The 71247-nt window shown below is 45.9% G+C and overlaps 2 protein-coding genes and 1 pseudogene across 3 annotated transcripts; 1 reads left to right on the forward strand and 2 right to left on the reverse strand.

The window, feature by feature from the left end:
* The first annotated feature begins 5120 nt into the window (after positions 1-5120).
* LOC141510158 (uncharacterized) lies at positions 5121-27849 on the forward strand. The gene is given in 6 exon segments (XM_074220179.1): positions 5121-5169; positions 6403-6478; positions 7010-7136; positions 8166-8264; positions 23520-25069; positions 25071-27849. Coding segments are annotated over 5 exon segments (1959 nt in total). The 5' UTR covers positions 5121-5169; positions 6403-6427; the 3' UTR covers positions 25203-27849.
* On the reverse strand, positions 13212-33132 carry LOC141510187 (dCTP pyrophosphatase 1 pseudogene; annotated as a pseudogene).
* Positions 33133-45499: 12367 nt separating this feature from the next.
* On the reverse strand, positions 45500-60782 carry LOC141510153 (uncharacterized). 2 transcript variants are annotated; one of them, XM_074220167.1, is made up of 4 exons: positions 59114-60782; positions 56004-56136; positions 52348-52443; positions 45500-51893 (listed from the first exon to the last, which is right to left on the reverse strand). In XM_074220167.1, exons 1-4 carry the CDS (start codon positions 59258-59260, stop codon positions 50083-50085), a joined length of 2187 nt encoding a protein of 728 aa, XP_074076268.1. In that variant the 5' UTR covers positions 59261-60782; the 3' UTR covers positions 45500-50082. The 2 variants fall into 2 exon arrangements, with proteins under 2 accessions (XP_074076268.1, XP_074076267.1); XM_074220166.1 differs by having other exon boundaries at positions 52348-52446.
* Between the last annotated feature and the right edge of the window lie 10465 nt (positions 60783-71247).

Consider the following 71247-nt stretch of genomic DNA (forward strand, 5'->3'; position numbering starts at 1 on the left):
AGAATCTGAATTCATTAAAATTTTTCCAAATCAACTTGACTTTTTAACATATACATGTGATAATCATTTTAGAACAGTATGTATCTAATAGGTGATTTATAAATCATCAGTTTTAACCTTTTCCCAAATGTTTAAAAAGGATCAAAAGCTTTTAGTTGAAAATTAATTTCTCCAAACAAAAATTTTAAGGTAGACACAGGTCATCCTTCTTCTGATATACTAAGTTGACTAACACACCTCCCCTTAAAACCCTGTGTCCAAGGGTGACCTGGTATCAGTCTCAGTCCCTCAGATTAATATAGATCACTTCCTATTGTGTTAAGCAGAGTTAATTCTTCTACCTCCCCCTCCAAAAAAATCCAAAGCATATATATTCTGAACCCACCACCATGTCTGTCTTTGGTCTAAGAGATAGCCAAATGAGCCTCCTTTTATTAATAACATGCTGATCTTATCACAAAAAGATGAAATTATTCAGAAACTATGTCTCTCAAACCTTTTTAATGATCACACAATGTAGCCTACAAGTTTGCTGAATCTAATTGTCTTAATTACTATTCTTTGGCAAATTCCCTAGCATTTTCTAAATAAATCATCATTTCATTAACAAAGTGATATTTATATCTCCCCTTTGCAAATCTGTATAACTTTGATTTTCCTCTTGTCTTAACATTTCTAGAAAAAGTATGCAATGATAGAATGGAACACTACCTTCCTTGATTTTCTTCTGTATATTTTGGGAAAATTTTAGGTATATCCCAATTACAAAAAACTTTTTTTTTTTCGGTTTTAGACAGAAACTTTTCCTGATAGTAAAAAGATCCTTCTTTGCCAGTGCTTTAATGAGTATTGAATTTTTTTCAGGGCATTTTCTGCATCTATTGAGATAATTAGTTTGACGTACTTTTAAACTGTCTAGACATTGAGTCAATTCAAACTGGTTCCCTCAAATTCCAGACTTTAAAGACTCTGAACATCCTCCAATCTCCACCCAGGTGACAAACCCATCTTAAAGATCTGGAAATTTCACCTTCAAAGGGGGACAGCAAGAGATTTCCAGCTCATCAAGAAGCTTCACCAAAGGAGGATCAAAGTCCTCAGAAGAGAAGACATCTAGAGCTTTGTTTTGGAGTTACCTTGTCAGTGGTCAGTCATCTCTCTTAAAGAGACAACAGAGAAATACGAGATTAATCCAGAGCCTACTTGAGTCCTCCAAGGCACAGTAGGTAGACCAAGGTCATCCTCTAGCCCCTAGTCTTCTACAGAAGGAAAGGTGGAGAACCCTTCTTTGGCCCTGGGAATCATGGGGATCATGCCTTTAGGAGGACTCTGGGGATGTGATAAGGACATAAAACATCTCCCTCACTCCCACCTCCATGAAAGGAAGAGCTTGGTTTTCTCCCCAGTCCAATCATAATTAGCAAAAGCTTTCAGCTTCTAAGAAGTGGTCTGATTTTCTAGGCTGTCCTCAGAGAAAGGGCAGGCTAAATTTCAATTTAACACATTCACTCTCTTAGATGTCACATCCCAGGACTACCTCACTGAGGTCAGAGGGAAAAATCTGCCCCTAATCCCTTTATTTAACTAGGGCTCTTAGGGGAAAAAAAAAACAAAAACCTTCCCTTGGCTGTTGTGGCCCAGGTGGGAGGGAGCCTCCCTGGAGGAGGGGTCCAACTTCAGTCCCACCCTCACCCCACCCTTGAATTAAAAGAAACAGAAAACTCCCAAGAGAATTTCTCCTTTTTCACCTTGCTTTTTCCCAAAGCTCCTGAGAATCAGAGCAGAGACTGGGAATTCCAAACTCCTGCCTGCCTAGGAAAGGGTCGCGGGTTAGGAACAGCAGAGGCATAAATTCAGAAATTGGAAGATAGTGGTGGTCCAGTGGAGGAGTCATCCAGTGGAAGGCATTTTTTAGGTGTTGGCTAGGCGATGGGATTAAGTGGCTTGCCCAAAGCCACATAACTAGGTAATTATTAAGTGTCTGAGACCAGATTTGAACCCAGGTACTCCTGACTCCAGGGCTGGTACTTTATCCACTGCACCACCTAGTCACCCCCCCCCCCCATAGAATTATTTCAGCAGCAATTGCCTACCATACAAATTTTAAAAAGAGAAAATTTTGCCATACTAATTTCTCAGCCTAGTGCAGACTGACTGGTGCCTATCTTGACTCCCAAGGACACAAAGGGAGTCCAGCTTGGGATGCCAATAACATATTATGTCAGCTCAGGGGAAGGCTTTGTCCTTAACATACAGGGCCTTCTTCCTGAATGCTCTGGATTCAGTGTTTCTGGAAAATATTACACTCAAAAAAGCAAGATCAAGAGACAATGGAGGAAAAACAAGTATAAGGGGGATATAGGATGGAGGGATATAGAATTAGATACAGACACAAATACAGAAAGATCCTAAATTTGAATATGAATGGAATTAACTCATGTATAAAATGGAAGAACGTAGCAAAGAAGAATCCAATTATACATTGTTTACCAGAAACACAAGGAAAATAAAGGTTTGGAGCAAAATCTGTTATATTTCACCTGAACTTAAAAAAAGGAGTATTAATCATGATTTCAGACATGGTAAAAAACTACTTCATTAAAAGGAATTATTGGGAGTAGCTAGGTGGCGCAGTGGATAGAGCAGTGGCCCGTAGTCAGGAGTACCTGAGTTCAAATTCTGCCTCAGACACTTAATAATTCCCTAGCTGTGTGGCCTTGGGCAAGCCACTTAACCCCATTACCTTGCAAAAAAAACCAAAGGAACTTAAAAAAAGACATTATTAGGGAAACTAGAAAGAATTTCCATATTTAACATTGTTGTTATTCTTCCTTTTCAAAGATGACTATGTAATCAAAGAATTGAAGTGAGACAGTGGCACAAAGTCACCAACCTCACTCTCTTCCAGGCCTCACAGGCCAGCGGGAGGACAGAATCAAGATGCCCATGGATGGCTCAGGAGGCAGTGGATGACCTTGGTATTGGTCTCTTCCACGTCTAACCTAGCTTCGGCTGACTTTATGACCATGCCCTATGCTGTGTCTGCTGTATATGCTACAATGGACTTCTAGGTTAGAGCTGAGGGCTGGGTGGACACCAAAGGCGCTAGTCCTCCTTGAACATATAAAATAGATAGGTGGCATAGGTCTGGACTGTGGGACCTGAAGTCAGGGAGACTCACTGTGCTGCTACCCCTAGTGGTCAGGGATTTGATCACACCAAAGCAGGTCTCTTTAGAGGAAGAAAGTTTTTGCTTGTGGTTTCTTGGGTTTTTTCCAGTTAACTATATTTATGATAAACCTAGATTTTTAGAGTTATTAGGGTTTGCAAAACCTCTATGATTCTTTTGTTTTCAGGGTTGATGATAATAAATCTATAATAATGAATGTATTCTTTTCAAAGCTAGATAAATCTTATTAAAAAAAAGATGTTAAAGACGAGAATATGATTGATGTGTTGTCTTTGGTGATTAGTGAAAAGAAAAAAATATGTGTGTGTGTATATATATGTATGTATGTATGTATGTATATATATTGAGCTTTTTATGGCATCATTATACATCTTGACCATCTATTAGGGCATTAAAATCTCATGAACAAATGCAGAAAAGCAGTTTACATTAAACATATCCTTTACTTGACTGAAACACAATAAAAAATTATTCTCAATAAATGACCACGTAAGAATTCAAAATTAAGTGAGGACTAAATAAAAATTTCAAAGAACAAAGGAGTAATAAAACAGATCATAGAAGTGACTTTCCTTAAGGATTGATTGGTCCCTATCATTCCTTATCGAAGACGACCAAAGTGACACCGCCACGTAGGGACAAATGACCAGCATGCTCTATGGCAGGTCAGGCCCAAGGGTCCCCGTGACCCCCGGGGCAGGCATTCTCCACTTGGGCATCTTGGGTTTGCTTTGAGCTGTTTCAATTCTGTCCTGGGGAAATGTCTCTCTAAAGACTTTCATAAAGAACAAATCAGTGAAATGGGCACGCAACTGAAAAACCAAACAGAAAACTAACGACATACACCAAAACCCACGCCAACACCAAAACAGCCGTCCAAAAACCAAAGAAAGGTGAAAGCAGAAACAAAACAGACAAAACATTGAATAAAGCAAGATTGCTTAAAAAACCATTAGCTTGTGTTGTTTGGGCGAGGGTAGGTGACCTGCCCAAGGCCACACGGCTAGGCCACTATGAAGTCCGCATTTGAACTCCGGGCCCTCGCTAACGCGCCTGGTCCCACCAAGAAACACGGGGGGCTGGCCAGAAAACCGAGGTGCCCGGGCCGCCCGAGTGGGGCAACAACGGGGCCAGTGGGCGTGCCTGCCCGCCCCCGGGCCCCCTGTCGGGGCGCAGCGCCGGAATGCGGGGGGCCGCAGCAGCCCCCGGGCCTGGGGGGACTCGGGGGGCAGGGGCGAGGCCCGGGGCTCCTGGCCCCAAAGGTTGTCGGTGTGTCCGGCGGCCCCTCCCCGCCGCATGGGCCCCGGCCCCCACGACCCCCGACCCCCGGGCCCCACGACCCCCGTCCCGCACATCCCCCGGCCCCCACGACCCCCGGCCCGCACATCCCCCGGCCCCCACGACCCCCGGCCCGCACGACCCCCGACCCCCACGACCCCCGGCCCCCACTAGCCCCAGCTCCTTCCACCAACACAAGCAGGAACGGGCCCCAGGAGGCCGCGGAGCTTTCTGGGAAATGGAGTTCGCCGGCGACGGGGCTCCGTTGTGACGCGAGCCTTGACACGTGCTCCTGCGCGTGCGCAACGCCCTCTTCAGCCTCCCCTTCTCCAAAGGTCTCCGGCTTCGGGCTCCCGCCCCCTTCCCCTGGCCCCGCCCCGCGTCGTCGCCAAGCACTCTGGGAACTGTAGTTCGCGGCTGCTCTCGCGGCCGGGCCCCTTTGTCTCCGGCGCTGGGCCTCGGCCCGGTGAGTGAGGGCGGTGCGGGCGGGGCGGGGGGCGCGGCGGGGGCGGGCGGGAAGGTGGGGCGAGACCTCGTCCGGGCGGGGCTGCGCGGCCTGGGGGGCGGTCCCCGGAGGAGGGGTTCGGGGGCGGGGTGGGGCGGGGCCGGGGGGCCGTCTCTGGGGGCGAGGGGGGCGGGGGGGGGGGTCAGGCTCCGGGCCCCGGAGGCGGAAGCGGCCGGAGCTGCTCTGGTCTTCCCAGGTGAGGACACCGAGGCTCCGAGAGGGACGGGTGCCCGGCCCTGGGGGCAGGAGGGGAGGCCCCGGGCCCGCTCCCGCGGGGATGGGGGCACCCCGAGCCGGGGCGCAGGCTCCCTCCTTGCCCCGCCTCCTCCTCCGGGGGTCCCCGAGGCCCCCCAGTGCCCGGGGGAGGGGGGGCCCGGGGCCGCCCCAGCTCCTGGGCCTGAAGCTGGGCTGGGGCGCCGAGGTGGCAACAATGTAGCTGTCAGTGTGGCCCAGGTGGCAACAATGTATCTGCCGGGGGCGCCTGCTGCCTGCCAAGGGCAGCCGGAGCCTGTGCTCACAACCCCGGGGCCCCCGAGCCTCCTAAACTGAGCCTCGACGGGGCGACTCCCACCCCTGCGCCCGGCCCGCCGGGGAGGTTGAGGCTAGCCGAGGGTGCCAGGGAGCCCTCTGCCACACATGGGGAGGCCAAGGTTAGAACTGCTGCTTCCCGTGCCCATTCCCTCGGGCATAGAGGGGCTGGGAGAGGTAGAATGCCAGAAACGGGAAAGAAGGCCCCCTGCCAGGAGAAAGGAGAGCTCGGGGGTATGGCAGGAACAGGCCACCCCCCGCGCCAGCATGTGCCAGGCACCAGCTGCCCCCTGCTTTGGGGGCTTTAAGTTGGGTTACCCTCCCCTCCCCCTTCTGCCACTTAAACCAAAAGGCTCAGGAGGAAAAAATCAAAAGCCAGCTCGACTTGATCCAGACCCTGGGTTCCTGTCCCACTTCCGAATCCACCTTAGTGCCCTGGTATAAGTCCCGGGAGCTTCCCTGGATCCTTGTCTGTCACAGGAGGAGGACTCCAAGGCCTCTCAGGCTCCTTCTAGGCTTAGACTTGGGCTCCCTTGATCCCACTATCAACTCCCTCCCTCCTCCTCCTCCCTTCCTTTCTCCCTCCCTTCTGTCGCCAGGTCCTTTAGCCATGGCTGCTCTTCTCAATTGGTGCTCCCAATCCTTGGGTTCCCTATCTCTCCCACTGGAACTTTGTCCCTGGGTGGGTGTTCCATGACCCTTGGTGCTGTTCGTTGACCTTGAGTGGGCAGGGCCAGATTCAGTCATTCTGTGTGTGTATGTGTGAATTTCTGTGTGGTGATCTGCAGGGGAGCCTCAGCTACAAGCCTGACTTGGAGGAGGCCTAGGGAGAGCCCCAGCCAGATTAGGGGAGCCCCTGCTTTGCTCCTGGGCCCTTCTCCCACAGCCATTTGTCCTCCAGGCTGCCCCTCGCCCAAGAGTTGATCATGGAGGAAGAGCAGAGAAGACCTTCTGGGCGCCAGCTGCCCAGGCGCCAGGTGAGTGGACCAAGCCTCCCTTGGGGTTTTGTGTGAAGTTTTATCCATTGCTATGTCAGTGTGCCCTGGACCCCTGGAAAGTGTCTAGTCCTTAAGGGCTGAGATAGTTTAATTTTTGGCTAAAAACTCTCTTTGATAGTTGCTTGTAGGTAGTTGTTGTGGTTTAGTTGTGTCTGACTCTTTATGAGCCCATTTGTGGTTTTCTTGGCATTGTTGCCCGTTTCCTTCTCAAGCTTAGTTTACAGAGGAAGAAACTGAGGAAAACCAGGTGAAGTGACTTGCTCAGGGTCACTCAGCAAGGAAATGCCTGAGACCAGACATGAATTCAGGTCCTCTTGCCTCCAGGGTCTCTGCTCCATCCACTGCAGCTCCACCTTGCTGCCCACTACTACCGCACTTGTATGACTTATGTGCTTCCTATGAATTACATGTGAAATTAGGAGGTTTTCTTTGGTGACTCAACTGGATTTGGAGGCAGGTGGCTGCCAGTCTGTCCCCAAGAGGCCCGTCCCTCTCTTTCCCTCACTGCAGGAATCAGTGACCTTCAAAGATGTGGCGGTGAACTTTACCCAGGAGGAGTGGCAGGAGCTGGATGCTTCCCAGAGGGATCTCTACTGGGATGTGATGCTAGAGAACTATGAGAACCTCGTCTTCGTGGGTAAGGCTGGCCTGGGTGTTACTCAAGGTCCCTGGCCATGGCTCCCTGAGGGTGTTGTCCTCATAGCTTCACCCACACTCTTTAGGTCCAAGAATCAATATTTCTGATTTCTGAGGGTCTCAATTCTGTCCAATGAAACATGGCTTCCTTGTTCTGCCTCCAAGCTGCTTCCCCTTTTCCTTCCTCACATTGGAGAGGAGGTTCTTGATTTTTTCCCCCCACATTACATCTTCCTTTTTAAGGTAATGGGGTTAAATGACTTGCCCAGGGTCACACAGCTAGGTAATTATTAAGTGTCTGAGGTCAAATTTGAACTCAGGTCTTCCTGACTCCAGGGCCAGTGCTCTATTCACCGTGCCACCTAGCTGCCCCCCACATTACATCTTCCTTGGAGTCCAAACTCACTCTGTGCTTGTCCCTTGGATCCACTTCCTGAGACCTAGAGAACGCCCTTGTACAGGTTCGGGGTCTTTCCTCCTCAGTGTATGGCAGTGCAATCCGGGGTGGACTAGTATCTGATTGATTTTCCTATCTTCCCTCCCTTGGAGCACTATTTTGGGGTGAGGTTTGGGCAAAATATTGGGAAATGACTGAAATGGAACAAAATCAACCAAACAAAGAAAACTCCAAGAACTGAGGCTGTGGGCTTCGACCAGGTCCTGCTCTGACCCTTGCAACCCAGATTTGCTGACTGTATTAAAATGAGGAGGCCCCAGGAATTGGGGGAGGGACATGGGGGTGTTGTTAGAACTAGAGAAGAGAGGATCCAAAAGTGCAGAGATATTAGGAAGTGACCACAGTCCTAGAGAAGGCAGTCATTGCTCCTGGGGTCCTGAGATCAATCTGGGGACCAAGGAGTTTTCATCTTCTGCTGTGCCTGCTCTCAGAGGGGGTCTGTTTCCTATCTCCCCTGATCTTATCTTCAGTGATTCACGAGAGAGGTTGCTATTAGCCTAGGAAAAGACCCCCTGGGATCCAGGGCAGTGAGTCTGGAAGGGTACCAACACTGTCCCATTTCTCTCCTTTCAGCAGGGCTTCCAGTTCCTAAACCAGATGTACTCTCTCATTTGGAAAGGGGAGGGGCACCATGGATGCTCAAAGGAGAATTCCCAGGAGACCTTTTCCCAGGTGAGTGAGGAGTGGGACCCCAGGACCTTTAGGAATGCGCAGCAGGCAGATGGCAAGTATCATAGGGCTGAAGGTCTACAGGGAAAGTTTGGAGCTTCCTAATCAAATTCAATTCATTAGGCATTTTTTTAAATTTAGAATTTTAAAAACTTATTAGTAAGATTATTAAACATAATAGTTATAGTCATAGAATAACATTAATAATATACACATTGGAATAATATAATCATTTTATAAAAAATAAAAGTCTTTGTTTTAACATCACAATCATTTGTCGTTATACTCAGCTCACAATGAGCCTTCCTTTGTAACATAGAAAGGGGAAACTAAGTCTAGTAAAAGCCAGCCTCTTCTGAAAGGGAATGTCTGTTTTCCCCTCCCCTTCCCCATGCTGACGCCAGGGCCAGGCTAAGTCACAATGACATCCATGTCTTTGCTTCATCTTATAGCAGATCACCCATGGCTTCCCACGGGTGCCTTCTATTCATCCACTCATATTCCATTTATTTCATGTCCCACCATTCCTTGGGCCATTCTGTAATTGATGGGCACCCACTTTGCTGCCACCAAAAAAGTGTTGCTATGAAAAATTTGGTCTTGATGGAACTCGTTGTTTCATCCTTGTATCCTTGTGTCCTTGACCTTTTGGGGAGGATGGGGGAGGGGAGTGCCTTAACAGGATCCTCAGGGCTAGCAGGTGAACTGCTTATACTGATGCTTCTTCAGCCAGTCATAGAGTATTTATGAGGGGTGTCCTGTAGCAAGGCAGTCTTAAGGGGCCCCTATCCTGATAGGGGAGATGATACCTAAAGTACCAAGTCCATTCCAGATATATGTTGACAAAAGAGAAAGACCGGCAACTCAGAGGGATGGAAAGGAAGCCAGGATTACCAGAGGCAGAGATGAAGAGGGAGAGCATTCCAGGTAAGAGAGAGAGCCAGGGCAAAAGCCTGGAGGTGGGAGATGGAGGGAGCTGGATCTTCAAGAACATGGAGGGGGAGTCAAGTGTAAGAAGACTGAAAAGGTAGAAGGAGGGATCCTAGAGGAGAGAGTGATGAGGGTAGAAATGTCAACCAAGGTGGGGGAAGGAAGGTGAGGAGAGGGGGTGCCACCCTGGTAGGAGGCCTCCATGCCTGGGATTAGTGGTGCCTTGGACAAGTACCTGGACTGTATTGAGGAGGGGAGGGCTTTGTAGGGAAGATGGTGAGTTTAGCTTTGGACAGCTAGGTTCTGAGATGCTTGTAATAACCAGGAGACAAGTTGATAAGCTAACTAAGGCCAGGCACCTAGATCTGGGAGAATTCATTCAGAGACTGAAGCCATGGGAGCCAGAAGAGAACAGGGCCCTGATGAAATTCCAAATGGTTGAACCAAGGAGTGACTCCATGCAGAAATGGGACAGTGTTGGTACCCTTCCAGACTCACTGCCCTGTGTCAAAGGGTATGAACAGTTTGGTTGCCCTTTGGGCATAGTTCCATATTGCTCTCCAGAAAGCTGGATTCGTTCACAATTCCACCAGCTAATGTCCCAATCTTCCCATAACCTCTCCAACACTGATTATTTTCCTTTTTTTCTCATCTTAATCTGATAGGTGTGAGATGATACTTCATGGTTGTTGTATTTTGCCTTTTTCTAATCAATAATGATTTGGAGCATTTTTTCATATGATTATATATATAGCTTTAATTTCATTTGAAAACTGTTTATTCATATCCTTTGATCATTTATTAATTGGAGAATGACTTGCAACCTTATAAATTTGATGCAATTCTCTATATATTTTAGAAATGAAACCTTTATCAGAACCCCTGGTTGTGAAGATTGTTTCCCAGCTTTCTGCTTTTCTTCTGATTTTGGCAGTGTTGATTTTATTAGTGCAAACCCTTTTTAATTTAATATAATCAAAATCATTCATTTTGCAGTTTATAATGTGCTTTAATTCTTGTTTGGTCATAAATTTTTATGCTTTCCAAAGATCTGATAAGAGTATTTCTTGGTCTATTAATTTATCTTTGGTGTCACTCTTTATGTCTAAATTCTGTACCCATTTGGACCTTATTTTGGTATAAGGTGTGAGATGTGAGTTTATGCCTAGATTCTGCCACACTATTTTCCAGTTTACCCAACAGTTTTTATCAGTGAATTCTTATCCCAGAAGCTAATGTCTTTGGGTTTGTCAAAGAGTAGATTACTGTTGTCCTTTACTGTTGTTTCTTTTGAACCTATCCACTGATCTATGACTCTGTTTCTTAACCAGTACCAGCCAGTTTTGATGACTGTCGCTTTATAGTATAATTTTAGATCTGGTAGATCTAGGCCACTTTCCTTTACATTTTTCCCCCTTCAATTCCCTTGCTATTCTTGACCTTTTGTTACTCCAGATCAATTTTATTACTATTTTTTTTTAGTTCAGTAAAACAGTAATTTGTTAATTTAATTGTATGGCACTGAATAAGTAATTTAATTTGGGTAGAATTATAATTTTTATTATATTTGTTCTACCTAACCATTAGCAATTGACATTTTTCCATTTATTTAGATCTGACTTTATTTGGGTGAGATGTGCTTTATAATTGTGTTCATATAGTTTCTGGATTTGTCTTGGGAGGTAGATTTCCCAGTCTTTAAATGTTGTCTACAGTTACTTTAAATGGAATTTCTCTTTCTATCTCTTGCTCTTGGGCATTGTTGTTCATATATAGAAATGATGATTTATGTGAGTTTATTTTATATCCTGTTACTTTGCTGAATTTGTTAATTATTTCAAGGAGTTTTTAAGATGATTTACTCAGGTTCTCTAGGTATATCATCATATCATCTGCAAAGAGTGAAAACTTTGGCTTCCTCATTGCCAATTCTGATTTCTTCAATTTTTGTTTTAATCTCTTATTGCTAGAGCTAACATTTCTAAAACTATATTGAATAGTAATTATGAAAATGGGCATCCTTTTTTCATCCTTGATCTTATTGGAAATGCTCTGAGTTTATCACCATTACATAGAATATTGATGGTTTTAGTTTGTTTTTTTTTTACTATTTTAAGGAAAACCCCATTTATTCCTAAACTTTCTAGTATTTTTAATAGGAATGGATGTTGAATTTTTTCAATGACTTTTTCAGCATCTATTGAGATAATCATGTTTTCTGTTGGTTTTGCTATATAACTTGCTATAATCTCATTGCTAAAATTTTATTTAGCATTTTTGCATCAATATTCATTAGGGAGATTGGTGTTCTTCATTGGTTTTGGTTCTTCCTGGTTTAGGTATCAGTACCATGTTTGTTGTGTCATAAAAGGAATTTAGTAGAACTCCTTTTTTTTTTCCTTAGGTTTTTGCAAGGCAACCTGGGTTAAGTGCCTTGCCCAAGGCCGCACAGTTAGGTAATTATTAAGTGTCCGAGACCGGACACCTGACTCCAGAGCCGGTGCTTTATCCACTAATGCCACCTAGCCGCCTCAGTAGAACTCTTTCTTCTCTTATTTTTTAAATAGTTTATGTAGGATAGGAATTAATTATTCCTTAAATATTTGATAAAATTCACTTGTAAATCCATTTGGACCTGGAGATTTTTTTCTTAGGGAGTTTTATTGATGGTTTCTTCAATTTCTTTTTCTGGAATGGGGTTAAGTATGTTATTTTCTCTTCTGTTAATCTGGACAGTTTATATTTTTGTAAATATTCATCCATTTCATTCAGGTTATCAGATTTACTGGCATACAGTTGGGCAAAGTAGCTCTGAATTATCTCTTGAATTTCCTCCTCATTGTTGGTTAGTTTACCCTTTTCATTTTTGATATGGTAATTTGGTTGTTTTGTCTTTTTTTTTTAATCAGATTAACCAAAGGTTTATCCATTTTTTTGGCTTTTTCGTAAAACCAACTCTTAGTTTTATTTATTAGATCAATGGTTTTCTTGCTTTTAATTTTATTAATCTCTCCCTTGATTTCTAGAATTTTGAATTTGGTATTTAATTGGGAATCTTTATTCTTTTTCTAGTTTTTTAATTGCATAACCAATTCATTGATCTCTTTTTTCTATTTTATTCATATAATAAGCATTTAGAGATATAAAGTTTCCCCTCATAACTGCCTTGGCTGCATCCCATAAATTTTGGTATAATGTCTCATCTTTATCATTTTCTTGGGTATAATTATTATTTCTATGATATGTTGTTTGACCCATTCATTATTTAAAATTAAGTTATTTAGTTTCTAATTAGTTTTTTAATTTCTCTTTCTGGGACCCTTTATTACATATAATTTTTATTGCATCATGGTCTGAGATGTATATAATTTATTATTTCTGCCTTTCTGTATTTGATTATGAGGTTTTTATGCTCTAGTACATGGTCAATTTTGTATAGGTGAGAAAAAGGTATATTCTTTTCTATCCCCATTAAATTTTCTCCAGAGGTCTATCATATCTAAGTTTTCTAAGATTTTATTCACCTTCTTAATTTCCTTCTTATTTTGTGGTTAGATTTATCTGGTTCTGAGAGAGGGAGGTTGAGGTCCCCCATTAAGTTTTACTGTCTATGTCTCCTTGTAATTCAGTCAATTTTTCCTCTAGGAATTTGGATGCTGTGCCACTAGTTGCATACATGTTTAATAATGATATAGCTTCATTACCTATGGTGCCTTTTAAGATGAGGTAGTTTCCTTCCTTATCCATTTTAATGAGATCTATTTTTGTTTTTGTTTTATCTGAGATCAGGATGACCAACCCTGAATTTTTACTTCTATTGTGCCATGCTTTCTACCTTTATCTTGTGTGTATCTCTCTACTTCAAATGTGTTTCTTATAAGCAGCATATTGTAGGATTCTGGTTTTTAATCCCTTCTACTATCTGCTTCCTTTTTATAGTTAAGATTACTAATTCTGTATTTCTCTCTATGCTATCTTTCCCCCTTAAAATTTTTCCTTTTCCTTACCTCTTATTCCTTCTCACCCCTTCCCTTTTAACTTTTCTTTTAAAATTTAATTTTCATTTTAATTTCACTTATACCTTCACAATCCCTTTTATCAGATCCTTCTTCCTTCATCTTTCTCTTCCCCTGCCCCCCCTTCTCTGTAGAGTGGGATAGATTTTTAAACCCAAGTGGGAATATATCTTATTCCCTCTGGGCCAAATCTAGTGAATAGAATTTTTTTCTTTTTATCACAAGCCATTTTATTGAAGGAAAAAATGACAACCTGAGAAGACATCCTCCATTCATATGGCCTACTCAGGACCCTCTTCTAGTAGGATTTAGGAGGGTGTAGAATTTACATTTCTAGGATCTAGTAACACAACTAAAGGAGGATTTGAGAAGGCTTTTGTGTCCCTGTTTTGCCCAGTGGGTTCCCATTCCAGGTTGTCCCTCAACAGCGTTGCTAGAGTTAGTCCCATGAACTCCAGTTGCAGTTCCAGTCCAGGAACTACAGTCCAGCCCATACTCCTGTCCTTGTCCAAAGGTCCTGTTCTTTAATTGGTCCCTTCCCCTCCCTTGTTGACAGGTGCACATTCTGAGATTCCTGAGGTTAGGGTCAAGGCTTTCAGTCTTTGGTATGTCTTCATGGGGCAACTCTATGTACTTGCAGGAAGAACCATGGGTAGTGGTGCTGGTTGGTCTCCATCTTGGCCAGCACAGCCTGTGGCAAGTCAATATGGCATGATGATGCCAAGGCTACCAGGTAGATAAGGACATCACTAAACTCCTCTCCTAATGCCCCTCGTTCTGCTTCAGACCAGGACAGAGGTCCAGGTCCACCATCAGACTTCCACTGAAAGAGTTCCACCAACTCTCCCACTTCCCCAACGAGAGCCAGGAGGAGATTCCTTGGTTTATGGAACTGGTCCCAGTCTTGTTCTGGAGATGTCAGATGTACTCCAGCATGGTCTCTGGGTTGAAGCTAACCCGCCCCCCACCCCCAACACAGCTGCTCCTGCTGCTGCTGCACCTTTGGGGTTGCTGCCCCCTGGCATGGCCCTGCAGAGTTAGTGAATAGAATTTATTCAGTGTTCACACCCTCCCTTCTTTCCCTCTAAAATTATAAATCTTTGTGCCTCTTCACCTGGTGTTATTTATAATTCAGGTACTATTAATCAGGTATCAGCAATCATGACTTGATTAACTGCTCAATAAGCTCAAATTGTTATCAAAGTACCATCACAGATTGATTGATTTCTTGATTGTTTAATAAGCAGCATTGCCTCAAAGTCCCTAAGTAGCCTCCCCTCATCTGTCTCATTAGAATTATACTTTTCAAGAGTCTTGAATAACATCAAATTATATTACCCCCTTTTCAAGTACCCTCCAAAGACACGCAATTCTCATGAGCCAAAGTATCATCCAAAGCCATATCATTTCATTAACTTATTTGTAACTCTCCCCCCAAGCCCATTTTCTCCAACACTTGACCCTCTCCCCATGCAGGGTTTAACCCCTTGTTAAGTGAAGTAAGGATTAAGTCAAATGCTGATTTAATTAAAAGTACTCTTAAACACTGGGAGGTTCTGAAGGTCTCACTTGAGAACTTTACAAATGATTGTTAGTTATGGGAGACATTGACTCAGGACTGCCCAGTTTATGATGCCATCTTCAGAAAAAGTGCCAAGCTTTATCAGCACAGCAGAATTGAAGTGGGTCAAAGGATACCAAGACACTTAAGTTTAGAATTAACACTCCTGCTTTTCATCTGGGCTTTTTGTCTCATAAGTGATGTCAGTTTGGACCTCTTCCAAGACCCAACTATATCCATACATATCCTCTCAGTCCAATCTCTTCAATTATATTCAATCCTTTAATTATCCTAAGAGAAGTAAAATTCTCAAGAGTTTTTCTTCCCTCTTAGGATTGTATACAATTTGATGGTTTTGACTAACATTTGTTTGGTTTGGTTTTTTTCCTTCCTCTTTTCATTTACCTTTTTATGCATCTCTTGAGTTGTGTATTTGGTGGTTGAATTCTCTGGTCAGTTCTGGTCCTTGTGTCAGGAATTTCTGAAAGTCCTCTATTTCACTGAACTCCTGACAGTATATGCTGTATTTTGCAGGGTAGTAAATTCTTGGTTGTAATTCCTTTACCTTATGATATATGATATTCCAGGTCCACTGGTCCTTCAGTGTTGAGGCTAATAGGTCCTTTATGTCTGATTTTGTTTCCTTTGTATTCAAATTGTTTCCTTTTTTACTGGTTGCAATATTTTCTCCTATATTTGAGAGCTCTGGAATTTGGCTATAAGAGCCCTTGGAGTTTTTAATCTTGGGGTATGTATTTTTACAATGGTTATTTTGTCTTCTTGTTCTAGCAGATTTGGGCAGTTTTCCCTTATAATTTCCTGCATGATGTTTTCTAGGATCTTTTTGATCTAGGCTTTCCTGGTAGGCCTATGATTTGTAGATTATCTCTCCAGGCTCCATTTTCCAGGTTTGTTTTTGTTTGTTTTTCTTACTTGTTTGCTTGTTTTTCCTAAAAGGTACTTTTAGGAAACCTTGTTTTCTTTAATTTTTTCAATCTTTTTATTTTGTTTGTTGGAATCTTGTAGTCTCATTGAGTCATTGGTTTCTAGTTGTTCAATTCTAATTTTTAGGCTTTTATTTTCTTCAGTTACCTTTTGTGTTTCCTTTTGAAAGATGTTGAATTCTCTGGCCAATTTTTCATAATTTTCCTGAATGATGCTCATTTCTTTTTTCCATTTTTCTTTCCTCTCTTTGGTTTTTAAACTCTTTTTTAAGCTCTTCCATGAACTTTTGAATTTGAAGCCAATTCACAGACTATTTTGAGATTTCCCCTGTGAGTGATTTTTCACTATTTCTTCTGACATGGCATTATTATCATAATCTCTATCTGCAAAGTAGTTTTCTATTGTGAACACTCTTTTAGCTTTTCTGCTCATCTTTGTTGTTTCAGCTCGGTTCCTGGGGTATAGGTAGTATATATCCAAGCTTTTTTTTTTTTTTTTTTGGCTGGGGCTGGGGTCTGATCCCTGGCTTGTCACTGGCCAAGATGTTGCATATGCAGTCCAGGCCTTGCTTTTGCAGAGGTTTACTTCCAGGTTCTAGGCTTAGCAGTGGTTTGTTTCCAACCTGGTCCTGACTTTTGCCCAGTGTTCCCAGGTTCAGACTTTGTTTAGGGTTGAGATCCTCCGTGCTGGCTTACTTTCTAGGTGCCGGGACCTCTGCTGTTGTCAAGCTGTTGGGATCTAAACTATATTGTGGCTAAAAACCTTCCATTACTCTTCTACCTCCTGGGCTTTACTTCTCCTTTCCTCCAGAGATAGACCTTCACTGGAGATCCTCCACGATATCTACCATTGAAAACTTCTTGGGATCTTCTCTTATTCTTAGTGGGATTTGAATGTCAATTCAGAGACTTCATTTATCTTTGGAAAGGAAAATCTCCGAGAGCATGTTAGCTTCACGCCACCATCCAGGCTCTGTCCCAGAAGTCTCCCCATGTGGTTATTTGAGAACCATCTATTCATGTCTTTTTTTGGTCTCTTTCTTATCCATTGAGGACAACTCTTGGTCTTACGTGTTTGTGGTACTTCCTTATCTATAATAACAATAATAATAATAACTAATTAATTAATTAATAATAATGGTAACTAATGTTTATATAAAACTTATTAGGATAAGCTAGAAGGCCCTAATCAGAGGAATTTCATGCAGCAATTTTCCCCCCAAATGTTTGCTCTTCTTTTTTGAGAGGCCCTAGTTTACTTTTTACAAACACTTTTCAGTGTCATGTGATGAAATTATCTATGTATATTGTCACAGACATTCTTTTGCAAACTTCATCTAATTTTAAAAGAGACAAAACCTTTCAAATGGACTGTGGGCAAAGAAACTCTCCCCTTGTTTGGTTAAGAATTCACTGCCTTGGGGTGGTTAGGTGGCAAGTGTATAGAGCCCAGGCCCTGGAGTCTGGCCTCAGACACTTAATAATTATGTAGCTGTGTGGCCTTGGGCAAGCCACTTAACCCCATTGCCTTGCAAAATCCTAAAAACAAACAAACAAACCAAAAAAAAAATAAAGAATCCACTGCCTCACTCTAAGTATGAAAAGTACCTCCCAACCTTCCTTTGTTATGTCTTTTTTTTTTGTTTTTTGCAAGGCAAACAGGGTTAAGTGGCTTACCCAAGGCCACACAGCTAGGTAATTATTAAGTGTCTGAGGCCAGATTTGAACCCAGGTACTCCTGACTCCAAGGGCCCGTGCTTTATCCAATGTGCCACCTAGTCGCCCCTTGTTATGTCTTTTAAAGAATCTTAGGAAACTTTGACATCTCACACACAGGCTATAAAAAGGAGCATTTTATTCTTCCTCACTTACTTCATGTCACACAGATATCCTCTGCCATTATCCAGACCTTCATCCTTCTCACATGACAAGGTGGCCCCATTCCATCTCATTCTTTTCTATTTTTCCCAACACTGTCACTTCTCTTCAATCTCTGTCTTCCTGATTCCTTCCCTACTTCCTATAAACATGTCCATGGCTCTCCCATCCTCAAAACTCTCTCCCCAATCTGTTCATCTCCAATAGTTATTATTCTATATCTCTCTTGTCCTATGCCTCTCTTTCTCTTTGTGGCATTATTTCTGATTATTTAATTCTTCATTTTATTCTGCCAAAATTATAGATCAGAGTTTAGGAATCAAAGGAATCCCAGTAAAGATTAGTAAAGATTAGTAAATTGATTAGTAAAGACTAATCAAATCTTTGGGACTTGATTAGTATGAGATATAGAAACATTGGTTTTTTTCATCTCTCTCACACCCTCCTGTTATCAAAGCTACTTCTGGTTCCTCAGATGGATGATTTCCTTAATGGAGGATATTCCTAGTGAAGATAGCAGCTCTCTCAATTATGCTCTACTAGTCAGCTCTAGAGCTTTTTTTTTCCCACAGTGAATTGTTTGTTGTTGTGTCTCCCAAGTTTTTATAAATCCATCATAGATACAAGTAGAGTGATTAGAGCACCATCTTGACTGCTTATTTTCTCTATTTCTTCCTTGCCCTTTTCTGTTCTGATTTGTGTTTCTAAAAGTTCCGTTCTTGTAACAGTGGAAGTGGACCAAAAAGCGGTCCCAGAATTGTGCCCATTTGGGCCACCCCATGCCCAAATAGGAGCTGAAGCACTATACTATCTGAGGATAAATGGTCAGGGGGCCTCTGCATATTTCAACGGCTTTCTACATCCTGGCAAATGGCTTAAAGACAAACATGAGGCAGCCCCTAGCGTCCAGCCTCTTCTATTTTCTTGGAGACATATAGACATGTGTACACAATAAATTCAAAGTGGTTTGGAGCTAAAGCATTCATTATTATCATCTCTATAGTAGTAGTGGGGAATATTTCTAGAGTGCTTTAGGGTTTGCAGAGTCAGATTGCTTATGATCCCTGTTTTTATAGTTGGGGAGACTGAAGGAGACAGAGAGGAAGTGACCAGTCCAGAGTCGCCAAGCTAGGAAGTGGCTAAGGCTGGTTTGGAACTCAGGGTCTTCCTGATGCCTGCCCACTTTGGGCTTGTGGCACTATTTGCACTGGCCTTGAGCATTGGTGGCTGAGGGAATCAGCAAAGGGCTAGGGCTCCTCAGAGATAGGAGCACAGGCCAGGTCATAGATATCCATGCTGTAATGTCATGTGTGAGGAATAGTAAGAAAGCATATGTGATGGGAAGACTGGCATGGAGGCACCAGGGAGCCCCCAGGGTTCTTGAACAGGGACATGATGTGATCCTAGTAGTGCTTCAGGAAAAGCTCTTCACCTGATGTGTAGAGGATTGTTGGGAAGGGAAGAGGCCGTTATTGAGACCAGAGGACATTAGGTCCTGATCGAGAGGATGACTCATGTCTTTTGAGAAGGGGGCTGGATTCAGGAGATGTGGAAAGGAAGGGAGAGGGGAGGGTGGACATCCAAGTCAGCATGTCCACAGGAGAGCTGGTTCTCAGGACTAAGCTGAGGTCCACAGCTCGGAGTCAACTGCTTAGGATGACTATCCTATCCCAACAGAAACTGAGAAAGTGAACCAATGAGAGTGTGTAGAAAGAGGAGAGGACTCAGGTCTGGGCAGATGAAGCAGGTTGGGCAGGCAGAAGGAGAAGCAAGACAGGGTGGGTTTTAGGCTTTTAAGGCTGTGGCTTTCCAGGCCTCATTGTCCTCCAGCAACATGGGCAGAATATTTTTCCTGAAGAACTGGCCCTCTGCTGTTGGTGGGAAGCTTGGTATTTTCCTGCTCTCCTCTCTTTGTCAGCTCAGTCCATCAGTTTGGACGATCAGGCTAAACTCAAGGGCATGGTCCCAGATCTCCAGGAGCTTGGTCATTTGGGAGCTAGACAGACCTCACATCCCCAGGGGATCTCCCCTCTCACAGGGGCAGATTCTTTTGATGAGTGTGCTAGGTTTTACCTCCAATAGGACCATTCTTCCTCCAAGGGATCTGGGATGACCTTTACATAGGGATGGAAAATAACTTGATGGGAAAACTCATAAGGCAGCACCTTGTAATCCCAAGGCCACTGTTTTTGGATCAATAACCAGGAAAAGTGAGGGTCAATCAAAGCTACAGTTCATTGTATCTCTTCATTGTGAGTATGTATGATTCTGTGTATGCACATACATAAATCCAGGGTGTCTCCATTTATTTTCTACTGGACTGGATTGGATCCAGTCTGGCTTTTTTTTTCCTCTTGAAAAGGCTTTTTTCTCTTTGGTACAATTTATTTTTTTCCCTGTGATTACGTCTGAAATCTGATATTCGGGCCCCTGAGTGGTGGTCCCTCGATTCTTGATGCTGTAATAATTCTTGGGAAATTTTTCTTCTATTTGTTAGAAGTCTTTGTTCTCGGGGCGGCTAGGTGGCAGTAGTGGATAAAACACCAGACTTGGATTCAGGAGTACCTGGGTTCAAATCCGGGCTCAGACACTTATTAATTACCTAGCTGTGTGGCCTTGGACAAGCCACTTAACCCTGTTTGCCTTGCAAAAAAAAAAAAAACCTAAAAATAAAAGAAGTCTTTGTTCTCATCTTTGATTATATTGCTTACCTGGATCTAGGAACAAGATTTCTTTAGGCTAGTTCAAACTCCATTACTTCTCATTGTTTTATTAGTATATCATTATCAATACAGCTAATAATCCATCATCATCCTTGGTAAGATTTTAGAGTCTACTCTGTTGCTTCCTTTTGTAGCCAACTCTTGTTTAGCACGGAAGCCAGATACTTGCTGTCTAGGATGTATTCTGAGCTCTTTTGGACTCCTTGTAAAACAATTGATTTTAACTTCTAGATAAAATTCTTCTATTGTAGTTAGTGTTGGTGTCATTTCTGTTAACATTCTGATTTTGTGTGATCAGAATATCTCCTTTGTCTTTTCTGTTTACCTCTATCCCTTGTTTGGTCAAGAATTTTTACTCAAATATTAGGAAAGAGATTTCTTTCCATTGTTGTGTACTTTTTTTTATCTTTTTTTTTTTTTTTTTGGTTTTTGCCTTGGTAGTGGGGTTAAATGACTTAAGTGTGTGAGGTGGATTATTTGACCTCAAGTCTTCCTGACTTCAGGGCCAGTATTCTATCAACTGCCCACTTAGCTGCCCCCTTGTGACTTTTTATATGAATTAATGAATGAAAAAGAGCAGATGTTCAAGATGGTCTGAGTAGATAGTGGGATGGGATAGGAAGCTGAAACAGTGGTGTCCAGGATCAGACAGTAGCTAGAGAAGTTGAAGTTGGCTAATTTATTTATATACAATATACAGTCAACTGGGTTAGGCCCCAATTTGAGAGTTCCAAAGGTGGGTGGATTCATAGATTGTCAGAGGACCCAGCCGGGGAGGTCCAGGCCTCAGATCCATTGTGGAGGTACTAGTTGATGTAGGATGGCCATGAGATCAGTAGGGGATGGAATGGGTGATTAACTAAGGCAAGAATTTATTCCCCAACTCCATTTTCATCTTTTTTGGGGGGAATTTAGTATAAGATGGTACTTCCTTCAGATACTTTCTTCCTAGACTTATACATCAGGCAACTATTTCTGGTTCATTCTGGCTCTGCTTTTCTGGGTTTTTTATTTTATACTTTGAATGACACCTACTTTGCAGTACAGTTTGAAACTTAGGAGGAAGTTTGTGGTTCATTTCATCTGAACTTTTTTCATTCTTTCTCATAAGATTTTAGACCTTTGTTTTGCCAAGTGAATTTTGTTATTCTTTTTTTCAATTCCATAAAATATTCCCATGGTTATTTGTAGAGAGCATTTAAGTAATATTTCACTATAATTGAATTTATAGCAAAGATGACAGGATAGTCCAATGTTAAGAAAGTCCTTGAAATAATTAAGCATTTACACAGAAAGCCACCAGTAGATGCAGAAAGAAGGCTTTCCTAAAATGTAACACTATTTATCTAAAATATTCTAAATAGCAAGACCTCAAGGTCTCCTTTGTTGCTGTTGTTCATTTGTTTTAGATATGTCCAACTCATTTGGGGTTTTCTTGACAGAGATGCTGGAGTGGTTTGCTATTTCCTTCTCCAGCTCATTTTTCAGATGAGGAAACTGGGGCAACCAGTGTTAAATGCTCAGAGTCACATAGCTAATAAGTGAGGCTAGATTTGAACTGTGCAACTCTGCGAATCATTTAACCCTATCTACCTCGGTTCCTCATCTGTAAAGATACCCTTAGCTATTGAGAAGACAAGAAAAATAAAATGTTTTAGTCATGCAAATATATATTCTTTTTTATTTCATTACTTTTGCAAGGCAGTGGGGTTAAGTGATTTGCCCAAGGTTACACAGGTAGGTAATTATTAAGAGTCTGAGGCCAGATTTGAAATCAGGTCTTCCTGACTCTAGGGCCAGCGCTCTATCTACTGTACCACTTAGCTGCCCCTATATACTCTTTTTTTTTTTAAGATTTTGCAAGGCAATGGGGTTAAGTAGCTTGTGCAAGGCCACACAGCTAAGGTAATTATTAAGTGTCTGAGGCCGAAATTGAACTCAGGTCCTCCTGACTCCAAAGCCAGTGCTCTGTCCACTACACCACCTAGCCACCCCACCCTATATACTCTTAAAAATCATGTTTTAGCATCCTCCATTTTATTCTTTTGAATTACCTTGCCATACTCCATGATGAAGCCAGCACTTAACACTCTTAGTCATGATTATTAAATTTTCTTGAACATTTATAGGTCAGAAATTAGCAAATGCTACAGATCAGGGCTTGATGGTCTTGTTAATTGTCTTGACTTGAGAAAAGTAATGGGAAAAATTTTAATAATGTATATTAGGCTTAGAATCATGCTCTGCATATATTTTTTTCTTCCCCAGAGAACCGGTTGTTAAACATTTACCAGCATAGTACTGATGGTAGTTTTCCAGTCCAATTCATCATAATCATCCTGAACTTAGTGGACACCTTATGTGTCTTGGCTCTACTACACCTCCGAACTCCCAAACTTAAGTGATCCACCATCATCAGAGACTACACTTGGCAAAGAACTAGATTAAAATGAAAAGTTGGATCTAAAATATATCAATATATTCCTAAAGGAGAAATTTAGTATTAAAATATATTCATATTAGTAAGAGCCACCTTTCTAAGATGATAAGGTACAGAACAGCCTATCTACATGGACAGAGGAAGCTTCTTGCGAAGAGGTTCTCTTTTCCAGAAAAGTTATGGGTTCAGACCTTGAAATACCTCAAACACCATAGGAAAATTTTTTTTAAAAAGAACAGCAGAAAATATTTAGTAATCCTGAAGGACAAACTCCTATTTCTTTTTTCTTTTTTTTTAGATTTTTCAAGGTTAAGTGGCTTGCCCAAGGCCACACGGCTTTATTAAGTGTCTGAGGCCAGATTTGAACCCAGGTACTCCTGACTCCAAGGCTGGTGCTCTATTCACTGTGCCACCTAGCCACCCCACAAACTCCTATTTCTCTGCTTAATAAAGGAACTGTATTTTTATTTATGATTCATCCTTGGGCTATTCACTAGTATTTCTTGTGTATTTTGAGTGGTGTAGCTCAGCCTTAATGAATGTTAAACACTTTTCCCAAGTGCTCTGGCAATAACTGGTCTGTCTTCTATTAGTCAACCTCCCTTTTCCTAAGTAGGTGAAGTAAGCTTGCCCAAGTCATTTTCTAGGTTGCTCATCATCCTCCTTGATGGAGGAAACAAAAATCTACAGCATATTTTGAAACAGCCTCCTTTTTCCCAGTTCCGAGGGCCATGAGTATCGATCGATGCTTTTTTGTTTCTTTCAGATTCACTTAGTTTGGAGATTAGGTGTGAAACCAAGGACTCGGCAGCACCTCTGGGTGATTGCACAGGGCTCTCTTCTAAGAAGGAATTCATCAAGGATGGTCCCTGGGATTTCAAGCTAGAAGAAGCTTGGGAATTTGATGTCAGGTTAGAGAAACCAAAGGACCTGGGGGAGAAACAGTCCAGACAAGTAACAGTTTCTGACAGAGAATCTTCTAAGGGGAACAGCCATGACTGTAAAATATTTGGGGAAAGTTTCAGTCTGGGCCCGTTCTTTGTCCCACAAGAAGCCCTGCCTACAGCAGTTGACCAAGGTAAGCTCTTCACCCAGTTTTCAGACCTAAGGAATCATAATGCAACATCCTTAGGGAAGAACTTTTCTAAGCACAATAAATGCAGGAAGCCCTTAAGTTACCATTCAAATCTTATTGAATTCTATACGGTACACCCTGGTGACCAATCATATGTATGTAAAGAATGTGGGAAAACCTTCAGCCACAGGGGAAACCTTAACAAACATCTGAGAGTTCATACTGGAGAGAAACCTTTTGAGTGTATTGAATGTGGGGATACCTTTAGCCAGAGGAGAAACCTGAATGCGCATCAGAGAATTCATACTGGAGAGAAACCACATGAATGTAATGAATGTGGGAAAGCCTTCACCCAAAGATCACATCTTACGCAGCATCAGAGAAAGCATAATGGAAAGAAACCCTATAAATGCAATGAATGTGGGAAAGCCTTCAATCACAAGGGAAACCTTAACCGACATCAGAGCATTCATACTGGAGAGAAACCCTTTGAATGTAATGACTGTGGGAAAGCCTTCACCCAGAGAAGAGACCTGAATGCCCATCAAAGAATCCATACTGGAGAGAAACCCTTTGAATGCACTGAATGTGGGAAAGCCTTCAATCTCCGGGGGAGCCTTAATCAGCACCAGAGAATTCACACAGGAGAGAAGCCCTTTGAATGTGGTGAATGTGGGAAAGCCTTCAGGCAGAGGGGATATCTTATATATCATAAGAGAATCCATACTGGAGAGAAACCATTTAAATGCACTGAATGTGGGAAAGCCTTCAGACAGAGGGGGAACCTTAGTGAACACAAAAGAATCCATACAGGAGAGAAGCCCTTTGAATGTAATCTCTGTGGGAAGGCCTTCCGAAATGCCTTATGCCTTACTCAGCATCACAGAAGTCACACTGGAGAAAAACCCTTTGCATGCACTGAATGTGGGAAAGCCTTCAACCACAGAAGAAACCTTAATCGACATCAGAGCATTCATACTGGAGAAAAAACTTTTGAATGCAATGAATGTGGGAAAGCTTTCAGCCAGAGAGGAGACCTCAATGCACATCAAAGAATCCATACTGGAGTAAAACCCTTTGCATGTAATGAATGTGGAAAAACCTTCAACCACAGGGGAAACCTTAATGTACACCAGAGAATTCATACGGGAGAAAAACCCTTTGAATGTAACGAATGTGGAAAAGCTTTCAGCCAAAGGGGAAGCCGGAACCAGCACCAGATAATTCACACCAGAGAGAAACTCTTTTGAGTGCAATGAATGTAGGAAAGCTTTCATTTGGATAAAACCCCTTAATGAACATCAGAGAATTCATCATGGAGAAAACATCAAAGTAATGAATTTGGGAAAGCATCAAATAATTCATCTGAATTAGAAGCTTTCTGAATGTCATGATCTTGGGAAGAACTTTTAAATACTCTATCCCTCATCAAACATCAGGGATTCCATGATGTGAACCATCAGTGGGGATGAAATAACATGGCTTCTGTTTCATACAGAGCTGTTGTTTTCTCTGCCTTGTCTCTCTTGATTTGGGTCTCAGGACCATTTTTATCTCAGCAGGTTTTTGGTAAGATGCCTCTATTTTCATTTTTGTAAATAATTTATGTAATATAAATTTTAATTGTTCTTTAAATATATGATAGAATTCACTTATATGTGTACCTATCCACCCTCCTCACCTCCCCTCAATGACCCACCTTAGGAGTTTTTGATTTATTCAGTTTTTGCTTTTGAGATCAAATTTGCAGCCTCAGACACTTAATAATTCCCTAGCTGTGTGACCTTGGGCAAGCCACTTAACCCCATTTGCCTTGCAAAAAAAATGTATTATTTATTATCTCAATCATTATTTTTATTTCCAGTTTTGTTTATTCTGTTTTCAACCTTTTTTATTTCATGTAGAGATTTTTACTTTGTGATTTTTCCCAAGTCTGAGTCACTTCCCTTATCAATGATCCCCACTGGCTTTCTGTTGCCCCTAGGTTCCACTGTTAAGCTTCTCTGGCTTGTCTTCTCAATCATCTGGCCCTCTGCCCATTGCCCACAACTCGTCTCTCTCCTTTCTTTGTGCCTTTCTCCTCCTCCCAGAAGGCGCTTCTCCTTGCCCTGGTCTCTGCCTTGTAGGAGACTTGACTTCCTTCAGAAATGCCTTTCCTGATACCCTTATTTACAGATGCGCGCTCACTTTCCCATGGACCTTCTCTATTTTGTATATACTCGTTTATATAAATGGTATCTCCCTAATAGAATGGAAGCTCTTTGAAAACAGGATGGTTTTGTTCTTGATTTTGTGCCCCTAGTGCCTAGCATAGTGCCTGGCAATTGGTAGGCGATCACTAAAGATGGATGAATGTTGTTCTAGTTTAGTTGCATGCGCAATTCATTTAATAATCTCATTTTCTCTCTTTCTGATGTAGACATATCTTTATCTATACATATATTTAATTGCTGTTCCCTCTAAGGACCATCTTGGCATCATCCCATCAGTTTTAAAGTATATTGTGTCTTTTCACCGTTTTCTTCGGTATAATGTCTGTTTCTATCAGTCGTCTTTGATCCACTCATTCATTTGTTTTAGATTATTGAAGTCAGAATACTTTATTTAGAATTCCCTTATTAATTATATAATGGATCTTTAAAAATTTGCCGTTCAGATTTTGAGTTCTTTTTGTCACTGTGTATGTGTAATGAATTTTTGTAAGACTGAGAAAAAGTACTCTTTTTGATCCTACTCAATAATCAACAATGCTTTCATGCCTAATTTTTAAATATTCTCTTTAGATCCTAACTTTGTTTTTTTTTTAAGCTTTTCTTCTAATCCTAACCTGACCCCTAACCCTCAATGCCTCCCAACTCCCAAGTCTAACTTGGTCTTCAATGATTATTGTTTTTCTGCCTCTTTCTTAAATGCTATGCTATTAAGTAATATATAATTAATATTGACATTGTTTCATGCTCTGTGGTATTACTGTGCATATTTCTGCAGTTATTTCTTAACCATATCTGTTTTAATTGCTGCTTTAACTTTGTTCATGATCACTACTTCTGTATTTTTTAATCTGCTGAGACACTGAACATACCTACTCATTTTAACTCCATTTGAATCTTTATATTTTAGGTGTTTCTTATAAATAACAAATTGTAGGACTCTTTTCTTGTTCAATTTGCTACCCTCATGAGTTTTATGAGTGACCTGTTTGAGTCATGAATATTGATACAGAAATGTTAAATAAAATATGACCAAAGAGGCTACTGTAATATATTCATTAATGCCAAAAACAATAAAAAGCAAATAACAAGGTCTATAGTATTAAAGCCTTTGACAGGAAAATCTGCCCTTATTTCTATTTTAAACTAAGAAACGCAGTAATAAATAGACCTTTGTTTTTGCTTAGATGGATTTTACAACAGCTGGTTCTTTGGGTGGGAGGGATGGACCATTAGGAAAGGACAGTGAGAAATAAAAGCAATTGATAAAAACATTAAAAAATTTTAAAGTTACAAAACCTTGTTGAATACTAGGAAGTTGGGAAAGTGGAATTGGCACCAGCAGCTGCCTTATTGTAGAAATTAAGGACTGTATCTTGTTCTTTACATATATAATAGATGGTGTCAGTAGAGTTGTCTAAGAGGGCTGGTCTCATCTAGGCTGCTGTGGGGTACAGTATTTAGAGCACTGGATCTGAAGTCAGGAAAGCTGGGGTTCAAATCCAGCCTCAGACACCTTCTAGTGGTGTGACCTTGGGCAAGTCACTTCCTCTCTGTTTCAGTCTCAACTGTATTACCACCAACCTTCATGCCTGTGGTGAAGATCATGAGATAAGATTTGTAAAGTACACAGAACAGTGCCTGCTTACAAGTAGATTCTTCTCTTCTTCTCAAGACAGCGCCTGAACGACAAGCTTTTAAAAATGTTTACTTGGGGGAATTTTAGTTGGTTCATTTCCTTTTTTAAATTCTACATTTAGTTAAAAAATATCACCAAAACAGAAATTCAGTTGCACAGACAAAAATTTTAAGTACTTAAATGCAACTTAAATATTTACATTTTGTTCAATAATGTATACATTTACTTTAACTAGAGTATTTTTAAAAAGTATGTTTGCTTTTGTTTACTATGGTGACATTTTTTCTCCAGGTATTTTTCTGAATCTTATTTTTGCTGAATATCATGTTTTGGAAAAACACTCTCTCCTTCTCTATAGATATTAGGTTGGTTTTTGTCCTTTGTTGCCAAAGAAGACCAAAAATGGCATCACTGTGATTGAGACAAATGACGTGTGTCCAACTATGACTGATCAGACCAATATGTTCTTGGAATGCTCTACCACAGGTTGGGCTTACCTGGGGTGGGGACTCTAAACTTAGATATGTCACATTTCCTCTGAGCTGCTTCCATTCTGCTTCCTCATAGAGCGCAGCCCCCTCATTGATGAGGGTACGCCATGCGGGGCAGTCCTGTGCCAAGGTCCCATGCTGCTGTATGTCTGTGTGTGTGTGTGTGTGTGTGTGTGTGTGTGTGTGTGTGTGTGTATAACTATATAAATATTTCCACAGGGATTGATACCTATTTAGAAAAGTTAACATGTGATTGATAGTTTAGGAGAAGGAGGTTTGGGAAAAGTTTTTCAGATGTTCACGTAAGCCGAAACTTGAAGGAAACTCAAGGCATTCCAGACGGGTGGCAGCCTGGGCAGCAGCCAATACAGGCAATGGAACAAATCTCCTAACTAGCAGGAGGAATTTTATCTGCCTATTAACGTAATATTAAGACTAGAGGTGGAGGTTGGGGCAGATTGGAAAGCTTTAAATTTCAGATGGCACTTTATTCTTTCCTGCATCTAGGCTAAAGATGCTCAAGCCTGGTGATGAGTCCTTTGATTTAGTCACATTTGCCAAGTATTGGGACATTGGATTGGGAAGGATGAAAGGGAGGACAGTGGAGGTAGGGGCAACAGTTATGTGATGTGCAGCAATCCAAGTTAGGGGACAGGAGGGCATGACCTAGGGTTGTCCTCGTGAGTGTAGAGAGAAAGGGATAGATGTAAGAGACTTGGGAGATGGAGTCCAGATGGATGTGGAGATAAAAGGAAGAGATATCAAAATGCCTTCAAGTGGAGAAGGGGGATGGGTGAGAGGGATACTGATCTCATTGAAGTCGGAGGGAAGTGTTGAGAACTGAGTTTAGAGAGAAAATTAGTTCTTTGAACATGTTGAGTTTGATATTCTGATGGGATATCTTGCTTCTACCCAGCAGACTAGTGGGGATAGGGAACTAGTCAGAATAAGCTAACAGGGAATTGATCCCAAAGATAAGGAGACATACTATCTTGCCCAATATAGGGAATTCAAGTCTCTTGACCCATATGAAGTATGCAGTCACTACCACTGCCGCCACCACTTCCCCTCACAATCTCAATGGACAAAAGTCAGGATTCTGAACCCAGGACCCTTGAGAACAGAAGTGATGCCCAGACCATCACCCTAGTCACTGCAGCCAGCATCCAGAGGAGCAGTCCTTGTGAAGAATGGGCCCACTTATTCCCACCAACCCCCTACCTGACTGGTAGCCAAGCCAGCCAAACCACAGCAAAGGGGCCTCAAGACAGGTCAAATCCCACCCTTGACATCAGGCCTTTCCCAGTCCTATCTTCTCCTCCATGCCTTTTCTCTCAGAATACTTTGCATCATTTAGAAGGATAGATAGATGGTAGATTGATTTTGGTATGGACATATTTACATGTCTCCCCCAATTAGAATGTGATCAGTGTTTTTGTTTTCTCTGCATTCTTAGCCTTGGTAAAAGGTGCTTGGCTCTGTTAATCACTTAATAAAGGCTGATAAATAATTGGATGAGGGACACAGTAGAGGCTTTTTGTGCAAGTCAAACCATCTTGACCATCTTTCAAACCCAGATGGGTCTTCTCAAGATGCTAAACCCAAGAGCCTACGGAAGAGCAAATTCCAGGTTACTAATGCTACTTACAGCCCAGCCTCCTAGTTACTTATCCAGGGAACTACTTCTGAAGATGCTGCAGCCCTGAAGGCCTCTTCTGTAGCGACAGCCACTGAAGGAAAAAACACAGAAAAGAGAGTTCTTATCACCAAACCCCTGTCAGAAATGTAGCTGAGGAGATTGGGGGGAAATGTAAAACTCAAATAATATCTTTAATAAAAATAAATTTAAATGATAAAAAAAAATGTAGCTGAGGGACAGCTAGGTGGCGTAGAGGATAAAGTACCAGCTCTGGAGTCAGAAGGATCTGAGTTCAAATTCAGCCTCAGCCACTTAATTACCTAGCTGTGTGCCCTTGGGCAAGTCACTTAACCCCAACTGCCTTGCCAAAAAAAATGTATCTGGTTTTGTTAGTGGCAATAACATCTAAGTTTGTCATTGTCCTCTAAGGATCCTGGGGTATTTACATCTGCCTCAAGTTGACTTCTCCCACAGGTCTCATCTGATTATTAATCTCATACAGATTACTGATTACTCATCTGATTCCTACTGATCCCTGCCTTATGTTTCTATTTGTGCTCTCAGCAATTAGCCCAGAGCTTCCTAGCACCTTTTTGTGCGTTGCCTTCCCCCATTAGAATGGAAGCTTAAGGGCAAGAACTGTCTTGCTTATGTTTGTGTCTTAGAACACTTCATAAATGGTTTTTTTTTAAATTATCTAGCAATAGAAATACTAAGTTGCTTAATGTTACTGATCCTGTATAAAATGTTCTCCTGCTTCTGCTCATTTCACTTTGTATTTGTTCATGTAAATTTTTCCAGGTTTTTCTAAAATCTACTTGCTTGCCATTTCTTATAGCGCCATAGTATTCCATTACATTCATGTAGCACAGCATGTATAATTATTCCCCAGTTGATGGCCATCCATCCCCTTAATTTCCAATCCTTTGCTTCTGCATAAAGAACCTACAATTATTTTTGTACATGGGAGTCCTTTCCCCTTTTTGGTGATCTCTTTGGGATACAGACCTAACCAGTGGTATTGCTAGATGAAAGAGTATGCACCATTTGATTGCCCTTTGGGCAGAGTTCTAAATTGCTCCCCAGAATGTTTGGATCAGTTTAAAACACCACCAGTAGTGAATTAGTGACCCACTTTCCCCACATTTTATGCAACATTCATCATTTTCCTTTTCTGTCATATTAACTAGTCTTATAACTGTGATGTGGCATCTCAGAATTGTTTTACTTTTTTCCATATAAGTATGGATAACTTTGCTTTCTTCATCTGAAAAGTGCCTGATCATATCCTTTCACCATTTATCAATTGGGAAATGACTTGTATTCTTAGAAATTTGATCAATTCTCAAAATATTTGCAAAATGAGGTCTTAATCAGAGGCATCTATTATTCTTTTCAAGAAGATGGAAAAATACAGATTAGATAACACTGTCAGATTCTGGAACAATTGTGACTGGATGCAAAGAGAAGTTTAGCAGGTGAGGAAGTAGATAGAATGCTGTACCTGAAGTCACGATGACTGGTCTCCCCGATTCAAATCTGAACTCACTCATTAGCTGTATGACCCTGAGGAAATCATTTCACTCTGTTTGCCTCAGTTCCCTCATCTGTAAAATCAGTTAGAGAAGGAAATAGTGAACCACTGCTAAATCTTTGCCAAGAAAACCCCCAAATGGGATCACAGAGAGTTGGAAAGACTGAAAACACCTGAACAGCTGTGATAGATTATTACTGATGATGTCATTCTGGCAGAAGGTGGAGGGCCCCAGGGATCTGTACTTTATCCTGTGCTCATTTAACATTTTTACCAATAATTGGGATGATGCATAAATGATATATGGATCGAATATGCTGATCACACCAAATTGGGAAGAATAATAACTAAGACACCAGAAGAGAGTGTCAAGATCCAAAAAGTGTCTCAATAGCCTTGCATATTGAGCTGGATCCATGAGTGAAGGAGGAAGGTGAACGGAGGGGGGTGGTTCGTTTGGTTGTTTTAGTCATGTATGACTCTCAGACCCCATTTGGGGTTTTCTGGGCAGAGATTGGAGCGATTTACCATTTCCTTCTCTGGTTCATTTTATAGATGAGGAAGGTATGTGACAGCTAGGAAGGATCTGAGAAGGTTTGAACTCATGAAGATGCGTCTCCCTGCTTCCAAGACGCAGTATTTTACATATACCACCTAGCCGCACCACTGAATACAAGCTGCATATTTTAGAAATTCAAGCTTAAACAGTAAGATGGGGGAGCCAAAGTTAGACAGTGGTTTGCCGAGAAAAGATCTGGGGGCTTCGATGAGCTGCAAGCTCAAAGAAACAACCATGTGATGTCCCAGCTGAAAAACTGAGAAAGCTGAGGCGCTGCACGAAGAGGGACACAGCTAACAGGCCGCACTCAAACGTGACCAGAACTCATCTGGCGTGCTAAGCTCGGTTCACCTGTGGGGTTCGGGGGCCTGCCCAAGGCCACCCGGCGAGGTCCTCACAAGGTGTCTGAGGTTCAATCTGGACCCGGGCCCTCCTGACGCTGCGCGGCCTAGCTGCCATGTTCCGTTCTTGGTGCCGTGACTGAAGGACACGGGTGACCAGAGCCTCCACAGGGGGACAGCTGGGCCAGAGACGGGCCTCGAGGCCTTGTCACTTGGGGGCCGTGAAAGAACTGGGGATAACGAGGGAGAAGCTTCAAGGGGGTCATGAGCCCCGGGTTCCATTCTTGTGTTTTGCCTCAGAGAGCAGCACCGAGAGCGAGGGCTGAGAGACAAAGAGGCCGCTTGAGATGTGATGCCAAATCAACAATTATCCGTGTTTTGTTTTTAAGTGCTTTTCAGGTTTTTGCAAGGCAGTGGGGTTCAGTGACTCGGCCAAGGCCACCCAGCGAGGTCCTTGTGGTGTTTGAACTCGGGTCCTCCCGGCTCCGCTGTAAACACTCCTCCCTCCCTCCCATTGCAGCCACTTGTCACCCCCGGGTGCCGGCCCCAGGCCTTCCCAAGTTCACGGCCTCGGCGGCCCCGGGCCTTGTCCGGAAGCGCTCGTGGAGGCTCCCGGGCGGGCGCGTCATCAGGGACCGCGCGTGGCCAGGCCTTCTGGGCTGTAGTCCCCGGGTGAGTACGGCCCAGCGCCCTCTGGGAGTTGTAGTGCGCGCAGGCACAGATGCGCTCGGAGAGTGCGGTGGGAGTGTCGCTCCCGTTCTCCGGGTTCGCAGCCCGCTGCCTTCTGGGAGCTGTAGTCCGTGGGGCAGCGCCGCGCTTCGGAGGCTGCGCGGTCGGCGGTGTCAGCGGCGGGGGCAGCAGGGCCTGCTTGGTGACCCCGGGCGAGTCCCGGGCCTGTTTGCCCCGGATGTCCTCACCTAGGAACCGAGCCGGAGAAGGGCGCGGCGGATGAAAAGCCCGGATGCACGCACGCGCACACACGACCCGCCGAGGGCGGGCTAGGTTCTTCCCCAGGACAAGCACGTGGGTGGGGAGGGGGCTGTGCAGGGCCCGGATGTGCCTCACTCTCCGGAGTTCCGTTTCTGGGCCGCGTGCGGAGAGCGCCGCCCCGCGGTCGGGAGGACCCGAGTTCGAATGCGGGCAAGGCCCTCGCCCCACCCCGCGGCCGTGGCCCCGGGCCCCCCAGTCCCCTCCCCCACGGGGCCCCCGGGCCCCCCAGTCCCCTCCCCCACGGGGCCCGCGCCGCCCCCGGCCACGCGCCCCCGGGTCTCCGGGCCCCCGCCCCCACGGGGCCCAAAGCTTCGGGGACAGACCGAGGTCACGAGTCTGTGACTCGGCCAAGGTCACGCAGCACGTGCCCTTCGGCGAGGGGCGCGAACACTTGGAGCGGGCAGGCCTTGCCAGTGGGGGCTGGCAGCCTTTCCTGCCTTCCGGAGCCAGGGGCGGCTGTGCCAGGGCGGCTGTGCCAGGGGCGGCTGTGCCAGGGCGGGGCTCTTCCTGGGGAGCGGCCCCCACAGGCCCCGGGGACAACGGCCAGCCATGCGGCTTGTCCGGCCGCTCACCTCGCATCTTGCCGCTCCTTCTCAGCCCCGCCCGAAGCCGCGGGCGCCCAGAAACGGTTCTTGGGGTCGCCGGGGCGGGAGCGGGGCTCCGCGCCTCCCCGGGAAGGCATCGCCCAGGGCCCGGCCCCCCAGGGCCCCGAAGCCCGGCCCCCCGGCGGCTGTGCATGGAGCCGGAGCCCGGGCCGGCGCCGTCCGGCCGGTCAGTCCGGAGCCACTCGGGCCGGCGCCGTCCGGCCGGCCAGTCCGGAGCCACTCGGGCCGGCGCCGTCCGGCCGGCCAGTCCGGAGCCACTCGGGCCGGCGCCGTCCGGCCGGTCAGTCCGGAGCCACTCGGGCCGGCGCCGTCCGGCCGGTCAGTCCGGAGCCACTCGGGCCGGCGCCGTCCGGCCGGTCAGTCCGGAGCCACTCGGGCCGGCGCCGTCCGGCCGGTCAGTCCGGAGCCACTCGGGCCGGCGCCGTCCGGCCGGTCAGTCCGGAGCCACTCGGGCCGCAGGTTGGAGCGTGTGGACACTAGCCGCGGTGGCGGCTGAAGCCGGGCTAGCGGGAAGGAGAAGCTCTTGGAACAGGAATTTAGGCCTTCAATAAGTATTTATTAAGCCCTTGCTGTATGCCGGGGCCAAAGACATAAAAGAAGAAATGGTCCCTTTGGCCAAGGAGCTCATCGTCTCCTGGGGAGAAATAATAGGTTTTTAGAAAAGTAAACACAAAATCCATCAAGTAGTTCTGAAGGGGCGACATAGGAAGGCACGACCAACTGAAGGAATCTGACTGTGCCATCCCAATGCTCAATACACTCCAGCAACTCCCTATTGCCTCTAGCAACGAATAACTTCTCTGATCTATGGGTAACCCATAATGAACAGACATTTATTAAGCTCCTGCTGTATGCCAGACACTTTGCGTGCTGGGGATCGAAAGGCAAAAACAAGGTTGCCGTCCTAAAAAGGAGTTCATGCTCTAACAGTGGAGACGATGCACCCCAAAAAAAGAAAAGTGTATATGCAAGCTCTATCCATCGTAAATGGAAAGTCTTGGTCCTTCGTTTTTTGAAGATGACCGGTGACATTGTGGGGTGATGATTGACTTGTAAGTGAATTTGATTCGAGTTGCACAAAGTCATTGGAAGTTTCAAGACTCATCAGAACCCAGGGGCAAGACAAGAGTCAAGACAAGCAGCCTAGGATTCCGTGGATGACCTCGGTGTCCTCCATCTTTGACCAAGCTCTAAGTGCTCTACAGCACCTACTTCATTGCCTTCAGGGCCATTGGAACAAATTGCTCTCATCCACCCATGTCACAGGGGAAAGTTTTCCCATGCTTGTGATAGACACTTCCCTAACTTACCAAAAGGGTTAGAGGTCTATGGCTTACCCTTAACCTGGTTTAATGATCTGCTGGGATGGCTTATGGGCTGTGCACACGAGCTAAGCTATGAAGGCAACTAGGAAGTTTATCAGGCAGAATATCAGGCAACATGTTATTTATTATATATTATGGAATGTATTATGTTGGTGTTAATGAGTAGTAATAATAACTCTTCTTTTATAAAAAATTTAAGGCAATGGTGTTAAGTGACTTGCCCATGGTCACACAGGTAATTATTAAGTGTCTGAGCCCAAATTTGAACTCAGATCCTCCTGACTCCAAGGCCGGTGCTCTAACCCCTGAGCTATCTAGCTGCCCCAATAATAATTTTTTTTAAGTTTTTTTTTTAAGGCAATGGGGTAAGTGGCTTGCCCAAGGCCACACAGCTAAGTAATTATTAAGTGTCTGAGGTCAGATTTGAATCCAGGTACTCCTGACTCCAAGGCCAGTGCTTTATTCACTGCGCCACCTAGCCGCCCCAATAATAATTCTTAATAGTGTGTCCAATGATAATGGCTTAACTATGATTTTATGTTCTACAGCATCATAAATAACAATAACCTTGTTCTAACCTTCCCTCTGGGTCAGCCATTGTGCATGCTTTAGAATTATCATCTCACTTGATACAACAGCCTCAGCTAAAGGTGCTGCTTTCATCACAATTTTACAGATGAGCTAAATACTTCCATTATAAAATGTTCAAAACACATGTCTCTCTCTCCTCCCCTGCCCCATCCCCATCCTCTTCTTCCTAACTTCCCTCTTTCTACTGAAGGTACTGCCATCCTCCTAGTCCACCAGCCTCACCAATGTGCTGTCTTCCATTCCTTCCTCTCATCATATCCAGGTACTAGCTAAGTCTTGTGTTTCTCCCTCCATGATCTCCATGTTCACCCCCATGGGTCCTCATCACCTTCCATCTGTATTATTGCAAAATGGCCTCACTTGTTTCCTGCCTCCAGGCTCTCCCTCCTTCAGTCTCCCATGTGCCTGCCAAACTGAGCCTACCCAAAGAGTTGATCTGCCCCTGTCACTCTACTTTTGAGAAATTCTGAGGCCTCCCTCTTGCCTTAGCCTCTTTTGGCCTCTTTTGGGGTGGAGATGATCGAAGAGAAGGGCAATGAGGAGGAGGCCTGAATCTCAGCATCACGGTGGAGAATTCTAGTTTCATTTTTGGAACCAAAGTGGAGAAAGAATTTTATTCTCTTCATGCCCCTTCCCATACACCATGTTCTTGGACCATGATGATGGAGAGAGTGCACCAAGGGACAACAGAGCCAGCCAGTCCAGAAGCAGAATGACACACATGATAGACAAAGGAGAGGATGGGCTTTCGTCTTTTCTTCCTTCTCCCATAACCCAGTGTTGCCAATGAAAGCCCCCAAAATTTGGAACTAGGATTCTTATCTTTGAGATGTAGACTAAAGCTACATTTCAATGGGGATATGAACAATACAATACAGATTTTACTAAGAGGGTTGCTTGAGTCTGGGTCCCCTGGCCACAGAAGCAGAAGGCCATAAAAGACACAAGCAGGGGGTGGCTAGGTGGTGCAGTGGATAAAACACCAGCCCTGAGTTCAAATCAGACCTCAGACACTTAATAATTCCTAGCTGTGTGACATTAAGCAAGTCACCTGACCCCATTGCCTTGCAAAAACCTTAAAATAAAAGACAAGCAGAACTCCAAAATGTGCCTGCAAACAGACTTTCAGACTGACAAAATTCTGAAATGCCAAGGCTTTATATGGATCACTGCAATCTCAAATTTCTCTTGTTTTGACCCTCCCCAAACACTTTCTCATTAACCTTAATTTAGGACACAAACTCCCAACATCCTTCGCTATCGGTCACCCTAGCAATAACCTATAACTTTAACTGAGTTCTACCTTTCTCTTCTGGGCAACTGAAGGATCCTAGAGCTCAGATCCAACTCAGGTCAAGGATAATTGGTTCCACATTAGTGAACCAAAGTTAGTGCTTACCATATCAGTGAATTACAGAAGGAACTCATTGGAGACAAAGAGTTTAGTCATTGCATCAGTCAAAGTGGCTTAAATGGCAGGAGAAGTCTCACTTCAGATGTTTTTCAATTGTGGCTGACTTTCCGTGACTCCTTTTCTGGCTCATTTTACAGATGAGGAAACTGAGGCAAACTGGGTCAAGTGACTTACCCAGTGCCACCCAGTTTGGAAGTGTATAAGGTTGAATCCAGTCTTCCTGACTCAGGGCCTGGTACTCTATCTAGCTGACCCAATGAAACAAAAATAGAAACAGTTTTATTATGCTCAGTTTACTGTATTCCAGAGTCAGTGAACACCAATCCTGTAGAGAATGTGAACACACGAGCACCATGGGGATAAAGGAATTTCTCAGAAAGTAGGAGTGTATGTATCTAGAAACAAGTAAGAGAAGGGGAAGGTCAGGACCTGGCTGATCCGAGACAGGATTGAAGTGTATGTCCCAATCTTGATTTTTGCAGACTTTGGTGAGTTGTGGCTTCTAGTACCAATGTCTAGAAGTTCAAGATAGAGACTGGGGCAGTATTTTTCTTAGAATTGTGTCTGCCAGAAACCTGAGCCAAAATTCTCTTGTCATAGAGGACAGCCAGCTAGGGAAAATGCTCATTAGGAGATACAGAATCTCGTTCAGGCAATAGCACAAACACTGTATGCACAAATCTTTTTTTAAAAAAGATATGTAGATTTATTAAGACATTATTGCTTTCACACAGATAAAGCAATTTCTACACACATAATTCAGGAATAATACATAGTAAAGGTGGGTTGAACTGGTGGGTGCCATTCATATATATTGTTGAGTTCTATCTGACTCTTCATGACCCTATTTGGGATTTTCTAGGCAAAGATACTGGAGCGGTTTGTCATTTCCTTCTCCAGATCATTTTAGAGATGAAGAAAATGAGACAAAGAAGTGAAATGATTTGCCCAGGGTCACATAGCTATTGAGTGTCGGAGACCAGATTTGAACTCAGGAAAATGAGTCTTCCTGACTCCAGGTCCCGTGCCCTAGCTGTTCATAGAAATATGTATTGGCTACATAATCTGAGCATAGTTATTGTTTCCATTTAATCAGCTGCTCCTATAACCTATAACCCTTAAATCTACAATTAATTGAAATAGCTTAGGGGCAGCTAGGTGGCACAGTGGATAAAGCACTGGCCCTGGAGTCAGGAGTCCCTGGATTCAAATCCGGTCTCAGACACTTCACAATGACCTAGCTGTGTGGCCTTGGGCAAGCCACTTAACCCTGTTTGCCTTGCAAAAAAAAAATTGAAATAGCTTTTTGTGATGTTTGATCACCCACATGCCCCTTCCCTCTTTCATATGAAAGCCAGCATCCCCAGCCACTTCCCTTTTCTAGTTCTGATAATGTATAGAGGAGAGGAAAGACTCGATAGATGATGAGACCAAAGGCTCCTTCACTGTACTGTATCATTCTTCCTGGTGTTCTCAGACTAGGCTTGTAAGGAATCGGCTTCTTTGGAGCTCACCATGGTGCTGACTGTTCTTATCCATGGTCCTTCCCAGCAGTGGTTATTCTTGGAAGCCGCCAGCTGGTGCAGTGGAGTCAAGACGACTCATCTTCCTGAGGTCAAATCTGGCCTCTGTTTTTATCTAGCTGTGTGACCCTGAGTGAGTCACTTCACTCACTTTACCTCAGTTCCTCCTCTGCAGAAATGAGCTGGAGAAGGAAATAGCAAAGCACTCCAGTATCTCTGCCAAGAAAACCCTAAATAGGGTCATAAGTTGGAGAGGGCTAAAGAAGACCGAACTGACGGTTCTCAGATATTTGTCCAAAAGCTCAAAGCCTTCCCTAGAGCCTTTCCTTGGTGTGGGATGACAACAAACCCTTCTGGAAGAGCCTCGTTAGTTCCCATTTGTTCACTCTCCACGACAGTCATCTCCAGGCTCCCATCTGTTAGTATAAAATCTTAACATACAATACTCTTAACTCTTCCCCTCGAATCCCTTATTTTGCTTATCCTGTTTCCTTTTCTGGAGTTCCAGATAGAAGGGATCATCTCCCCCCACCCCAAGTCTCTGTTATACTTTACAAGTTAATGTATTTCCTTGCATGAGGGCCTCTTCTTCATGTTGTCCATCACCCGCACTTGCTGCACTGTGCATGGCCAGTTAACACCAAGGATTTTACTCCTTGTTTTTTTCCCTTGGATTTGGCCCCCAGACCCTCCTCTCTGGTTGACTAGCTCTTTCTGGACCCCCTTTTAAGCAGGACACTCAGCTCACTCATCTGTTCTTGGTCCAACCAGCTGCCCCCATTCCTCTGAATTTCTCCATCCTGGATCTGTGTAGTCACCTTTCCCCCCTCCTCTTTGCTTTTTTGCCTTCTCTTTACATGGTCTTCCCTCGTTAGAAGGAAAACTCCTTGACCACATGGATTGTCTGTCTTTTTGCTTATATATTTGTAGTCAGAGCACTTAGCACTTAGGACTCGTTGACTGTTTGATTATCTGAACTTTGGACATTGTCGCCTCTATATTCCTGCATCTTAGCTTCTTTCTCTGGGTCGGCTTCATGGCTAAACAAAGGCCGTTTTTTCTCTCTCCCTTCTTTTTTGGTTTGAAGCCTTTTCGATTAGATTTGCAAATCTGCAGGCTGGCAAATCCATCCTTCCCAGCCATTGTTACATTCAGTCCAGCCCTGAGCAGAAGCTCATCATTCTTACATTTAAAACTGTCACCCAGAAATTGATATTCCCTGCTCATTTACTGTCTTTTTAACCAGCTGTTCATTTTCCAAAAATGCCTTTCTCTTGTAAATCACTTGTCTTTGATGGATAGCAATGAGAAAATCACCACCTGGGCCCTTAAAGTTGTCTGCTTCTTGCCTACGACCTCTCAATCCTTCCTGCTGCTCCATGGTTTCTTTCTAGTAGCTTCTTTGGGTCCTTGTGAATCATCAGAAGTGGGGAACAGTCTCCAGGTTTAAAAACCTTGGGAGGGTCTCTCTATTATGTCTTGGACACATGTCTCCAGGATCCAGGAGCTATTTTTATGGTTACCAGCTTCCCAAAATACCACCTTAGTATAGATAAGTGAAATATGTATTGGGGGTTGCAAAAACAAGAATGAAAGATCTTATCCTTCAGGAACCTATGCTCTCATGGGGTGGGGGTGGGCAGGCCAGAACCCCCAGTGAGAAGGCTATTAGAGCAGGAGGGACAAGCAGTCAGTCAATAAATCTGAAGTCCCTACTATACATCATGTGTTATTCTAAGCCCTGGAGATACAAAGGTATAAGAGCACCTGCTCTCAATTAACTACTTGAGCCAGAAGATGTTAAGTGACTTGCCCAAAGTCACACAGCTAGGAAGTGCATCTGAGGTCAGATCCGAACTCAGGCTTTCCTGACTCTAGATCCAGCACTCTGTCCACTGGGCCACTTAGCTGCCTAAATCTTCTTTTTTCTTGCCTAAGACCTATAATAATATTAATAATAATAAAATAACTTAAAAATTAAAATAATAAAATTAATAATAATGAAAAAATTTCAAAGAAGACCACATCAGCGAGGTGATGCCATAATTTGGATTTGAGTGGGGGGGGGGCTGTGCTAAATCACCAGCCTCACTTTCTCCTTCAGAGCCATCTGAAACCAATGGCCAGATATGAATCAAGACGACTGGAATAGGCCCTTGATGCAGGGCAATCAGGGTTAAGTGACTTGCCCAAGGTCGCACAGCTAATAAGTAGTAAGTATCTGAGGCTGGATTCAAACTCCCATCCTCCTGCCTCCAAGACCAGTGCTCTATCCACTGCACCACTTAGCTGCCCCTATTAATAATAATACTCCTATAAAACAATAACAGCAGCTAGCATTTATTTAGAATTGTAAGGTTTGCAAAGTATTGGACATGTGTTAGGCATTCAATCCTCAGAGTAACACTAGGAGGAAGGTACTTTCATGATTTCCATTTGACAGATGAGGAAACTGAGACCATGAAAAGTTTAGTGACTTGACCAGGATTACACAGTAAATATCTGAGGCTGGATTTGAACTAACATCTTCCAGGCCTGGTTCTCTTACCCCCTGTACCCCTAATTGCCTATAATAAGCCATGTACAAGGGGCAGCTAGATGGCACATCGGCTAGAGCATCGGCCCTAGAGTCAGGATGACCTGAATTCAAATTCAGACACAGACACTAATTACCTAGCTGTATAAGTCACTTAACCCCATTGCCTTAAATTAATAAAAATTAAAAAATAAGCTATGTACAGAATAAATGGGAGACAAATCAGGAAATGGAAAGTGGTAGTATGAAGAAGATGGAGAAAACTTGTAGAAGTTCTAGCTGGGTCTTGAATGAAGCCTGGGAAATCAAGAGGGAGGGATGAAACTATTCCAGGAAAGGAAGAAATGGAAAATGACTGGAGTCAGAAAATGGCATTTCTTGTTTGAAGAAAAGCAAGGATGCCAGCAGCAGCACTGGGTTGCAGTGCATGAAAAGATTGGGGAGTAAGATATAAGAAGACTGGAGAGTTGGGGGGAGGAAATGGGTAGAGCTAACCCTGCTAGGCCAATGGGCAGGGAGCCAGCTGCCATTGCCAACACCTTGGACCTTCTCTTTGGTCCTCTATGCATTACATGATCTATAGTCATGGGCAAAAGGCTGGATTCCAGGCAAAGGAATGCCCCCAGGCACAGCACACTGCTTCTCTGACTATAGAGCAATTGTATTTAATAGATCAAATTTGGGGAAGAGTCAGTAGCATACTTTGGCCAAAATAGACAAGTCCATAAGGTCAAATGTCTCAAAACATGATCGGATTTATTTAGACACTAAGGGAGACAAACAGAACTCAGAATTCATTAGTTAGCAATTCACCTTGCAGAGAGTGGTCTAAAAATGTCCATGGATGGGTTGCACCTTTCACTAGGGACCAACTCTCTCCAGGATCTCCGCCAACCTGGATCCCAGCTCAGAACCCAGCTCTGTTTTCTCTACTAGCCTGCTGTACCTTGACTCCCTCTGACTACTGACTTCCCCCCAACAGACAGGCAGCATTTGTCCCAGCAACCTGCCAACAAGCCTCCTTCTCCAGCCCGGAGCTGACCCTTGCTGCCTTGTTAGTTTAGCTTCCTCTCTCCTACTTGTACCAGGGCTCCCTAGGGGTCCAGGGGTTTTGAAGCCATGTCCCAATCTTTCTCTGACTCAGGTCAAGTCAGATTCCATTGAGTGGGTTGGTAGAACTATACAATATGCACAGTGACAAAATGAACCTAGAACTCTTCCTGTCCCTCACCCCATCCCTCACACTCCAGGGAGGGGATAATGTTCAGTTCCTACTTCATGGGGTTGAGAAATGAGTGGGGAATGACAAAGTGGCATTAGTGACTTTTCAAAGGAGTTAAAAGGAACCTGTCTTTGGAGGAGGAGGCTGTGGTGGTATCACCCTCCTTCAGAGCTCCCAGGAAGCTGAGAGGCAATTGCAGATTTTATTTTGGAGGAGCCTGGTACAAGGCAGGGAGATGCTGGCTTTTCTTTGTGCCTTTACAACAACTGACACTCTGACCCCAAGGACAGCTTCTCTGACCTCAGCTACCCCTGCAGTGTCTTCAGAGAGGCATAAATGGGGACTCCCATGCTCCTTCCTGGTGCGAATTGCCACAAGCCCATCTGCCAATCTGCCCATCTTGGTGTGGAACCAAATGGTAACCCACATGTGGTACGGTTCTCTTTAGTGAAGGTGTGAAGTTGAAACAGTTATCAGGCGTTTTTTGCTCATTTTCCAAGAGGAGCAATGACATGGGGTGATGTCTTGACTTGTGCATGAACTGGATTTAAGAGAGAGAGAATTGCAGTTATCCATCTCATTCTCTCCCTCAAGTCATCCAAGTTCAATGGCAAGACAGAAGTCCAGATTACTGGTCATAGCCTTGGATGCAGTGGGTGATCTTGATATCTTCTTTGGCTTCCAAAGGTGCTCCACGGAACCTGCTCTAACCACTATCGTGACTCTTGGAACAAATTTTTCTCATCTATTAATTCTACCGGGGAAGTCTACTCCTGATTGAAGACTTTGAGGCCCATTGATCACTCTTAACCTGGTTTAGCCCATCTGCTAAGATAGTTTGTGGGTCATAGTCACTGCCCATGATATCATTTCTTGGAGCCACATGCTATGGCTTCTTGGAACCACAGGTGAGAGCTGAGTCTGAGGTAGACACCAAAGTGAACAAACAATCCTCCCACAAGAGGTGCCAGTCCTCCCTGAATACCTCATACACTCCCCCTCAGCTATCAGTTCCAGAAAGGCGTGAAGACTTCTAAAACCTGGCTCCCCAATAGTTGTCATCTTATACCTGGTACATGAGCCCAGCTCATAGTCACTATCACTTTTTTTTAGTTTTTTTTTTTTTGCAAGGCAATGGGGTTAAGTGGCTTGCCCAAGGTCACACAGCTAGGTAATTATTAAGTGTCTGAGTCCAAATTTGAACTCTGGTCCTCCTGACTCCAGGGCTGGTGCTTTATCCTCTGTGCCACCTAGCTGCCCCATTCACTATCACATTTTGCCCAAACTCTAATTTACCCCTTCTAACCCCTAAATGAATACAGACCTTGACCTAACTCCCCACAAACTTCTCCTCAGGAGCTCACCATTTCCACAACCCCAATCTCTTGCCTCAATCCATCAGTTCACCCCCATTCTCTACATGTCAACTCCCATCTTAGTTTCTACTTGGTTGGGACCTTCCCCTTCCTACTCTTTTAAGATAGGAATGGGTCTAGAGGTAGGGGAGACTGTGGTTGATTCTCATGGCCTTTTTGATACCTCGAACAGCATCCTTCATTAGACCAGTGGAATGGAAAAAGCTCTGGACATGGAGTCAAGACATCCAGGTTTGGGGAGGGGGCGGCAGCTAGGTGGCACAGTGGATAGAGCACAGGCCCTGGAGTCAAGAGGCTGTATTCAAATCTGGCCTCAGACACTTAATAATTACCCAGCTGTGTGACCTTGGGCAAGTCACTTAACCCCATTGCCTTGTAAAACAAACAAAAAACCCAAAGATATCCAGGTTCAGATCCCAGTTTGGGTATTGATTAGCTCTGTGTCCCTGGGCAAGAAATTTTTCTGAAGAGTAGCTTATTTGTAAAATGGGGTTAATACAATGGACTGCCTAAGATTGTTGTGGTATAATGGGGGACTATCCCACTACATATGTGTGTGTGTGTGTGTGTGTGTGTGTGTATTTTATATAATCATAAGCCATAATTGTCATTCCAAACTCCCAGAAGTGGGCTCCTCCATTACATGAGGAAAGAACTTTGCAAACTCTGACACACATCATGGACATGAGCACTCTTTGAAGGGACAAAGGCAAGGGCGTATAATGCTTTCATTTCTGTTGTGAACTCTTTGGTGAGCTCTTCATTACCCAAAGAGAAATACATCCAAGTCCAAGGGAAACCAGCCATACAGAAAGCAGTTCATGATCAATAGGCTAAGAACCTCTGGTCCAAGGGACAGGTGGAACCAATCTATAAGTTTTGTAGAGAGAATTATCTTTTCTCTGGCCTTCCCTTTCAACTTCTCTTAAGTAGAACTGTCTTTTATCCATATGATGAGACTTAAGACTTGGCAGTTCTTAGTGTCTTAGGATTCTGCCCCTACTGTTTCCTTAAGTACTTGATTGCTTCCTATATTAATGACTCTACTATGATAACTGAGTGCTGCAAGTGGAGATATAGTTAGCATTCCTAGAGGGCACAGCAGCTTTGACTGTGCCATCCAGTCATGGCTTCTGAAATTGAGGCTTTGGGATCTAATACAAGGAATACTGGAGGTGTTGCAATGGATATAGTGCCAGGCCTGGAGTCCAGAAGTCCTGAGTTCATATACAGTCTCAGGCATTTATTAGTTTTATGACCCTGGGCAATTCACCGTTTGCCTCAGTTTCCTCATCTATAAAATGAGATGAAAAAGGAAACAGCAAATCACTCCAGCAAGAAAACCCCTAATGGTGTCACAATAGTCAGCCACAACTGAAAAGGCTGAACAAGAATACTGAGTCAGCCCTTCATCTCTGCTGTGTCATTTGCAAATCAGAAACAGTCCTCTGAATCTTTATTCAAGCCACTGATAGGAAGAAATTATCAGAGAGCGCACCTACCTAGGCCTGGGGCTGTATCCTGGACACTTTGCCAAATGTGACAGGAAACAAAGTTTTTGTATTTGACCAGTCAGCCCATTCTGAATCCATCTTTTCCTGAGAATAGTATGGTTTATCTTATCAAAAGCTTTGCTAAAAATCTAAAACTTTACAAAAAACAAGTAAATGAGAGGAACCTATTATACAGAGATGCAACAAAATTTAGACTTCCAAAGTAGAAGATACCTATAAAAATATAAAGTAATTTAAAAATATTAGACAGATGTCATAAATAACCCAATCTCAGAAAGAAACTCAAGGAACTAGAGTATTCAGGGCCTGGGAAATGACCCATGCTAAGGCAGAGAAGGGAGATAAGAGTTCTCAAAAGGTGGGCCTTGGCTTTATCCTGCACAGAACCACTGCCCACCTATCCCTTGGACCAGAGGTTCTTAGCCTGCTGATCGTGAACTGCTCTCTGTATGGTTTGTTTCCTTTAGAATTGGATGTATTTCTTTTTGGGTGTTGAAGGGCTCACCAAAGAATTCACAACAAAAATGAAAGCATTATGTGCCCTTGCCTTTGTCCCTTCAAAGATGGCATGGATGAGTCTGGGGATTTTGCCAAGGACCTTGACTTGTTCTAAATGGCTGAGCAGGTGCCCATCTCCAGTCCATTTCATAAGAAGCCCCTCCAATTGAGGATCCATGAAAAACCACCATCAACAATGGGTGGACCCTAGTCAGTCCTAGAAATCACAGGACTCAAGCCTAGAACTGAGTAGCAGCTAAGTGGATCACTAACTTCTCTCCATTAAGGGAAAGTTCTTAGAGTAGGGTTTTGTTCCCAAAACTCTAGGAATGAATCCTCATCCATGCTAGACTACTCCAGCACCATTCCTCCCCACTATTCTTTTCTGCTAGTTCAGGGAGTGTGGGGTGACACACGTAATGGTACCAGAGGTTACAAAATGATCATTTTTCTCCTATTCAGAAACCTACATAAATGAATTAGGTAGGTGTGATGAGGATAGAACACAAAATTCCATCTCAATCTTGTAAGACCTAATTCTAAGCTAAAGATTTATCCTTTATCTGTCAAAGATAGCAATTTTTTGACTAGTTACACTAAGATATCCTGAAGCAGTCTATACTCCAGCTAGGGGTGTGAGGCCTGGGAATGGGAATTTAGACCACTAAGCATCAATACACACAAATTCAGGGTTCAGTAAAAAGCACCTTTAGAGAATGCCAAAGAAATTAGTTTTTTACACTCAAATTCACTACTTCAGTATATATTCCACGAGAAACTTTTCACACCATAAATTGATTTTAATTTATTAAGTATCCTATATGCACAGAAAACTGCGCTAAATCCAGAGGAAACATATAAAACCTGGATAAAAACCTGGTCCCTGCCCACATGGAATTAACAGTCTGATGAGAAGATATATCTTCAAAGAAAATGGACCTGTGATATCTTCTGGCTCTTCCCTCCACAGTTGCAGATCACAGCCCATTCACGTTTTCTCATCATGTAGAGTTCAGGTTGGTCTACACTGTTCCAAATATCACCTCCCCTCTTTCTTCCCTGGTGCTGCACATTTCAGACACCAACAAAGTCGGGCAGTCACATCCACCCTGCATTCCTGTCACATGACAAACCTAATAACTCTTTATGCCCCTTCTTCTCCAGAAACATACTGCAGTCAACTTTCAGCCCATCCCTTATCATTTTCTGCACCACCAGGGAATCACTTGTATTGAAAAGATGGGTTTTTATGTCATATTAAAAAAAAAAATTTTTTTTTAGGTTTTTCCAAGGCAATGGGGTTAAGTGGCTTTCTCAAGGCCACACAGCTAGGTAAAGTGTCTGAGGCCGGATTTGAACTCAGGTACTCCTGACTCCAGGGCCGATGCTCTGGCACTGAGCCACCTAGCCACCCCTCATGTCATTTTTTTAATAGCTTGGGAATGTTTAAAAAGATTTCCAATTTTCCAAATGTAACTGACCCTGCTTTCTTCTTTCCATTTAGTTTTGGTTCCACTCAGTATACATTTTCATGACCTGTCCCAAATAGGTTGCTGCACCAACTCCAGCAATTGATCATCCAACTGTATAGTGGTCTGGCAGAAATACTTTCATCCATTGTTCTTGGATGGCCCCTTAGGTGGGGCTCTATCTAATTAGAGAAGGCTCTGCAATGCTGATGTAAGCAGTGTGCCATCCACAAAGGGCTACATCTCCTTCTCTAGGGAATCTTGCTGAGACATACACACACACACACACACACACACACACACACACACACACGCATTTTTTTAACCCAACTGGATCTATGAAGATGGTCCCTTGCCAAAGTGGTTCCCTTTTGAGAAAGGAAAATAATTTTGAATCCAGAACATTTGCCTTAGAGGGGCACAAACTACTGAGGTTCCAGGTGTGAGTGTTGTAAGGGGCAGGGGAGAGATCTTTAATAAATGGAAGAAGGGTTCAGATCAGGGGTGGGGAGGAGAGATTTGATTTGGGCTTTAAAGGACAGGTAGGCATTCATAAAGCAAAAGGAATAAATTCCAAGCATACAGAAGAGTATGAGCAAAATGTTAAGAAAGCACAAAGGAGGATGAACACAAAAGTAGCCTGGTCTTGTAATAAGAGCATCAGGGGTGTTGAGATTTGGGGTAGTTTGGGCCATAAGTGCCTAATAATTAACTACATTGTATAAAAGAGGAAGCTCATACAAGGGAACAGCCTACTTTGGGGGCAGGTGGGGATGATCACAGAGAAAACCCTTAACTGCTATTTGAGTCCTTTTACCAGTGTTATTTTCTGTCAAGATGAACGCTGTAGATACTGGTACTGAAATATAACAGGTAGATGTGATTGCTGTGATTGGGCAACTAGGCGGCACAGGGGAGGGTAGCACAAGTCAGGAATCAAGACTTATCTTCATGAGGTTAAATCTGGCCTCAGACACCTAGCTGTGTGATCTTGGGCAAGTCACTTACCCCTGTCTGCTTCAGTTTTCTCATCTGTAAAATGAGCTGGAGAAGAAAATAGCAAACCACTCTAGTATCTTTGCCAAGAATACCCCAAATGGGGTCACAAAGAGCTGGATGTAACTAAAAGAACTGAACAAGAAGTGACTGCTGAGCTATCACAAATAATTTTTGGGGAGAAGAAAAGGTATTTCAGACTTGCAACAGAAGAAATGGAGCCATTTTAAAGAGGAAGAGGGAGCAGGCTACATATGCATCAGTGAAATGGACTCAATTCCCAGCAAACTTCTAGACTATGCAATTGAAACGATGCTTAAGGAAAACCTAGAAAGGAAAAGCACTAGGCAATCTTCAGTGGTTCTATAACTGGAAGAACAAAGAAATGTAATTAATATCATTTGCAATCCAGGCCAACTGGGAAGAGGCTCTCTAGGAAGGTAAGCTATTGCCTAGGCTTGGCCCTGTGCAATTTAACAATATCATTAACTTTGATAAAGGCAGAGAATGCAACCTTATCCACAGGGCAGAGAAGATGGGAAAAATAACTAGTATAGCAGATCATAGGGAGAATTCATAAAGACCTCTAGGCCAGAACACTGCGTCAAATTTTGAACAAGAAGACTTAGGGCTAAAAGATCATAGATTAATACTCAAAAGAGAGCTCAGAGAGGTCAATGCAGTCCAACTTCCTCATTTTCCTTATGAGGAACTCAAATCTAAAGAAAATAAGAGAACTGCTGTCCTCAAATACAGTAATACAAGAGTTGGAATTCAAACAGGACAAAAAAAAATGTCCTGTATCTGAAACAAGAAGCTGGAATGCATAAAGTGGAATATGAACTGGAGATTTGTTAACTGCAAAGAAATTATGACTCAAATCAGGAAAGAAGATTGCAATGAATGTTGAAATGAGGACCCAAAACAGAAAACCTACTTTAAGTGGTCTGGAATGAATTACAAGAAAGAGGAGAGAAGAGAAGTTTTCCTGGAGCCAAAGGAGTAGAGAACTGTCAGCTGTGTCAGATCCTTTCTAGAGGCTGAGGGGGATAAGGACTTGAATAGATAACATTGGATTTGGGGATGGTTGAGTTCAGTGGAGACCTTGAAGAGAATAGGTTGATTAGAATGGTGGGAGTGGAAAAACAAGGAGATGATAATGTTTTTAGAAATAGTGTAGAGAACATCTGCAACAAGTGTGCAGAAGTCAAGGGAATGAATGGGATGCTAGAGGAGGCATTTTGTTTGAAAGCACTGGGGAGTCAAGGATTGCAGACCAGATGGGAAAGTTGATGCAAAAAAGAAGATTGAAGGAACACCAGGGATCATTCCTAGATGTAGTTTTTAGAAGAGGCAGGGAAAGATGAGATCAAGGACACAAGCATAGGAGGGGAGGAGGGGGAGTGTGAGAGATTGCACACTGGATCTTCACAAGGTGAACAGCAATTACCAACTGTAACTTTAAGAGGGAAAGAATTAAAAGAACCTTGAAGAAAGAGGAAAAGATAGGACAACCAATATAGGAATTGAAAGAGTTCCTACACAAAGAAGGGTTTCTATCTATTATGAACTATCTTAACTTTCAGTAAAATGGTACTTCCATGTATTCCTTACCACACTCATTACACTCACAAGGCTGTTTTCATAAGGCTTTCCTGCAATGACTTCTCTGATGGTAAGGGATGAGCTGTGGTTGCCACATTTTTACTTATATGCTGTTTGTATTTTCTGATGTAAATGAAGGTCTTTCCCAAGTGAAATGATGTCACAAATTCACTAAATTTATCGTTTCTCATTGACATGAGTTCTGTAATGGGAAGTAAGGGATGAGCTGTGTTTGAAAGCTTTCCCGCATACATTACATTCATAAGGTTTCTCTCCAGTATGAGTTCTCTGATGGACAGTAAGATGGGTGATCTGGGTGAAGGCCTTCCCACACACATTACACTTATGAGGTTTCTCTCCAGTATGAATTCTTCTGTGGGAAGTAAAGGAAGATCTATATTTGAAGGCCTTTCCACATTCAGTACATTTGTGGGGTTTTTCTCCAGTATGAATTCTCTGATGTACAGTAAGATGAGTAAACTGGATGAATGCCTTTCCACAGTCATTACACTTATGGGGCTTCTCTCCAGTGTGAATTCTCAGATGTTCTGTAAGGTGTGTGCTCCTACTGAAGGCTTTACCACATTCATTACATTCATAAGGTCTCCACCCAGTATGAGTTTTCTGATGGTGAGTAAGGGAAGAATTGCAATTGAAGGCCTTACCACATTCATTACATTTATAAGGCTTCTCTCCAGTATGGATTCTCTGATGGTACATAAGGAGTGCTTTGCCATTGAAAGCTTTCCCACATTCATTACATATGAGTTTACCTCCGGTATGAATTTTCTGATGTTGAGTGAGGGAAGACTTGTAGCTGAAGGCTTTTCCACATTCATTGCATTTATGTGGCTTCTCTCCAGTGTGAATTCTCTGGTGGTAAGTTAGAAATGACCTGCGGTTGAAGGCTTTCCCACATTCATTACATTCGTAAGGATTCCCTCTAATATGGATCTTCTGATGGTGAGCAAGGGAAGAATAGTGATTGAAAGCTTTATCACATTCACTACATTTATAAGGCTTCTCTCCAGTATGAATTCTTTGATGGGAATTAAGGGCTGATATGTGGTTAAAGGCTTTCCCACACTCATTACATATATGGGGATTTTCCCCAATATGAGTTCCTTGATGTATAGCAAGCTGTGCCCTCTGGATAAAAGCTTTCCCACAATCATTGCATTTGTAAGGTCTCTCTCCAGTATGAATTCTCTGATGTACTGTAAGGTGTGTTCTGGAGATAAAGGCCTTTCCACATTCATTACACTTATGCGGTTTCTCTCCGGTATGAATTCTTTGATGGACAGCAAGTTGGGCTCTCTGGATGAAGGCCTTCCCACATTCACTACATTTGTGGGGTTTTTCCCCAGTGTGAATCCTCTGATGGACAGTAAGTTGTGCACTCTGGATAAAGGCCTTGCCACAATCACTGCATTTGTGAGGTTTCTCTCCAGTGTGAATTCTCTGATGGACAGTAAGGTTTGTTCTTCGGCTGAAGGCTTTCCCACATTCCCGGCACTCATAAGGTTTCTCTCCATTATGTATTCTATACTGAAGAAGGTCTACATTGTGACTGTAGGACTTACTACATTCATTGTATTTAGAAAGTTTCTTCCCTGAGGAGATTTTATTGCCTTTCACCAAATCTGAATACTGTTTGAAGCTCTTTCCACGTGCATCACTTTTACGGAGCAATTTTCCTCTAGGAAGTTTCTGCTGAGGAAAAAGGTTTGCCTCTAGACTGAAGCTTCTTCCGAACTTCTTGTATTCATGGCCTCTCCCTTTGCTGGGTGTTCTCTTGGGTGCCCCTTCGCCATACTTAGACTCTGCCTCCTGGTTTCCCATTTGGTGCTCTGACTTAACATATTCACTAGCTTGGTCCAGTTTATACCCTTGAGAATCCTCCTTTATGGATCTCCCTGGAAGGGATTCCTCCACAGATATGGTCAGCTTAGATGCAAATACCTTGGTTTCAGGCTTAGTTTCCCTATCTGAAAAAAGGAAAAGATGGCATATTTAGTCCTGTCTTCCTAATCAAGCACTGTCAACCTTTAAGCAGCAGATGAATTAAAAATAGCTCTTCACATTTGTACAATGTTTTAAAGCTTACCAAGACTTGCCCACATATTCTGGCATGTAAACCTTGAACTTTGTATCCCACCCAATATATTATACAGAAGAGCAAATGGGCTCAGAATATGTAACCCAAAGTCATGCTACTGAGGAGGAAAGGGCAAGCCCTGAAGCAAAATCTCCTGGACTCTTTCCAGGACATAGTAATTCCTCCTGAACATCATTAAGTAACTTAAGTCCAAGGTAACTTAAGAGAAGTTCACCCTTCCTTCATAGAAACATGAGGGATATTAAAAAATTCCCAGAAGCACTCTCAAAGTTCTACTGCTTCCTATCTGGCCAGGAAAAACTCCCTTGTCGATCTGGACTCACCTAAAGAGGCCCATCCTGCAGCTCCTTTCTTCAATACCCACGGCACTCTGCCCTGCTCCAACCGGGAGATCACATCTGGTTTGGAAATTGGATGCCCTGCTTGTGGGAGGAAAAACAAAACAAAACAGGAAATGGGAAAGGTCTCTGGATAGCCCCTCAGGATTAGGATGCTGAGCTGGGCTCACAGGCTGCTCATAAAGTCAAAGTTGCTGCAGGTATTCCAAGCATATTCTATACCACATTTCTCAAAATAATAAGACCTCATGCTGATCTAGGGCCTTTTAGGATTTCCTTAAGAGTGACAACCAGTAAAAATGCTCATTTTACAGATGTGGGAACTGAGGCTGACTGAGATGAAGTAACATGACCAAGGTCACCTAAAAGGGCTCTGTGGCATCTGAATTTGGGTCTTCCTGACTGCAAGTCTGGCACTCAACTCACGGAGACAACTAAAGAATCGCTAAGTGTGTTGGGAGAGGCAGGGTTCTAAATGCCCTGGACAGAAGCCTGATGGAAACAGTTCAATTTGGAGCAATATTCTTTAGGGAAGATGTTACCAAGCTTGAGTGTATCCAGCAAACAGCAGAACAATGGTGGGGAGACTGCAAAATGGGTGAAATGAGGATCATGTCAAAATATAGGAATATTCTGACCATGTGCTAAGTACCCTGGGGAGGGGAGGTAGGTGTTATTATGATCTCCATATCACAGGTGAGGAAAACGAAGTCAAGAGAGGCTCAGTGACTTGTCCAAGGACTCCTAGTTAGGAAGTATCTGAGGCCAGACTCGAACCTGGGGTTCCTGACTCCACGCTGATATCTTTATCCCCTGGATCAGTTCAGTTGGCACATGAGAAAAATAATTTATTCACACCCCTATTCTTTTTTCTTTTTAACAAGGCAATGGAGTTAAGTAGCTTGCCCAAGGCCATACAGCTAGGTCATTATTAAGTGTCTGAGGCCAGATTTGAACTCAGATCCTCCTGATTCCAGGGCTGGGGCTCGCTCTATCCACAGTGCCACCTAGCTGTGTCCCCCCCCATATCATTTTCCAATCAATATCAATTAACCTGATATAATTCCATAGGGCTAATGATTCTAAGCTCTGTGTATAAGGTTCCAGAGTTGTGCAACCACAGGAAGCTAGCTAGAGGCCCTCCATCTTCTTGGTGACAAGACCCAAAACTTGGCAGGTGACTCAACTCCAAGGAAAGTGCTCCAGTTTTTTTTGTATCCCCAGACCATTCAAATGACCATCTTATGACCATCCAATCTAGTACAGCCCCTACCATTTCCTCCTGTCTAAACCAAGGAGTTCTTCCATCTTATGATCACCTAGGCAGCAAAGACATTTTTTTCCTTACCCAATTTATGACCCTACTGGCATACTGCTTTGTTTGTTTTAATTTATTCTAGTTCATGCATCATATGTCCACCAATGAAACTGCCCCATGTTTGAGATATTGGGACCTATAAAAAAAGGACCTAGAGGGAGACAGCATTTAAGGTTATAAGATCTGAGGTCCATTTTACTGAAGGGGACCGCTATAGGGCAACTATACCTTAAATGTCAGAGGAACATTTATTTTTACGTAGAAGGATCATGGAAGATGATAACTTGGGGCCCAGTGACCCCCCACCCCCACCTCCACCCTCAGCTTGGACTGCTGTGTGGACAATGAATCAGCAAGGGAACACTGGAGGCAGGCAGACCCCATAGGAGGTGATCAGGCAAGGATTACTGAAGATCAGAAAGCTGGAGCTAGTGGTGGCAGAAGCAAAGACTCTTGGGTTGAATGTTGCCAGTGCTGAGATGGCTGGTCCTGCTGCAGAGAGCCATCCCAGCTGGGGGATGAGGCCAAAAGCCAGAGCAGAACCAGAGGAAAGGAGTTGCTAAGGGTTTGGCAAGGCTGGAGGACATGACTGGAGGTCTCTGAGCATAGGCTCTGCCAGCCAGATCCAAGGTGGACCTGCTATTTTCTGCACTGAGGCAGTGGCAAGAGAAGGATGCCTGCTCACTGGACAGTCTGGCCGGAGCAGATCCACAGGAACAAGGCCCTGCAGGGTCCTGCCCCTGATGGGGGAGGTAAAGCGAGCAGGGAGACTGTTGGAGGCTCTTGTCAAGTGGGAAAGTATGAGTTTGCAGGGAGATGAAGGGGCACTGCCTGCTCGGGGCAGAAAACCAGGGTGCAGCAGGATACCAAAGTCTACTCCTTTCTAGGGGGCCACCAGAGCTTTCATTCTCAGTGGAAGAAGAGCCAGCCTAGGTCAGTCTGGACCTGGACTTGGAGTTCTGGACAATGTAATGACAGGTTCCTGACTCCAAAACATTGAATTGAAGCTGGTTGGGCAAAGATGCCCTCCTTACAGGGAGACATGAAAAGGTGAGCACACCTAATGCCAGCAAATGAGGCAGAAAGAGAAGCAATCCTGTCCTGTGATGGGGAGAGTGGGGTCCCCTCATCATTAGTAGAATCCCTGCTAAAAGGGGGAAGCTCACTGCTTGGCTTCCTGCCACCTTCTTACATCTCCCAAAGAAGCTGTGACCCTGGCAGGTATAGCCTGGGTGGAAGAAGCAGAGACCCAGAGGGCACAGCCTAAGTCCAGGGGAAACAAAGACCCTGGCAGGCACAGTCCGAGTCCATGGGAAGCAGAAACCCTGGCAGGCATAGCTTGAGTCTGGAGGAAGCAGACCAGTGGGCATAACCTGAGTCTGGAGGAAGCAAAGACCCTGGGCAGGCACAGCCCAAGTCCAAGGGAAGCAAAGACCCTAGCGGGCACAGCCCAAGTCCAGGGGAAGCAGAGACCCTGGTGGACATAGCTCAAGTCCAGAGAAAGCAGAGACCCCGGTGGGCACAGCCCAAGTCCAGGGGAAGCAGAAAACCTGGAGGGCACAGAACCAAGTCCAGGGGAAGCAGAGACCCTGGTGGGCACAGTTCAAGTCCAGAGGAAGCAGTGACCCTGGCAGGCATAGCTTGAGTCTGGAGGAAGCAGAGACCCTGGTGGGCACAGTTCAAGTCCAAGGGAAGCAAAGACCCTAGCGGGCACAGCCCAAGTCTAGGGGAAGCAGAGTCCCTAGTGGGCACAGCCCAAGTCTAGGGGAAGCAGAGACCCTGGTGGGCACAGACCAAGTCTAGGGGAAACAGATCCTGGTGGGCACAGCTCAAGTCCAGAGGAAGCAGACTAGAGGGCATAAACTGAGTCTGGAGGAAGCAAAGACCCCGGTGGGCACAGCCTAAGTCCAGGGGAAGCAGAGACCCTGGAAGGCACAGACCAAGTCCAGGGGAAGCAGAGACCCTGGCAGGTATAACCTGAGTCTGGAGGAAGCCGACTGGCAGGCATAACCTGAGTCTGGAGGAAGCAGAGACCCTGGTGGGCACAGTTCAAGTCCAAGGGAAGCAAAGACCCTAGCGGGCACAGCCCAAGTCTAGGGGAAGGAGAGTCCCTAGCGGGCACAGCCCAAGTCCAGGGGAAGCAGAGACCCTGGTGGGCACAGACCAAGTCTAGGGGAAGCAGAGACCCTGGTGAACATTGCCTGAGTCTGGGGGAAGCAGAGACCTCAGAGGGCACAAGTCAAGTCCAGAGGAATGAGAGACCCTGGCAGGCACAGCCCAAGTCCAGGGGAAGCAGAGATCCCAGTGGGCACAGCCACCTTACCCAGGGAGACCAGGACTAGATTCCGGTAGTTCTCCAGCATCACATCCCTGTAGAGGTCTCTCTGAGGACGGTCCAGTCGCATCCATTCCTCACGGGTGAAGTCCACAGATACATCCTTGAAGGTTACTAGCACCTGCAATGCCAGACACAGACCCATCATAACCACAGCAGCTCAGGCCTGCGCAGAGTCGGACACTGGGGGCTGGGACAGAGGATGCTGCTGCTGTCCCTCCCTGTCTCTAAGTCTGGCCCTTCTGCCAGGGCTGTTGGTCAGAGGTGGCCCGCTCTGGGGCAGGGGCCTTTGGTCGGCCCAGTTTTGACATTCCTAATCATTTCATTGTGTTTTACAGGGTCCAGCCTGTGGTCAGCAAGGAACCCCCAGGCCCAGGCAGCCTGGGTCACTGGGAACCTCAGGCTCCTTCTGCAAAAGGCACCCCCATCATTGCCAGGTAAAAGCAGTGGCTCCCCTGCATCGGGAGCCCCAGGGTCCCCCAGATGCCTTCTCAGAGTCTGCAATTTTCCCGCTAAGTCACTTAAATCACTTCTTTTACTGAGTAGTGAGCTTTGGGGAGCCAGTTTTTCTTCTTTGATTTCAATCAAAACAACAGATTGCTGCCGAGGCTGGGAGCAGCCAGCTGGCTTCTGGGAAGTAAGCTGGACATAAGGGAGAGTTGCAAATGCATCAAAACCAAGGCTTCTCTTCTCCTCTCATTTGGCTGTTTTGGGGGGGGAGGGGAATGACTGACCTTCACGTATGATGGACTTAGTAGTCTATTTTAAATCCATTATTTCCATTTTTCTATCTGTTTTCACATCTACTGGTAAATAGTGACAGCTCTGGGCAGGACTTATAGGGGAGCCCTTCCCTCCCTTCCCTCTGCCTGGGGAGCTTCCTGAAGGAGCTGTCTGGGCCGAGACAAAGGTCTCATCTATGAAATGACCACTTTCCATCCTCGCTTTGGGCCTGGCAGGGAGGTGCTGTGACCCCATTTTAATGACTTTACTTAGAACCTCGGGACACCCTTCCCCTAGGTCGGGGGATCAGGGAACTGGGTCACAGGCCCCCATGTGCTTGTGCTGCTGTGCAGTGACCTCCAGACCGCGAAGCCCAAAGGTGGGAATTAAGCCCCACTTTCCTCAGCCTCAGCTCTGAGTGGGGCCGAAGGAGAGGGCCATTGGGTGGCCCTTGAGTTCCTGCTCCAGAAAGTTCTCTCTCAGGAGAGGAGACCCCAGGTCATGGGCAAACAGGAAAGAAATCTCCACAGACTGAAAATCCCTGAGAAATGCTGATGCCTCCAATGAATCAAGAGCCACCCATCTCCAGGAGATGATTGGCCAAAGCCAAGATGGCAAACAACTGGCCGGCGCTCACCTAGCTGGACACGGGAGCTGTGGCCACGATCAGGGAGGACTGCCCCACACTGGGAAGCGGGCAGCGAGCAGGGGCATGGCAGGGTGGAGCCACAGAGACAGTGCTAACCCCAAATGGGCCGCCCGCAGCCATAGCCCTCATGGAGGCAGGGGGCCGGGCTGACCAAAGCGGCTTCACTGCAGTTAAGCCCAGGAGCCCCAAGAGGGGTGAGGCCTTCAGACCGCTGACCCTTCCAGAATCTTTGGTCCTGGATCCATAGGTGGAGAGGGCTTTATTTTTTTTTGGGGGGGGGGGCATTTACAAGGGGTTAAGTGGCTTGCCCAAGGCCATACGGGTAGGTAATTATTAAGTGTCTGAGGCTGGATTTGAACCCAGGTACTCCTGACTCCAGGGCTGGTGCTCTATCCACTGCGCCACCTAACTGCCCTGAGAGAACTTTTATTAAGCACTTGAGGTTCACCCACAAGCAGGGGCCCCTCCAGCTGACCTGCTGCCGAAACTTCAGGAGTTCCAGAGTGGAGTGGCCTGCCTTCTCCAAGGCACCCTGACCCGCAAGCAGTAGGGGCTTAATAAATACAACAACTACAAAACACGTCAATCAAATCTGCTCCCCCCCCATCTGCTCCTCGTACAGACCCTGAGGAAATAAAGACTTTGTCCAAACAAATGTGAGTTAAACAAAGCTCCACACCAAAAAAAAAAAACAGTTGTGAGGTGTGACCTTGAATGGCAACACCAGGTTCAAGAGCTGAACAGCTTCACCATTTTTCTTGTGTCATCCTCATTCGTTGCATACGGCTTTCCAACAGAGTTGGACCAATTCACCGCTCCACCAAGGGAACTGAATGAGATGGTGGGCTCATTTACCCTGGACCTGAGAGGATGGGGGGCCCCCAAGCCGCCTGAAGACATGAGGCCCCGTCGCCAGAGTTGCCCCTGAGCCTTCCTGCCTCTGTCCCCCTCTCCTTTCAGAGGACAGGGACAGCCTTGCTGGGGCCTGTCCCCCAGGCTCTGGCACGTCTGCCCTCTGCCTGGGAATGCACGCGGTTTCCTCTACGGAGTGGCTTTGTTTGAAAGAGGACCCTGGTGGTGGCGGAGCTGAGCCCCAGGCCGGGATGCTCCAGGACCAGAAAGGCAGGACTTGGAGAAAGGGGCACAGAGCGGCCCCAGACCCGGTGGCAGAATCAACCAATCAGCAATGTCCCGTGCCCAGGACCAGAGCAGCCCCCAGGCTGCAGGCTCAGGGAAGCATGTGCTGGAGCAGGGGGTCTGGGAGGACTGCAGTGGCTGGTGTCAAACACGCAAAACACATCTGCCTATGACAGGGCCAGACCCAGGCAAATACCATGCAACCCTAGAAGATAGTCTTGCTGCCCAGGCTGAAGGAGAAGTCCAGGCCAGGGTTAATGCAAGTAGCCAGAAGCACCCACAAAGACCCCTCAGGATCCTCCCAGGAAGGACAGTGCAGAAGGCTGGGAATCAGACCAGGGGGAAGAGCAAGGCTGGCATGGTTGGTCCTGGCAGAGCGTGGCTGTTGTGGGAAGGAGCTCGGACTCCAGGATGATCCCTGGGCTGGGCCCATGTGGCAGCTCATGTGGGGCTGTCCCATATCCAGCCCTCACAGGGAGGAGGGAGGAGAGGGCATGGACCCTAGCATCAGAGCTGAGGTGGTTTCTCCTCTCTTACCCTCCCAGGCCTCAGCTGGTGCCCGCCCCACTGAGGACAAGCTCCCACTCACCTGGTGGGGGGCTCCCACTCCCTCTGCCTCCCGGAGGCTCCTCTCCCGGTGGATGGTGGTGTTCTCCCAAGACAGAGCTGGGGGAAGAAAAATGAGGATGAGAGGAGGGGCCAGGGTCCTGGGCCCCTCCCCTGTTTCTGGGTTCATGAGTCTCTACCAAGCCCCTTCCATGAGCTGCAGGAACCCCAGTGGGCAGGAGAAAGAGGGGCCCTAGCTCATGTTTACAGTCCAAGGGCCAAGGGCCCTCTTCACCTCCTCCCCCCCCCGCTCCCCAAGTGCCTGGTGCAGTAAAGGGGAGCCTGGCTTGTAGGGGCTGGAACCCTAGAGCCAAGCTCACTCCGTCCACATGACCTTGGGCAAGTCACTTCCAGGGAGAGCTCTGTGAACTGAGCCAACACCAAGCTCCTGTGGCATGTGCACCGGCCTCAGTTTCTACATCTACTAATAGGGCAGCGATCCCTGCCCAGACTGGGTGATACGGTGGAAGAGGGCTGACTTTGGATTCCAAAGATCTGGGTTCAAACACTGCCCATCACTTCTTGGGATCCAAATCCTCCTCTGAGCAACAAGGGTCAACTAGCAACCCCTCCTCTCTGTCTATGCTCTGAAGGAACCCTTTCATTTTGCAGAAGTAACAAGGCCTCAGGGTGCCCGGCTGGTCTGAGGTGGCCCATCATCCATGAAGGGCTCAGGGGAGGCCCCCACAGAGGCCTGGAGAAGGCTGAGGCAGGGAGGGGAGCACCCGGGCAGGTGGCAGGCTGGGGCAAAAGTCTGGAGAGGGGAGCTGGGCCCCCCCAGGATACGTTGCTGACGCTGGACTCCTCCCAGCACCTCCCTCCCTTTCTAGAGGGCAGACCCTGGACCCTGCTTCTGTCTGGCCCTTCCTGACTGGAAGCTTCCAGAGGGCAGAGTTTGGACCCTCCTAGTGCTCTCCAGCACACTTGTGGTGCCATCCAGGGGGCCTTGTCTGGGAGATCACCCTGGGGAGCTGCCCCATGGTCCCTCTAAGAGATGCTGCTGAAGGGAGTGACAAGTGGAGGGTTTGGAGGGACGGGAAGGGAGCAGACCCAGGGAGGCCGGCCATCTCTGAGCCTGGAGCCTGCACAAGAGAGCCCAGGACCCAGGAGGAGGCAAGCCCAAGGCGAAGCAGAGTAGGGAGGGCTGCCCCCCCACCGGGCGCCTGGGGCTGGGACTGGGAGAGGACGTGGGTGAAGGAGAGGCCAAGACAGAGAAGGCCAGGTGAGGAGGGGGAGACCAGGCCCAAGATCCCCCTCCCCCCCCGCAGGGGTTGCGGCCTCCAGCTCTGGGCTGTGCAGCCACACCTGAAGGGGGTCCAAACCACGGCCGCTTTCTGACTGGCAAAGATCGTAGAAAAATCTGGCAGAATGGAAGCCTGGAGCCCCCACTGGCAGGGATGGTGCAAGAACCTGCACCACGGCTGCCCTGAGCAACGGTGCCCTGGACGCGAGAGAAGACCAGAGGAAAAGAACTCAAATGCCTCAGAGCGAGAGACCTAGCTGGAGCGGCCAGAAGAGACCTGGGCAGGAGGCTCACCAGCCAGTGACCCGGGGACCCAGAGACCCAGTGACCTCACGACCTGGTGCCCAGGAGAATTCCCCTCACACCAGACTTCTGTGCAAGTCCCGGAGATGGCGGCCCGGTCCGGCCTGCCCAGCCCAGCGGCACCAAAGCCAAGCGCCATTCCTCCAACATCCCTGGAGGGCAAACCTGCCCCTCCACGGTTTCTTTTGGGGGTTCTCAAGCCCCCCAAGAGGGGAAGTCCAACAGAAGAGGCCTGGGACAGCCTGGATCCCATCAAAGGAGCCCTGGGGCAAAGAGGCCGAGGGGGCACGGCCCAGCAGGGGAAGAAAGCCCAAGGGCAGCAGGCGAGGGCACCCTCGGGGGGAACGCCGGCAACGCACTGCTTCCCCATCGGGTCGCCGGGGTGGGGTCAGAATCTGGTGCAGAAAAGGAAGATGAAGCAGGAAGCAAAGAGGGGAAGCCCAGAAATCTGGGGACCAGAAGGGCAGGGGGGAAGGCGGGTGCTGGTCGAGGACCCTGAAGCGGGGGTGGAGACCCCAAGACCTGAAGATGCCAGAAGGAGGGGGCAGCGGGGCGACCTCCAACCATGGAATACAGGCTGAGGAAGAAAGTCCGACCTGGGCAGGAAACCGGGCAAGCACCTACCCAGGAGCCCCGCTCTGGGCCCGGGCTGCCCCATGCCCCCCTCACCCGCCCCCCTCTGTGCCCTCCTCACCCCCTCGCACCCCCGTGCCCCCTCACCCGTGCTCCCTTCACCCTCCGTGCCCCCTCGCCCCCGTGGCCCCCTCACCCCTCACCCCCGTGCCCCCTCACCCCGTGCCCCCTCACCCCCGTGGCCCCCTCACCCCTCACCCCCGTGCCCCCTCACCCCCGTGCCCCCCTCACCCCCGTGCCCCCTCACCCACCCCCATCTCCTCCTCTGTCCGTCACTCGGGCCCCTGCCCCCGGACCCCCTTCTCTCCGAGTTCTGGCCCCGGGTGACCCCCCACCCTGCCCGCCGCTGCCAGTCTCGCCTGGGCCCCTCCCATGACGCGCTGGGGGCGCGGGGACCCCCGGCTCCTCCCTTGGGGGCCTGCGGCTGGGGGGCCCCGGGGAGCGGGGGGGCAGGGCCCGCGCTCGCCCCCAGACCCCCCTCTTCGGACGGGGCGCCCCCTCCCCCGCCACTCACCTGTGCCCCTGGGCTCCATGGCTCCTCCTCCGGGGGGTGCTCCTGGGCCCCCCCAGACCCCCCGCCTTTGTCCGTCCCGGGGGTCCCGGCGCTCGGCGCGGAGGTCCTGGGGGAGGGGGAGGCGCGGGGTCAGCCCGGGTCACGGCGCCCCTCCCCCACGCCGGCCCCCCGGCCCCCTCCCGCTGCCGACTCTGACCCCGTCCTTGACCCCGCTGACCTCTGACCCGTGCCCCCTCTTCGCGCACCTCCCGACCCCCCCCTCCTGCGGGCCCCCCTCCCCCTCACCGCCTCCGCAGACCAGGCCACCCCGAGAAGAGAAAGCCCGGCGGCCCGCAGGCGGCACTGCGCCTGCGCCGGCCCGGCGCCGCTCCCGAACTACGACTCCCAGAAGGCACTGCGCCTGCGCCTGCCCGGCGCCGCCGCCGAACTACGACTCCCAGAAGGCGCCGCGGTCCGGCGGCCTCGGGGAAGCGGCTCCGGGAGGGCGGGCTCCGCAGAGCGCCTGCGCCGGCGGGGCAGCCCCGCCCCCAGGGAGCGCTGCGCAGGAATTGGGCGCCTGCTGTATGCAGGCCCGAGGGCTCGCCGAGACACCCCCCCCCCCCCGTGCCGGCCCCCCCCCCCACCCCGCCTTGGGGGGCAATGAGGCTGAGCCCCCTCCCCACGGCCCCGCCCCCTGGGCGCCTGGGGTCCGGAGGCCCGAGTTCGAGTGCGGCCCCGGGCGGGCGGCGCCCCCCCACGGCGGGCAGGGTCCCCCAACGCGCCCCCCAGGCCTGGGAGACTGTTCTAGAAGGCGGCGTCTACACTGCAGGCCCCCGGAGCCGGGCAGCGCGGGCGAGGCCCCTCCCAGATGCCAGCCCCGGGGGCAGCGTACCCACTCCCCACCACGGATCCCGCGCCAGCCCTACCAGCTCTCAGGGAGGCCCTGGCAGGACGGAGCCAGCCCCGGGTGGCACAGGACACTCGGCCCCTTCGCCCCCCTTGGCCCCCGCCACGTCACCCAGCTTTTGGCCGGGCGCTGCCCAGTGGCACCCCTAGGCCCTGGGCGAAGTCACAGCACCCCCGCTGTCTCGCTTGAAGCAGACCCCCTCCCTCGTGCCAGGCTGCCATGATGCGGGGGGCACCGCCCGGCACCCCAAATGTCGGCACCCCGCCGGATGGGGGTCGGCGCGGGTCGGACTGGAGAGCTTGCAAGAGAATTCCAGAACTGGTGCGATCACAGACCCCGGACATCTGGGGTGAGAGGAGGCCTTCCGAGCCCCTTTTCTCCGAGCCCTGCACTGGTTGGGGCACGGGGGGCTGTTTCCTCAGGTTGGCACTGCTGACGTTTCTTACTCACGCGTGGTATTCAATCTCTTTTTCATCAGACCTTAGTACAGATCATCCACACGCATGAAATTGTCTCCGAACATGTGTCCAGCCACGCTCGGGCCCAACGCCACAACTGCTCTTTTTTCAAAACAAAAATGTTTGAAATTTTGAAATTAGACACTAAAGATCTTTTTCTTATATGTAACACAACACAGAAGATTGTATACAAACCGATGAATGTCCATTTAATACTATTTATTTTAATAATAATTTCAGTTATTTTTTTAAATTAAAAATTTCACACAATACTTTCAAAATGATGCAATTCATTTGTTCTTCTGCTATCTTTTTCATTTAAAAAATGTTCATTAAAAAGCAATTGTATGTCTAAAGAGGCAGCTAGGTAGTTTGTTGGAAAGAGCTGGGGACCTGGAGCTAGGAAGATGAGCTGAGTGACCCTCTGCAAGTGGCTTGAGCTCCTTCTACCTCAGTTTCCCCATCTGTCACAGGATTGTTGTCCTCACAAATGAGATCATAATTTAAAAGTGATTCATAAACTTTAAGTTGTATCTAAATAAACCAATTGCTTTATTATTGCTGCTGTTGTTATCCCCCAAATATTGAGAAAAAGGAGGTCAAATCCCTTGTAGCCAACAAGGAAACGCAAACAAAACGGATCCATCCAGCTGCTCTACCTGAACATGTCTCCTGTACCTTGAGTTGCTCTACCATCTCTCTGCATGCAGTGGTTGATCTCAAAGGTCTTCCGGAGACTTGACTGATCATTGTACTGATCCGAACGCTCCAGTCTTTCAAAGTTGCTTTTCTTGACAAAGCTGCTGTCCCCACATACATCGTTTCTCTGATTCTGCTCCCCTCATGATGTCAATTCATAGTACCCGGCATTCTCTGAAGTGGATTCTTTCGTCCTTACTTATATTCAACTATATTCATACACCACAATTTATTCAGACTCATCAGCTGGTCTCCAATTCTTTCCCTGTTTTCCTTTTCACCCTCTCTACAAGATCACAAAGTTTGTTTTGCTTAAAATGATCATCCTCCCATCCCACTGCATCCCAGTTTGTTTCCTGTTGAGTTGCATGTATTTCTAAATTATATGTGTGTATTCAATGTTCCTTTATCAGTTTTAGGTGAATGAGGTTCATCGATGTCTGTCTCCTTCATGCCTTTTTCATATTTGTAGAATTGCACCTCAATTATGAGAAGCAAGTTCCACTCCCTTCTTATTTTTCTCCACATTGGTCTATTATTGGTCTATTTTTCTTAAAACAGAACCAATCTAACCCTGATCCTTTGTTCTTTTTAATCCCATCAAAGCCTGTTGAAGACATGAAGCTTTTCAAGAGTTATTGTTTCTTTTCCTCCTACATAGGATGTCAGCATTGTAGCATCACAGTGTTCCCTCCAATTGCTTTGAAATTCTTTTTACCTAAGTTGCTCTGGAATTTCACATTTTTGTTTCAGAATTCTAATTAAGCTCTGGCCATTTCATCAGAAATGCCTGAAAGTTCTTTCTTCTATTAAAAGCACATTTCTTGGGGCAGCCAGGTGGCACAGTGGATAGAGCACCAGCCCTGTAGTCAGGAGACCTGAGTTGAAATCTGACCTCAGACACTTTATAATTGCCTGGCATTGTGACCTTGGGCAAGCCACTTAACCGCATTGCCTTAAATAAATTTAAAACATTTTAAAAGAGTACATTTCTTTTCACTCTCGATACTCAGCTTTACAAGGTAAGATTTTCTTGACTGTAAGTTTATATCTTTTGCTGTTTGGAATACTGTGTTCCAAGAAATTCTCCTGTTTTTAGTAGAGGTCAGATCTTGTATGACTCTGATTGGATCTCTTGGTATTTGAATTGCTTTTTTATGTGTGAATACTCAAACATTTTAACTGTCTTTAAAGAACCATGAGGGGACAGACACAATCTTTTGCTCAGATGGCTCCCCATCTAATTGGATGAAGGAAAACCTATTAACTCTTTGTAAAGGGTATCTACCCTTTATTTTCTGTAGTTCATCAAAAATCATCAGTCTTATACTAGCATGGTTTTTGTGGCTACTTGTGATCATCTTTTATAATCCAATCTATAATTTCTCCTTCTTCTTCTTCTTCTTCTTCTTCTTCTTCTTCTTCTTCTCTCCCTCTCTTTCTCTCTTTCTGTTTTTGCAAAGTGATGGGGTTAAGTGACATGCACAAGACCACACAGCCAATATGTATTAAATGTCTGAGGCTGGATTTGAACCCAGGTCCTCCTGCCTCCAGGACCACTGTGCCACCCAGCTGCCCCACCAAGCTATAATTTGGTAAGGACCTGAAATAAATCTAACTGATCTGTAACTTTCACACTATTGTCATCCCTTTTGTGAAAACTGGAAGATTTGCCCTTTTCTATTTCCCCAGTACATTTTCTGTTCTCCACAGTCTTTCAAACATCATGGACAAATGATCTGGCAATTGTTCGGTCATTTCCAGTTGTGTCTGATTCTTTGTGACCCCTTTTGGGGTTTTCTGAGCAAACATACTAGAGGGTTTGCCATTTCTTTCTCCAGTTCATTTTATAGATGAGAAAACAGGCAAACAGGGTTAAGGTCATGCCCAAGGTCACAGAAACAAGTGTCTGTGGTCAGATTTGAACTTTGGCCTTCCTGACTCCAGGCACAGCACTCTATTCCCTGTGCCATCTATCTGCCCCATTTATTTATTTATTATTACTCTAGAGATCATATCCAAAATTAATAGCAAGACTCTAAGTGGAGGGAGAATTGGTGTGTGACTATTTATTCACAGCTGATTGTGACCTCAATGCAGCCTCTGATGCTGAGATGCATCCAAGTATGGACCAATTCTCTGGAGCTTGTGCTAATTTTGGCTTAATAATTAACATCAAGAAAACAGGTTCTCCATGGCCAGTGCCATACCATTCATACTTAGAATCATTGGTTATAGCAAAAGGAGAAAATGTTTAAGTTTGGCAGTATACTTTCTAGAAATGTAGACTTAGATGATGGGGTTGATGCATGCATTATCAGAGCTAGCTCAGTGTTTGGGAGGCTCCAAAACAAAGTGTGAGAGGGAAGAGGTAGCCTGCCTGCTGTACTGAGCTTTTCTTGGGCTAAACTGCCAAGCATTCAAACTCTACTGCAGAGAGTGCAACTCCAATGGGCTACCCACATGATTCAAATGCCAAGTATATGCTTGCCCAAGACTATTTTCTGGGAAAACTCACATAGGGCAAGCACTCCCATGGAGGTCAGGCAGGGTCAAGACACTTGCTCAAGACAGAAAACTGACAGCATGGTATAAAAATATATAAAGTGCTTACCTGTTTCTATAGATTTCTCAGTTTGGAGTACAAAGATGCTGCCAGTGGCCTCATTGCCTTTTTAGTTCCCTCTCGAGAATGTTTGGAGTTGCTGAACTTAGTATGAAATAGTATGAACTTGGAGAGTTCCTTGAGATAAAGAGCTGTTGGGTCATTCAATGATGATATTTGTCACATGGATTTTCTTATCGATCCCATGATCAGTCAGAGTGAATCAGAAGACAGAAACCTTATTAAACCTTCCCAACTCTCGATAGGGACCCCATCATTCATAGTTCAGCAAGGAATATTGATACATTATATGAAACAAAGGAAAAGAGATGACTGCTCATAATGAAGTCAGCTAAGCAATCTGTCCTAAAGATATTAGTTGAATGATCCTAGGGAAGTCTTGCCTCAATTTCCTCATCTTTAAAACGAGCTGTAAAAAGAAATGGCAAACCCAATCAGTGTCTCTGCCAGGAAAACCCCAAAGGGGGCCAGCTGAACACGACTGGACAAAGTTCATTACAACATGGTTGGTCATCTAAAGAAAGAAATTGTAAACTTGGTAAAGAAAATACATATCGGGCAAGAGATAAAACACGTGTCCTGGTTTTATTATAGTTGGTGTTATTCATTGTAAGGGAACCTAGATATATGGAGAGATAAATCGGAGAGTTCCTTGAGATAAAGAGCTGTTGGGTCATCCAGTGATGATATTTGCCACATGGATTTTCTTATTGATCCCATAGCTAGAACCAATAAGAGTGAATCTGACTGAGTGAGATAAGGCAGGGTGGCCCAGAAAATCTGCAATCCTTTTTGTATCAGTCACAGGAGCAAGGAAGATACTGAAGATTAAAACTTGACTAAAGGTATGTAGATCAGAGGCTCATCAGTGTGCAGATGACACGGAACTGGGAGGGAGACCTAAAACGCTGAATATCAGAGTCAGAATCCCGCATAATCATGGCAGGGTTCATCCTACTGATTAAGGTGACAGTTAATGAAAGTAAATGTAAAGACTTTTGAAAATGTGGTCTACATCTTTATTTAGTGGAATGCTTGATCGGAGAGCTTCTGTCTCATTCTTTCATCAATGAGGATCTTGGCGCATATCTTGATTATCCTCCAAACTCTTATAAAAATGCAAAAGTAGAGAAAAACTCCTTTTGATAATAGGAAGGTCTGAGATTTTTTTCCCCTTTCATCCCTTTGGTATCTTCCCATCTTTCTTTTTTTTTTTTAGGTTTTTGCAAGGCAAATGGAGTAAGTGACTTGCCCAAGGCCACACAACTAGGTCATTATTAAGTGTCTGAGACCGGATTGGAACCCAGGCACCCTACGCCACCTAGCCACCTCCTAGCCACCCCCTTCCTGTCTTTCATATACCCTGGGAAGCATTTCTTCAACTCCCTCAAAATGTTGCCTCTAGCCTGGACCTGTGGGGGGCCTATTTCATCTAATTTGCTGTTTTTTTCTGACTTTGTATGCTTTAGTGCCATTTCCTCCCACAGCACTGCCAAGATGCCCCTGGGACCATGTGTGCTAATCACAAATAACAAAATGAAAAGCAACCACACTTGATCTGGTAGGACAGCCCCCCATCCGAAACCCCTGAAAGCGTGTCTCCTCTTCAGGCAGCGGGAGCCCGGCAGGTTCAGGTTCGGTGGGGGGTGGAGGCGTCCTGGCAGGTTCGGTGGGCATCCCTTGTGGCCCAGGCTGCCCCTTGCCCCTTGCCCTCCGCCCCCCCATAGAGGCTTGTGGATGGCGAGCGTACACGCAGGGCAGTCTGTCCCAGCAGATGTGGGGGCCACACGGGGGTCCTGGGGCCTGAGGGGACACCCCGGCCGGCCCTGCCTGGGCCAGCCCCCAGGAGCCGGGCTAGCAGACCTTCTATAGCAGGAATTAAAGGGATTAGTTTTAGGTGTGGGGTGAGCGCCACTGAAATGGGGGTGGGTGCCCTGCTAGATGGCCTCCTTGGGCAATGGGGGGACGCCTCTCCGCAGAGCGAGGCGCCCCCTTTCTTCGAAATCCGAGGCTCGCCCCCGATGGCCTCGCATCGCATTGCGCCTGCGTCCTGCTGGCTGCTAAACTACTATTCCCAGAATCCCTTGGGCTCCCAAAGTTGAGGTGGGGAGGCGGGGAAGAAAAGCTCCCCCTCCCCCCTCCCGTGAACCTACGCCTGCGCACTTCTGTGGCAGCTCTAAACTACTACTCCCAGGAGACTTTGGCCTAGAGCCGCCGAGCCGCCGGGGCTTAAGGGATCACTGGCATTCTGGGAACTGGAGTTTGACTATGGACTATGGGAAATGTAGTTCAGGACACTCCATCCGCGTGTAACTGCGGCTGCGCATCGGCCAGACTCCCGCTGCCTGTCTTGGCCTTCAAGGCCCGGAGCGGCAACAGTATCTACCTGTTTCCCTCCTGCGGGAGGGGCCGGAAGCTCCAGGGCCCAGAGGGCGGTCAGTCGGGCCGGCCCCGTCCTGGAGAAGCTTGCATCCTAACGAGGAGTGCGAGGGAGTAGGTGGCAGCTAGGTGGCGCAGCGGGGAGAGCGCCGGCCTCGGATTCAGCGCACTTGACGCTCACTTAGCTGTGTGACCTTGGGCAAGTCACTTAACCCTGACTGCCTCACTTCCAGAGCCATCTCTAGTTGTTCCGATTCCTCTCTGGCCACTGGACTCAGAGGGCTCTGGAGGGGGAAATGAGGCTGGGGACTAAGTACAGAACCCCACACTCACAGGCAAGTGCTCCACCCTGATGCCCAAAGTCTTCTTCGTGGATAGAGCACCGGCCCTGGAGTCAGGAGGACCTGAGTTCAAATCCAGACTCAGACACTTACTAATGGTCTAGCCGTGTGGCCTTGGGCAAGTCACTTAACCCCGTTGTCTTGGAAAAAAAGTCTTCTTCAAATATTATGGAGCAGATGGGGAAAGTATTTGTTGAGTAAGCCCCGAGAAGATAAAAAAAGACAAAAAAAGCAGGCCCTGCCCTCCAGAAGCTTACGAAGAGAAAAACAGTAACCAAACAAATGAAAACAAAGCAAAGTGGAGAGGAAAGCAGGAAGTCTTTTTTTCTTTTTCATTTGTATAGGCAATTCCGCAATTCCTCCCTCCCTCCACCCTTCTTCCTGCCCTCTGAGAAAGTAAGAAATAGAATACCTGTTATACCCATGGAGTCATGCAAAACATGTTCACTTAGCCTCCCCCTTTCTTGGGAGGCGGGTAGGAAGGGGAAAAAGAAAGAAAAATGAAGAGAAAAAAGTCTGCTTCAATGTACACTCCCTCTCTGGAGGTAGACTATCATCACGGGTACTTTGGAGTTGTCTTGGATCACTGTCATGATTACAGTAACAAGTCTTATCATTACCATATTGGCCCTGGATCTGAGGTAATGGAGGGGTAAGTGAGTGTCAAATGTCTGAGGTCACCTTTGAATCAGGTCCTCCTGATTCCAGGGCTTGTGCTCTATCCACTGCCCCACCTGGTTGCCCCATTTGCTTTCGTCTTCCTTCATACTGGATCTAGAGGTGAAAGTGAGGCCGGTGTCTTAGGGCAGCACTCCCCTCGCTCCAATCCAATTTACTTTCATGTCATGGCGGCATGGTCTTCTTCAAGAACAAAGAACAAACATCATCATAATTATAATATTGCTATTAGAGTGTCTCAGTATCTGCGGTGAGAAGGAAGAAGGGGTAGGTCTGCCCTGAATTCCCCCTTGCAGAAGATCGAAGTGTTTTCTTACCTTATCAGTGGAACTGAACCTTCAGTACCAGAGTCAGCAGTCAGAAAGGGGAAGATGGGGCTGCCTTGCATCGCCCCTGTTGCAGCAGATGGAGTCTGTTGGGCTCCTTACCTTAGCAGATGATCTGAACCTTCAGCACCATGGTCAGCTGCCAAGGGAAAAGATTGTGTTATTCTCTCTAATCCCCTTGTTGCAGAAGGTGAAGTCGGCTGGTTCCCTGCTTTGCCAGCTGAACTGTGCCTTCAACATTCTGGGCAGCTTCTAGAAAGTGGAGAAAGGAGCCGGTCTGTCCCCTGTTGAAAAAATGGTTTGTTGGTTCCCTACCTTATCCGCTAGGTAGAGTCTTCAGCACCATGGCCGGCACTCAGAGCAACTGGTAAAATGGTGGAGGGAGGGCCGGAGACAAGGTTGAATCTCTGAAGCTTGACTCCTTTCCTTATCAGCAGAGCAGATCTAGGCTTCCTCTATAGGAGCTGTGTGTCCTTAGGCTGCAAGGTTGCAGATCTCCCTGGGGACAGGTCTTACCTATTTCTCTTCTGATCCAGTGGATCCTGGCTCCTTTTCTCCTAGGTAGAGCAGAGCTAAGCTATTCAGAAGGGACAACTGATGGGGGCGGGGGGAGGCAAGTCAGATGGAATTTCTTCTTTCTGCTGAGCTGGACCCTGGGTCACTCCTGCCCAGGGAGGGTAAGCAGGAGCTAGGGATTGGTCAGGTTTGGATCCCTCTGACTGCAGTGAGACTTCCTGATCCTTCAGAGTCAGTTAGTGAATAAACATTTGTTATTGATTAAATACTGTGTACTGAGTGGTGGGATGCAAGGGAAAGTAAAAGCTGTCCATTCTCAGGGCGTCTGGGTGGTACAATGGATAGAGTCAGGAGGACCTAAGTTCAAATCCAGCCTCAGACATTTAATATTTATTTAGCTGTATGACCTTGGGCAAGTCACTTAACACCATTGCCTTGCAAAAATTTAAAAAAGCCCAAACTGTTTATTTTCTCAAGGACCCCACACTCCAAAGAGGGAAAAAGCTTGCAAACAG

The sequence above is a fragment of the Macrotis lagotis genome, chromosome 1 (assembly GCF_037893015.1).
Source record: "Macrotis lagotis isolate mMagLag1 chromosome 1, bilby.v1.9.chrom.fasta, whole genome shotgun sequence".
NCBI classification, from domain to species: Eukaryota; Metazoa; Chordata; class Mammalia; order Peramelemorphia; family Peramelidae; genus Macrotis; species Macrotis lagotis.

Coding starts and splice junctions, on each gene's coding strand:
- LOC141510153 (XM_074220166.1), bottom strand. CDS start 59,260: ATGAACCCAGAAACAGGGGAGGGGCCCAGGACCCTGGCCCCTCCTCTC. Junction 52,447..56,003: donor TCTAGTCCTGGTCTCCCTGG/GTAAGGTGGCTG, acceptor TCCTCCCACAAG/CAGGGCATCCAATTTCCAAA. Junction 51,894..52,347: donor TGCAGGATGGGCCTCTTTAG/GTGAGTCCAGAT, acceptor TCCTTTTTTCAG/ATAGGGAAACTAAGCCTGAA.